The sequence below is a fragment of the Ipomoea triloba genome, chromosome 14 (genome assembly GCF_003576645.1).
Source record: "Ipomoea triloba cultivar NCNSP0323 chromosome 14, ASM357664v1".
NCBI lineage: Eukaryota > Viridiplantae > Streptophyta > Magnoliopsida > Solanales > Convolvulaceae > Ipomoea > Ipomoea triloba.
The window spans coordinates 21998067-22065661 of record NC_044929.1 but is presented as its reverse complement, the minus strand read 5'-3'; the positions used below and the strand labels follow the sequence as shown (position 1 = coordinate 22065661).

At 36.4% G+C, this 67595-nt stretch overlaps 9 protein-coding genes across 13 annotated transcripts in view; 4 read left to right on the top strand and 5 right to left on the bottom strand.

The window, feature by feature from the left end:
• LOC116003725 (NADH dehydrogenase [ubiquinone] 1 alpha subcomplex subunit 9, mitochondrial) overlaps positions 1-3088 on the bottom strand; it is a 4158-nt gene extending 1070 nt beyond the window's left edge. The window contains exons 1-10 of the mRNA XM_031243636.1: positions 2932-3088; positions 2747-2843; positions 2341-2405; positions 2067-2152; positions 1867-1951; positions 1679-1749; positions 1197-1328; positions 320-435; positions 113-236; positions 1-2 (exon numbers count right to left, since the gene is read on the bottom strand). The exon at positions 1-2 is cut by the window's left edge and continues 67 nt beyond it. Of these exons, the coding sequence (XP_031099496.1) occupies positions 1-2; positions 113-236; positions 320-435; positions 1197-1328; positions 1679-1749; positions 1867-1951; positions 2067-2152; positions 2341-2405; positions 2747-2843; positions 2932-3028 (875 nt within the window). The 5' untranslated portion in view covers positions 3029-3088. The remainder of the gene's footprint in view (positions 3-112; positions 237-319; positions 436-1196; positions 1329-1678; positions 1750-1866; positions 1952-2066; positions 2153-2340; positions 2406-2746; positions 2844-2931) is intronic.
• A 4545-nt stretch (positions 3089-7633) lies between these two features.
• Positions 7634-12711, bottom strand: LOC116003616 (tyrosine decarboxylase 1). Of its 2 annotated transcripts, none has more exons than XM_031243511.1 (13): positions 12526-12711; positions 12216-12342; positions 11848-11920; positions 11467-11697; positions 11192-11355; positions 10842-10982; positions 10471-10530; positions 9704-9868; positions 9346-9402; positions 9123-9187; positions 8856-8979; positions 8394-8531; positions 7634-8271 (listed from the first exon to the last, which is right to left on the bottom strand). In XM_031243511.1, coding segments are annotated over exons 1-13 (1494 nt in total). In that variant the 5' UTR covers positions 12528-12711; the 3' UTR covers positions 7634-8124. The 2 variants fall into 2 exon arrangements, with proteins under 2 accessions (XP_031099371.1, XP_031099370.1); XM_031243510.1 differs by having other exon boundaries at positions 12445-12526.
• Positions 12712-13687: 976 nt separating this feature from the next.
• LOC116004917 (WD repeat-containing protein 70) lies at positions 13688-17297 on the top strand. The gene is made up of 7 exons (XM_031245121.1): positions 13688-14420; positions 14764-14976; positions 15067-15375; positions 15505-15642; positions 15751-16002; positions 16175-16495; positions 16717-17297. The coding sequence occupies exons 1-7, from the start codon at positions 13854-13856 to the stop codon at positions 16882-16884; spliced, it is 1968 nt and encodes a 655-aa protein (XP_031100981.1). The 5' UTR covers positions 13688-13853; the 3' UTR covers positions 16885-17297.
• A 1108-nt stretch (positions 17298-18405) lies between these two features.
• LOC116004994 (polyadenylate-binding protein 7-like) lies at positions 18406-21595 on the top strand. Its single transcript, XM_031245205.1, has 5 exons — positions 18406-18497; positions 19665-19880; positions 20161-20473; positions 20912-21174; positions 21287-21595. The coding sequence occupies exons 1-5, from the start codon at positions 18428-18430 to the stop codon at positions 21400-21402; spliced, it is 978 nt and encodes a 325-aa protein (XP_031101065.1). The 5' UTR covers positions 18406-18427; the 3' UTR covers positions 21403-21595.
• Positions 21596-22242: 647 nt separating this feature from the next.
• Positions 22243-32772, bottom strand: LOC116004232. Its single transcript, XM_031244196.1, has 20 exons — positions 32540-32772; positions 32178-32267; positions 31638-31985; positions 31129-31331; positions 30576-30657; positions 29462-29521; positions 29266-29310; positions 28722-28921; positions 28129-28587; positions 27175-27265; positions 26876-27070; positions 26699-26788; positions 26441-26503; positions 26261-26335; positions 25833-25883; positions 25501-25578; positions 23498-23632; positions 22930-23037; positions 22765-22830; positions 22243-22637 (listed from the first exon to the last, which is right to left on the bottom strand). Exons 3-20 carry the CDS (start codon positions 31974-31976, stop codon positions 22572-22574), a joined length of 2406 nt encoding a protein of 801 aa, XP_031100056.1. The 5' UTR covers positions 31977-31985; positions 32178-32267; positions 32540-32772; the 3' UTR covers positions 22243-22571.
• A 1957-nt stretch (positions 32773-34729) lies between these two features.
• On the bottom strand, positions 34730-38390 carry LOC116004231 (alcohol dehydrogenase class-3). Its single transcript, XM_031244195.1, has 9 exons — positions 38272-38390; positions 37975-38111; positions 37228-37274; positions 36802-37127; positions 36081-36163; positions 35916-35991; positions 35483-35640; positions 35216-35377; positions 34730-35101 (listed from the first exon to the last, which is right to left on the bottom strand). Exons 1-9 carry the CDS (start codon positions 38303-38305, stop codon positions 34985-34987), a joined length of 1140 nt encoding a protein of 379 aa, XP_031100055.1. The 5' UTR covers positions 38306-38390; the 3' UTR covers positions 34730-34984.
• A 4065-nt stretch (positions 38391-42455) lies between these two features.
• Positions 42456-43389, bottom strand: LOC116005225. Of its 2 annotated transcripts, none has more exons than XM_031245488.1 (2): positions 43200-43389; positions 42456-42882 (listed from the first exon to the last, which is right to left on the bottom strand). In XM_031245488.1, the coding sequence occupies exons 1-2, from the start codon at positions 43295-43297 to the stop codon at positions 42654-42656; spliced, it is 327 nt and encodes a 108-aa protein (XP_031101348.1). In that variant the 5' UTR covers positions 43298-43389; the 3' UTR covers positions 42456-42653. The 2 variants fall into 2 exon arrangements, with proteins under 2 accessions (XP_031101348.1, XP_031101349.1); XM_031245489.1 differs by having other exon boundaries at positions 42456-42879.
• Positions 43390-44432: 1043 nt separating this feature from the next.
• On the top strand, positions 44433-48673 carry LOC116004913 (ketohexokinase). 3 transcript variants are annotated; one of them, XR_004094859.1, is made up of 14 exons: positions 44433-44664; positions 44757-44846; positions 44977-45054; positions 45844-45918; positions 46009-46061; positions 46161-46311; positions 46450-46560; positions 46970-47096; positions 47264-47361; positions 47605-47743; positions 47850-47902; positions 48055-48186; positions 48284-48367; positions 48445-48673. XR_004094859.1 is itself a non-coding variant. In XM_031245117.1 (13 exons), exons 1-12 carry the CDS (start codon positions 44629-44631, stop codon positions 48136-48138), a joined length of 1095 nt encoding a protein of 364 aa, XP_031100977.1. In that variant the 5' UTR covers positions 44433-44628; the 3' UTR covers positions 48139-48186; positions 48284-48426. The 3 variants fall into 3 exon arrangements, 2 of the variants coding, with proteins under 2 accessions (XP_031100977.1, XP_031100975.1); XM_031245117.1 differs by lacking the exon at positions 48445-48673 and having other exon boundaries at positions 48284-48426; XM_031245115.1 differs by lacking the exon at positions 48445-48673 and having other exon boundaries at positions 48055-48426.
• Positions 48674-51732: 3059 nt separating this feature from the next.
• Positions 51733-63186, top strand: LOC116004912 (myosin-6-like). Its single transcript, XM_031245114.1, has 39 exons — positions 51733-52040; positions 52471-52599; positions 52818-52961; positions 53047-53192; positions 53273-53429; positions 53541-53599; positions 53741-53900; positions 54226-54375; positions 54461-54597; positions 54698-54844; positions 54995-55096; positions 55409-55466; positions 55543-55644; positions 56019-56056; positions 56164-56290; positions 56382-56552; positions 56651-56782; positions 56889-56998; positions 57088-57148; positions 57298-57475; positions 57580-57785; positions 57905-58024; positions 58275-58373; positions 58538-58750; positions 58834-58973; positions 59083-59188; positions 59263-59307; positions 59408-59488; positions 59581-59751; positions 59884-60030; positions 60567-60758; positions 61355-61483; positions 61605-61675; positions 61771-61870; positions 61961-62017; positions 62167-62223; positions 62319-62399; positions 62496-62578; positions 62735-63186. Exons 1-39 carry the CDS (start codon positions 52038-52040, stop codon positions 62847-62849), a joined length of 4524 nt encoding a protein of 1507 aa, XP_031100974.1. The 5' UTR covers positions 51733-52037; the 3' UTR covers positions 62850-63186.
• Positions 63187-67595: the final 4409 nt, after the last annotated feature.

Sequence of the window (67595 nt, the reverse complement as noted above, 5' to 3'; positions counted from 1 at the left end):
GCCTGCAGCAAAACAACTTCAGTAAAACTCTCACCTTAAAGACTAATTTTCACTCAAAAAGAATAACTGACTAAAGAAAGGAAGAGGGCGGAAGTGGGGGTTGAAGATTCACCAATTGATGCATAGTGTAAATTTCCGGTCCACCAAGTTCATAAACTTTTCCCATGCTGGTACCATCATCTTTCAGTGATGCAATAACTGCAGATGCAACATCAGCAACATATACAGGTTGGATTCTGCAAAAGCATGTAAAGAACATGACATCAGAAGCTCGTAAATTGTTGGCAATAGTAATGAGAGATATTGCATATCGACATACTTTGTAGAGCCATCTCCAATTAATGGGATAAAGCCAAAATTCTTCGCAAATTGTGCCCAAGGATTTAGAATTCTATCCTCAGTACCAATCATTACAGCAGGCTTCAATATTGTTGCCTGAAGATGTGTGAGCACATTAATAACTTTGTTTCAGTAACACGGAGACACTAAGATCAACAATGAGCAAACTGCAGTTTGAATAGTTTATTGATGATCCACGTCAATAGTGAACACATGAATATGTAAATACAACTCTAATGGTGCCTACTTTGATATGTCAAAAGCATATCCATTTTTTTGCAATAAGCTCATAATAAAGAAAATGAGGCAAAGGTAGAGATGCAGCAAAGTTAAATAAGAGCACCCCTATCAGGGGTTCATATGGAGTTATTGTCAGAATAATAGCCAACTTGGCATGAGAGAGGTGAAGAAAGAGAAGAGAAATGAAGCTTCTGCAAATGAAGGGATTATAGCACAGTAAAACTGACACAAGAGCATTTACAGCATGGGCTGCTGTGCGCGTTCCGCGCACAGCAGCCTCCCATGCGGGGGCGTGCAGTGCACGCGCCCGCATGGGGCGTCAAAGGCGCGCCTGACATCTAACTTATTATTATTATTATTATTATTTTTAATTTTGATTTGTTTTATTTATTTTTTCCTCCCCACCTCATTTTCTCTTTCCTAATCACACTTACAAAAACTCCTAAAAAACCGCGAAAAAACTCCATTGATAAGGATGCTCTAAAAAAGAGTAGAAAATGAGCAAAATCATTGCATATTATATCATCCAAATAAAGACAGCTAAGAAAAACATTATCAGTTGAATACACAAGGCACAACATGGCTCAAGGAGAACCCACACCAAGTACAATGTTTACCTCGGGAATTTCTTGTAAAATAGCTTCCTCAGCTGCAGCTTTAGCCCTAAGCATTCTGGATGGGGATGTTGGAGATGCCCCCAACCTTGAAAGCTGTATAAATCTCAAAACTCCACCGTGTTCTTTGGCAATCTACAAATATAAGAGAAGAGCGTATTACATTAGCAAATAATAAGAAAAGACATGAAGATGCATGACTTCAAAAAAGTATGCTTATAAAGAAAAATCAATTATTTCATGACTTATAGTCATAGATTCCACCAAAATCTTCAATAAGCTTTTTGTCATCACAAGTTCAAGAGAGACTCAAGCATTATAGACTTCAAGTTGAAATGTCTATGATTAAATATGAGTAGTAGTCAAAGGCATTCATGAAAATAGATTAACAGAAATGTCTATGATTAAATATGAGTAGTAGTCAAAGGGATTCATGAAAATAGATTAACAGACTTATGAATACTGCAGTAAGTGTAGAAACCTACTGAAGCAAGCTGTTGAGCCATATAGTGGTTGACTTCCTCAAAGCTGTAATTCCTTGTCTCGTACTCCCTTCCTGATAATCATATACTTGATTTGTGAAACAGCTATAACAAAAATAATTTTTTTGGATATTTCCAAGAAAGTATCCATAATATCATGGACAATTGGTTGACAATCATAGAGCACACACCGATAAGATTGATAACAACATTAGCTTTTGCCATCACTGCTTTTATTGAATTTTCATCTCTGGGGTTGTATTTCATTGGAACAATCTGTATAGAAAAAAAACGAGGAGAACCAGAATATCATCATGGGGAAATCACACCACATCATCTATATCTTCTCAAACAAGTAAGATTTTTTACTGTAGGAGCAAAATTGATCTACCTGACCCAAATCACCCATTAACTTGAGATGACGATGACAATCTTCAGATCCTCGGAAAGGTACCAAAACTTGAGAACCCATTTTAGCTGTAGACACAAACTGCAGATAATTAGAAATTCTAAAACAGGAATTTCTGTGATTTCAACAAAAGATGGCTCCTTTAGCTTTTACATCAAACACATATGAGCATAATGGTAGAACCTATATAATAATCTACTATTGAACACCAACTGCCAAACCAAAACCTAGAAGGAAAAGGTGATTAGCACTTTACCAAGCTGCTGCACTAGGTACCGCCCAAGAAATCCTGTTGCCCCAAACACTGTAGCAACAATTCCACTGCCATAAACAACACATTCTATTCATCAGCATGTTGGATAACACAAAAACTAAAAACTATAAATCTATCATCTAAAGTTCCGATGGCATTTCAATTCTGACTTCAGAACAAAAACTTCAAGAAAAAATAGAATAAAAAGAAAGAGAAATTAAGCCAAACAAGTACAAATTCTTGAGCTGCACAATAATATCAACAGAAACACAACTCAAGCTGAAAACATATCAGACATCTGTCAAACAGCTGCAATTGTCAGATTGGGTTTATTAGTTCTAATTGGCGTCAAATCAGACCAAAGATTTTTAAGGCAAACTAAAATCCGAGCTTTAGGACTGGGCATTACCTCACAGATGATCTCCCTCCAGTTCCCTTGCGAACTATGTGTCCAGTACCTTTGGCAGTGAGGTTAGATGCATAGCGCGGAGTTCCAATTCCATAGCCTGAGAAATCAAAATGAAAATTGCAGAATGGTTTAACAAAAAAAGCAAATGGATTACATGAATTAGCCCTAAGACAAGAGGCGGGTACATTGATCGGAGAGCAGATAGGAAGACTTGAGAGCTGAAATTGAAGGTGAAGACGGATTGAAAGATTGTTGCCCTAGACGCCTCGTAACGGCCTGCATTGTTCTTCGTCTGCGCTGAGCTCTGGGAGAAAGCGATTGCGAATTGCTGTTTGCTGCAAAGGCCTGTGAAAATGGAGAATCGTTTTTGTAATTTATTCATTTTAAATATTACTCTATAAAAAATGTGATTAGTGAGTTAAAAAATAGTCAAAAACATTTAACATAGTAATTATGTTCATTAATCCTCAACAACTTACTTAGGCTATGTTTGGCAAAGCTAGCTGAAGAGGTAGCTGAAAGCTGAAAAGTAGCTGAAAGCTGAAAAGCTATAAGCTAGGAGCTGAAACTGAAGAGTTGTTAAGCTAGCTGTTGATGCTTAAAAGTGTTTGGTAAAATTAGCTTTTTGATAAGGTGATAAATGTAAAAAGACTAAAAAGGGCATCTTCATACAGTTTAAATTGGTTTGTTTACATATTAAAATTTAATATTGAAAATAAAATTATTAGCAAATCATGATCTAGCATCTAATAATGAAGTAGCAATATTGTTGCTAATCTCCTTCATCTATATAGAGGTCAGTCTAACTTAAACTTTCGTTAATGGCGAATTGACGATATTACTACTTGAATCTTGAAATTTATCGGCGGTATGTAATCTCAATAAATAGTGCATGCAGATTGAAGCCAAGGGTTCTTGATTTTGCATTGTCATTCTTTGGATCTCAAATTCTTAATTACGTGACAACGAGCTCCGGTCTGGAAATTTGTAGAAGCCACAGGTAAGAATTGCGTCTAATTCCTTAACATCTTTATTAGCCAATGTTTTTTTTTTGAGGCGTGACTGGGTTTGTCTGTGTTCATGAAGTCAGGTGAGGGTGCGTTATTGGAGTTTCAAAGTCTCCAGTGCGAAAGTTCTAATGATGCTCAGTTTTCCCGGCGACCATCTCAGCTACGCTTCCAGTAAAAGTCGATCACCATGAACGCATCTCATGTAGCAAATAAAGAAGAAGAGAAAAGGGTTTTAATTAGGAAGGGTAAAGGATGTCATTTATTTAAAATAATAAAGTTAAAGATGGAAAAAAAGTTAGGAAGCTACTAGCTTATTTTGAAACGCTACCTAAAATAGCGTTCAAAAATAAGCTCTTATTTTAAGCTACTAGCTTATTTTAGGAACATTACCAAACAGAACTTATAGCTTATTAGTAGCTTAAAATAAGCTATAAGCTCCTAAATAAACTCTGCCAAACAGAGCCTTACTAACATTTTATGGGGAAAAAAATTAGGTACCACTCAATCATAATAATTTTGCTATATATATTCACCCATTTCCATTCAATTTTGTAGTTTGAGTAATACTGACTCTGTTATAATGTAGTATCTGTTCATAACTACTTTCTCAACCTACTTACAAAAAATCAATATCGTCCTCACTGAAACTTGAACTCACCTCCTTACCGAGTGTCACTAGACCACAAGGTATTGGCCAACTGATATATATAATATATGAAAAAGTTTAAATGAGGGCATTTCTTTGAAAACTGGTTAATCTCATATGTACATAAGAACATCCTTAGTAGTTAAGTTATTTTGTAATTTTTTAAGAGATTTTGTAAGTGTAATTATGAAAGAGAAAATGAGATGAGAAGAATATGAACCGTTCTAACATTAACCAATGAAATAACCACGGCTAAAGAGATGGCCTAAGGAAAAATACAATGGTATTTTTGTAATTATAATTGTGAATTTAAAAACAATAATACACAAGTGTTTCTAAATGCACAATCATAATTACAAAAATACCGCATCTTTTATTTAATTTGTAACTTTGATCATCTTAGATTAAGATATGAAATTAGCCTACATGTTATCAACCAGTTTTGCCTGTCCAAACAGCAAAAATTGCATCAAAAGTGAATACTTAGTGACGGTAATAATGGATTACCGGGTATGTAATCTGAGTATTATTGAAGTAAGATGGTACAGTGTTTGAGTACTTGAGAACAATATTGAGCGTAGTGCTCCGTGTACAAGTGAATGTAATATCTATTGTCTAGTAAGAAGTGTAAGAAGTGTCCCCCCTTCACTATGTGGTTGTGAGCCTTTTTATTCCCTTCAGCTCAGTAATGGAGCATTGATGAAGAGTTGATCGTTGGACATCAGTACCTGAGGTGTTGAATGCTGAGGAGCTGAACGTCTGTGATCAATGCTGAGGAGCTGAACGTTGGCCATCAATGCTGAGGAGTTGAACCGTTGAGCATTGATGCTGAGGGGTGAGGTGTCTTGGGTGCTGCCAATAGTGTGAGGTGTCTTTGGGTGCTGCCAATAGTTCCGGGTCGGGTACCCAATTACCCTTGACCTCAGTGCTTGGATGAAGAGCCAACGAGAGTAATTGAGGTGGTTTGGGAGTAATGATCTGCATAAGACTGTTTTTTTTTTTTTTTTTCGAACCGTAGTGGCCGAGGTCAGGCCTTGGCCAAATTTTGGCCGAAGTCAGACCTCGGTCAAAATTAATTGGCCGAGGTCAGACCTCGGTCAAAATTAATTGGCCGAGGTCAGACCTCGGTCAAAATTAATTGGCCGAGGTCTGACCTCGGCCAAAATTAATTGGCCGAGGTCACGCCTCGGCCAAAATTAATTGGCCGAGGTCACGCCTCGGCCAAAATTAATTGGCCGAGGTCACGCCTCGGCCAAAAATTGGCCGAGGTCACCTCGGCCAAATCGGCCGAAGCGTGACTTCGGCCACCAAGTGTTGGCCGAGGACTGACCTCGGCCAATTATATTATTATTATTGTTTTTTTTTTTTTTAAATTTTGGACGAGGACTGACCTCGGCCAATCTTGGCCAAAAACTTGGCCGAGGACTGACTTCGGCCAACTTGGAGTTCTTCCTCCATTGCTTCTGTGACAGAAATTCTCTATTTCTTCACAGATTTTGACCGACCATCAGCGAATTACATGTTTTTTGCGTTGCACGGACTTTTCCTCTAGCTCACTGTTTCTTGCTTTCTCGCACAGGTCGCACCTCCTTTTCTTGGTGTTGGAAGCTGAAGGCTCAGGATCTTCTTTCTTTCGCCACACATTGTCGGGTAGGCTTTGTTGATGCTGGTACTGTCCCGGACACTCAACAAATGCTGGTGCTGAGGGAAAATGCACCATTCCCATTTCCTCAGCGTGACTTAGAATCACGCTAACCGGGTGAGTAAGCGGTGTTAAGTGCCGCGGTGGGGCGAGACGAGAATGCTCATCTCTTCCCTTCGTTGAGGGTGGTTGGTTTGGTCGTGGTGTCTGGCTGGGCGGACCTGCTTTATCAGGTCGCTCACTCTTTCGTCCTTCCTCCTCATCCTTCTTTCTCTTGTCAGCCTCTTCTGCGTCTGCGTACCGGTTGGCCGTTCTCATGAGTTCTTCATAAGAGCGTGGGTGGTGGGTGTTCAGTTGTTTGTGGAAATCGCCTGACCTCAGTGCTTGGATGAAGATGGGAATTGCTGCCTTCGAATCGAAGTCATATACGTTGTTGACTTCTTTTTTCCATTTGCTTAAGAAGTCTCGCAGGCTTTCTCCCTTATCCTGTTTTACCCCCCGAGATGTGAGAATGGTTTCTTATGTTGTATACTCCCTGAGAAATAAGACAAGAAACTTTTGGATAGCTCTGCAAAAGTCTAAACTGATCCGTCTGGGATTGTGTTAAACCAATCTTGAGCAGTCTCGTCCAAAGTGGACAAGAACGCTCTGCACATTATGGCATCGCTTGCCCCAATCATGACCATGGCTGCCTTGTATCTTGTCATATGGGTACGCGGATCTGAAGTGCCAGTGTAGGCCTTGATGGTGGGTAGTTGAAAGTCTTTTGGAAGAGGAACTTCCATTATGTCAGGAGAGAATGGAGCGGCCATTCTTACCTCCGGTTCTGGTGAGTGTTCTCTTGCTTCTACTTTCTTTTCCAAATCATCTATCTGCCTTTGGAGTCTTTCCACCAGGCCTTCCTGTGGTGTTTTGTGTCTAGTGGAGTGACGCGGAGCCAATCCACCAGATTCGCCCATCCTTTCTCCGGATGGTCGTTTGGTTACTGTCTTTCCTGCTTGGGCACGGGGACCTCTATTGGAGGATCCTTGTACCCCCTGAGTTCTGTTTTGCCTCGGAGATTGCATTTCTCCCTCCAGAGGGGGTGGTGGCGGTAAGATCTGGCCTTGCATTTCTGCGACTAGTTGGGCCATCGTCGCCGCCGCCTATTGGATGACCTGCGCTGCTGCCTGAAGGTCCACCACCTGTGCGGGAGCAGCAGTTGCTGGGAGGGGAGTACGGCCACCACCATGGTTGTCGTTGAGTTGGGTACGGAGGTCACCTTCACTGCGGTTGTTGTTGTTGAGTTGGCTGCGAAGGTCACCTCCATGGTTACTGTTGAGCTGCTCACGAAGATCACCCGAGGGGTGACCCTTGTTCACCTGACTAGGTGTGCGCGAGCTGCTGGATCCAGATACCATTGATAGCGATGAGATGAACTGAGTGGTTTTTTGATTTTGTGATTTTAGCCTGAGATCTGATCTCGGATCTCAACAAGAACACCAATGACGGTAATAATGGATTACCGGGTATGTAATCTGAGTATTATTGAAGTAAGATGGTACAGTGTTTGAGTACTTGAGAACAATATTGAGCGTAGTGCTCCGTGTACAAGTGAATGTAATATCTATTGTCTAGTAAGAAGTGTAAGAAGTGTCCCCCCTTCACTATGTGGTTGTGAGCCTTTTTATTCCCTTCAGCTCAGTAATGGAGCATTGATGAAGAGTTGATCGTTGGACATCAGTACCTGAGGTGTTGAATGCTGAGGAGCTGAACGTCTGTGATCAATGCTGAGGAGCTGAACGTTGGCCATCAATGAGGAGTTGAACCGTTGAGCATTGATGCTGAGGGGTGAGGTGTCTTGGGTGCTGCCAATAGTGTGAGGTGTCTTTGGGTGCTGCCAATAGTTCCGGGTCGGGTACCCAATTACCCTGTCACTTAGTTACATGATGTATGAATTAACAATAATACAATGTGCAATAGTATTCACCCATTGCCAAAGAATTACACAAGAATTTCAGTACTTCAACAGCAAATCTGTCAATGAAGTAAAAAGTTGCAGACAATCTGAATGCGTAAACTGGTTGAAGCAGAGAATCCTCTATGCAAAAGAATCGGTCATCTTTGAAGAGTTTCTCAACAAAGCAGCAGCCTCATCTTGCAAAACTTTCCAGGCTGCAATCACATGCCTCTCTTCTGTCAGCGGAGCCCCGACTGCAAAGCGGAGAACGTATTTGCCAGATAGAACCTGCACGGTTGGATCGTTTGCACTTAGACAGCGCCCTATCGCTAGATGGAAGCGAAAAGGCAAATGAAATGAGGGCACGGAGGGCGGGGAGGGGGAGAAAGGAAGCGTAAACTTGACCGTACGGTGTGCGAGATAAATATTTTTCCGGATGAGTTGACAGCGTCCAGCAGATCGCGGTTGAGTTTGTTTGCAAGATCTTCGTCGTTCTGAGGTGGCAGAAGACAGAAGCACACTAGAGAAAACTTTCGATGGGCCACAACCTGGGAAACGATAGAAGGTTTTAAGATACGTTATTGGCCGTGATGCAACATGAAAATAACATTTCAATATGGAGATTATTTTTTTTTTGAGTACTACTGACTCTGTTACAATGTAGTATCTGTTCATAACTACTTTGTCAACCTACTGAAGCACAAAGAGTCAACAGTCGCCTCCACTGAGATTATTATGTTTTCTCTTTTGATTGCAAGAAAAACCCACAGTCACTACCCGAGGGGATCATTATGTTTTCTTACATGCATAATTTCTAGAAGCCACTAGAAAAGTTATGTTATAAGCGGCAGAAGCACATGTATAGTTCTTACCTCAAACCTAGAGTCCTCGGAAACAAACTCTTCGAAGCGTTTAGCCAATTCTATATGGTTCTTCACATACGCTTGAAGGTTCTCCAAGCCATAGAGTCTTAATACCATCCATAGTTTCAGTGATCTGGTTAATACCAAAAAATTAATGAGGAATCAAGAATAGGTTTGTTACAAATGTAACGGTTAATATGAATCCTTAAAACGTTTTCGTGAAATCCCAGAATCAACAAAAACATTTAAAAAACAGCAACATGTGACACAGCATACCTGAACCTACGTCCAAGGGGAATTTGCCAATCTTTGTAATCTACAACCAAATTTGCTTGAGAAGCCTGAAATATTATACATCACACCCAAGAAAAAGGGAAAAAGTTCACAAGGAAACCTCAGTCGTTTGATATAGTCCACAGTATTTGAGAATATGTTCCTCCACAGTATGGGATCGCTAATAGTTTCTGAAAATATTGAATTCCAGTCGAAAGATTCTTACTTTGTTTTTGAGATATTCAGGATTAGTTGACAGCGCCTGAATGAGAGCACTCCGGTCCTGTTCATAAGAGAGCATAAATTATTGTTCATCCAAGTAATGTTATTAAATATGAGACCTTGTGGTCTAATGGCACCCAGTTGCACTCCCATATGGAAGGGGGTGGGTTCGAGCCTCAGTGGAGAGTCAATAGTACTCAAAAAATTAAATGAGTTTTCTTTGGCAACATTTTCAAGCCTACATCCATACATCATATAGCCACGGGCCGACAGCAATGGGAAAAAAACTAAGAATATCATCTGCATGATAACACGAGAACTGCATAACTATATGGCACGATAATGTCAAGACAAATGCATACCTTTACCCAAAGTGCAGAACAGTCAAAGTTTGTAAGAAACCATTTATGTGCATTCATGTTGAACGAGTCGGCTTCTTCTACGCCATCCAAATAGTGGCGGAACTCGGGACACACGCAAGCACTTCCAGCATATGCGGCATCCACATGAAGCCACATGCCATTACTCTATAAAAAGAGCACCTTTTTTAAAGGTCATCTCGATAATATCTGAAAATTACTCACAGTTTCTAGAGCAACTGGATTTCACCATCATTTGAAAGAGTAATCTAAATATGTAGTCCAACCATCATAAATTGACAATAATAGGTAATAGGTTATCTATCACAACATTCATGTTTGTGATCGGACTACACTAAGTCAATGAACCACTAATTAATACCAGACGCCCTGCAATTTCGAGTCAAATTATTGCGGTATCTAAAATTGGAAGTGTTGAATACTTGTCAAAGTACATGAACTCCTAGCAATATGTTACTCCAAGCGTCGGAGATTACCATGTGTCCAAGTCCACTACCAATTAGCTCGAGTCGAAGGTAATCAATGTCCAGAAAAACTACCTCACATTCAAATTCTTGTCCACTTAGGCATACAGATCCAGCATTTAAAATATGGCCATAGTTCAGTTATAACAATTAGATTTCTTGCCTATCGTATTACTACAAATAAGAAAAAAAGCAAAAAATGTACAGACAAACAAGTGCAAAAGAGTTGAGTGCTCAAATCACTTGAACCCTAGTTGCTGTCTTAATGAGATATATGACCATTACCTTTGCAATATGCCCGAGTGCGAGTAAGGGATCAACAGCAGTTGATGATGTAGTACCAACCTGAAGGAGAATCACCAAAAAAAAGTTACTCAGTGCCTCGTAATTATTGAGTCACATGATATAAAGAAGCTGAAAATGTGTAAAAGCACAGTTCATTAGGGCTTGACAAATTTAGCAGATCTCCTCTAGCTAGTTTAGAGGCAGCTTTGTTTGAGTATAGAATTGTTGTTGAAAAGGTGGATGAATGATAGTTTGGTAAACCCAAGGGAAAAACATTTTCCAATAATGTGATGAGAGTGTATGAGATAAGAAGAAGCAGTAAACAACTGAGATTAAAGATTTATTTATTTTTTTTTCACGTTATTTCTTACGGTAGCACACAAGAAGAAGGGGATTAGACCAGTGGCTAAGTCTTGGGATAACGCTTCACGGAGTGAGTTGGGAGAAAGAGCATATTCAGTAGATGAGTCAGTCTTTAGAAAACGACAGTTCTCTGGATGAATTCCTGCTATCTGCCAAAATCAAGAAAATACCATTCTGTTGAATTAAACAAGGGCAGAACAAGTTCAAGGTTAATGACAACATTGTTCATCAAAAAGGTGAGTCTTTCATTAGCTTTATAGAAAAATATGTACATCTCATAAGTGATAAGATTTCAGCAGTGATGAAATAAGATAAATGAGCCAATACCCCAGGCACTCGTGTGGAAATACAATTTTACCTGGCAGGCCTTCTGTAAAGCAGAATGAGTCTGATCAGAAGCATAAACGACGAGCTTCCCTATCAACTCTTTTCCAACTGCTCTCAGAATCTTGTCACGAGCAGCTAAAAGCACAACAAGAACAGCTTCACTTGCTGTGCCTTGTATCACTCCACCACCTTCACCTGCAAGCCAATTAAAAGTTGCACAAAAATAAAGCATTATTTTGCAAGCCAATAATGCATGGCAGTTTTAGGTTCTGTAAAGCTATTACATTGAATGGATGAGGTCACTACCGGTCGAAAGAAAATTATCAGGCAACTTGAGTGCTTTTGCAAGCCAATCCAAAACAATCATTTCAAGTTCTGTTGCTGCCGGAGAAGTTATCCAACTGAATCCCACCATGTTTATTCCGGCACTAAGCATTTCCCCCAAAAATCCAGCCACACTACTGTTAGAGGGAAAATATGCAAAATAGTCTGGGCTTTGCCAATGTGTAACTCCAGGAAATATCTTCGTCTGGACATCTGCAATCACTCATCATGTACTTAAAATCAGCGATTTTAATCCATTTCCCGGTTAATGTCATTCTAACAGCTGAACGAGAAAGGGAACCCTATATCTGTACATATAAGTATATATATAACTCTATTGAAAGAACATCAGGAAAGCTTTACCTTGAAGAACATCCTGCAAGGTCTCGGGGCGAGTAGGTGCAGATTCTGGCAGGAGCCCGCGTAGATAACCTGGCTGTGTGAAGATAATTCCTTAATACAGTCAAGAACTGGCACAGTAATTATCAACCACTTAAAATCTAAACTTTTTTGTTTTCTCAATGAATTGATTGCCAAACATAAACTAGGAAAAGAAAAATTACTCCTAATATTGTCAGCCTTCCTAGTCCTAGAATATCAACCATCAATCCAACTAAACTCCCATACCCTTCCATCATTTATCAAAACCCAACAAAGAATGCATAGCATCACATATATCAACTATGGGAATTTACTGAAAAGAAAGGAAACTCATGAGTTTTGCTAAAAACCTGAACTTGACTGAGAACTGGGAAGCTCTCAATGTTCTTGTAGTAATCGGCAATGAAATCCACCATCTTGTGACCATATTCCCTCAGTTGCTCTGAATCCATTGGCTTCAAATTCGACCCACCATCCCTGCAAGCAATGCCCAGTTTCAAGCCAGATTGAAAATTCAAGGAAATAAAGCAAGAAAGAAAAAAAAAAAAAAAAAAAAAAAAGAAGAAGAGAGAGAGACACTCTTTTTTATGATCATTTCCAAAATTCACGTGAAAGTACTCCATTAACAATTACTCCGTGTTATTACAAGTAGGAACTTACATTTTTGCTCTCTTTTTTTTTTTTTTTTTTCCTTTCTCTTTTTTCTTGCTGGAGAGGGGTGGTGGAGGTTCCAAGGAGAATACAAATATACAATCTGATAGTGAGCAGTGAACCAGTAGGAGGTGGGAATGGAATAATAGATAAATAGATGGAAGAATATGAAAGTAGGGCTCCAAATCCTATGATGCCGGCTATACTATGAATAGTGAGGATAATTATAATACTTTTTTTATGTACTTATCTATATTTGTATTCTCATTATTCCCTCTCTGGTATAATAGCTAGGGGCTCGACCAAAAAATTATTCCCATTAAATTATTGAGATAAATCGCGAGTCCTCAAATTAGCTCAACAATCAAACTTAGCTCACCAATTAAACTTTAATTTGCACACAACAGCACTATTGCATCTGGTCGTGACATTAAATAGTCTATGCTAAGTTCCAAGTCAACTTATTTACACTTTTAAAAGTATGTATTCTTGTTAAGTAGCATATCAAGCGTGGGAGAAACAAAACATACGATGCAAGGTAAACAGCAATATAAATTTAGACAAATAATATCCTATAACACAAAAAAACAAGCAATAAACAAAGACCGAACTTCATCAAACACGAACAACTTCAAACGTGATGACATATAAGAAAATACCATTCAATATGCATATCATTTATGTTCTCCATAGATATGTCGCATTCAATTTACATATCGATTAGCTTCTTTATTGTCATGTCATATTGAACGAGCTCAATCCTTTCTATAACTAATACTGTAACAGTAACAATTTTTATAACCAATAAGGAAACAATTTGTTTTATTGCAACTATATAATCATTCTCAAGTTCCGTGACCTTGAAGTTCAATACTTTTTTTTGATAGTTAGGGAATGAATTACTAATACAACTATAAGATTCAAGATTGCCAAAAACTTTGTGGTCAAACGGCATAACTGTGACCTTTTTAAGTCACAGGTTTGAGTTTGAGTTCAATGAGAACAGTGACTTTTTGTGTTTCGATAGGTTGAGAAAATAATTATCAACAAATATTATATTGTAACTGAGTTAGTACTACTAAAAAATTACGGTTTTACTTCAAGATAATTTAATAAAAATAATGTATATATCATTTTCCTAACAAAATTGGGAATTAACTGCTGACGAAGTTTACAGTTGTTCAGGTTGACAGTGAGCTATGGCGGCAGAAGGTTTGTATAAATGACTTCAAAATCAAAAAGGTGTTTGTGAGTGGGAACACACAGAAGAGCTCCGGAGCTTCTCTACAGTCTACGCCGAGACAAAATCACATATACACGCCGGTATTGAAGACGAGATGGCGGACGAATCGGACATGTACGACGGAATTAGGGCTCAGTTTCCTTTGACGTTCGGCAAGCAAGCGCAATCTCAAACCCCGCTCGAAATCGTCCACAGCGCCACCCGCCGCTCCGGCGATGGAAAACCTAATCCCTCTTCTTCTGCGAGCAAAGATAAGCCGTTTCCATCTATATCTTCGACTTCCCAAGCTTGGCTAGAGTCGTTCAAGAAGCCTAACCCTAGCAATTCGAAGAAGAGCGTGACGTTTGGGCCTCCGCGGCCCGGGGCTGATTTGGATTCGGGAAATGGGAAGGAGGAGGAAGAGGAGGAGGAGGCGGCCATGATTGGGCCACCTCGGCCTTCAGTTGCGACGGAGGATGAGGATAAGGATGGGCCCGTGATTGGACCTCCACGGCCGCCTCCTGTAGACGAGGAGGACGACGGGCCGATGATTGGCCCGCCCGCACCGCCACCTGCTTCGATTGGATCGGATTCCGACGATGAAATGGAAGAGGAAGTGGAAGGAGAAAATCGGTATCGGATACCGCTGAGCAATGAAATAATGTTAAAAGGGCATTCAAAGGTACCTTCTTTTCCCCACTGTTGGTAAAAAGCTCACATTTCTATTAGATACATTTGATTACATCTTAGACTAGACTAATCTTAAACCCTCCAGGATCAGATACTGCATTGTAATAGAGTTAGTAGTATTCAATAAAATCTTAAGTCCTCGAGGAGGTAAATCCCGAGTTGCTCAAGTAGCCTCCCAGTCAGTCTCTGTTGCTCCTTTTTTATTAGATATTTGACTTATCACATTCCTTGCATGAATTTGAATGGATATGCTTCTATCTATATATTGTGTTACATAAGGGAAAATTTTAGAATGTTTGAAGAGCCACTATTGACTATTCTATATTCTTGGTCAGATTGTTTCTGCACTTGCTGTGGACCATACAGGATCAAGAGTTCTTTCTGGTAGCTATGACTACACTGTTCGGATGTACGATTTTCAAGGAATGAATGCCCGCCTGCAGTCATTTAGACAGGTGGAACCGTGTGAAGGCCACCAAGTTCGTAGTTTGAGTTGGAGTCCCACCTCAGATAGATTTTTGTGCGTCACTGGCTCGGCTCAGCTTAAGGTCTGCCAGTTTACTGATTGTACCTGCAACCTTTTCATTCAGTGGCAATGAAATGTTAGGTGTTACTGATTTGTTTCTTTGGTGTTCCAGATCTATGATCGTGATGGACTTACCCTTGCTGAATCTGAAAGGGGAGATATGTATATACGTGATCTCAAGAATACTAAAGGCCACATATCTGGGTTGACATGTGGGGAATGGCATCCAAAAGCAAAGGAGACAATCTTAACGTCATCAGAAGATGGTTCACTGCGAACGTGGGATGTGAATAACTTTAAATGTCAAAAGCAGGTCATCAAACCAAAACAATCTAGGCCTGGGAGAGTTCATGTGACCACATGTGGTTGGGATCGTGAAGGAAAAAGCATTGCAGGTGGTATAGGAGACGGCTCTATACAGGTATTTTCTTCTCAAAGCTTTCTTTGGTTAATTTTTTTTAAAAATAGAATACGGGGATCTGTCTTGTATTGAAAAATTACCCCTTCATACTATCTTTTCTCATCATGATGCTTTCTTATTTTCTTAAAGATATGGAATCTTAAGCCTGGATGGGGAAGCAGACCAGACCTATATGTAGCGAATGCACACTCGGATGATATTACTGGACTCAAGTTTTCAAGTGATGGAAGGGTGCTATTGTCGAGAAGCTTTGATGGTTCATTAAAGGTATCCATCAAGCCCATTCTGAATTTCTGTTTTTTTTTTTTTTTTTTTTTTTTTTTTTTTTTTTTTTACTATAGACGAGTCAATTTCTGTATTTTCTGTGCTGCATAGGTTTGGGATTTGCGTAAGATGAAAGAACCCCTTCAGACATTTAACGATCTTCCGAATCATTACGCTCAAACAAATATTGCATTTAGTCCTGATGAACAAATCTTTTTGACTGGGACATCAGTTGAAAGGGATAGCACAACTGGAGGCTTGCTATGCTTTTATGATAGGGCAAAGCTGGAACTTGTGTCGAGAGTTGGAATCTCTCCTACTTGTAGTGTTGTACAGTGTGCCTGGCACCCAAGGCTAAATCAGGTATCCATATTATATTGTTTATCGATAGCATTTCAAATAAGGGAAAAGTAAAGGAATATCAAGCTCAGATGGAAATTCCTAGTTCAGTGATTATACATCTATTTTTTCCGTTAAATATACCAGAACTTCCTGAAACTTGAGAGTTTGCTAATTTTTCCGAGCATTGTTTTAGGTGTTTGCAACGACTGGGGATAAGCACGAGGGAGGAACTCATATCCTATATGATCCAACCCTTAGTGAAAGAGGAGCTCTTGTTTGTGTTGCACGTGCACCAAGGAAAAAGTCTGTTGATGATTTCCAGGCACAGCCTGTGATTCACAATCCACACGCGCTACCCTTATTCAGGGATCAGCCTAGCCGTAAACGCCAGCGCGAGAAAATGTTGAAAGACCCCCTCAAGGCTCATAAGCCTGAACTGCCTATAACAGGGCCTGGTCACGGTGGAAGGGTCGGTGCAAGCAAGGGAAGCTTGTTAACACAATACCTTCTCAAGGTAACATCTTTTTTGTTCCCATGCCTCATATCCTTTAGGAGAGAGAGAGAGAGAGTTTGTATCTCCATGGTGTCCAAAAAATCTTATCCTCTTCCATTTAGATCAAGTTTTTTTTGTTAATTTATACTTTGCCCATTATCTTCTTCTTTTTGTTATTTTCTGCTGTCTCTTACAATTGAAGGGTCCGAAACTAAGATAAGATATTATTCCCTGTATTGCAGCAAGGCGGGTTGATCAAGGAGACATGGATGGACGAAGATCCTAGAGAAGCTATCCTAAAGTACGCTGATGTAGCTGCAAATCAACCAAAATACGTGGCTCCAGCATACGCCCAAACACAGCCTCAACCGCTCTTCCAAGCATCAGATGATGAAGACGAAGAGAAGTAATTAGAAATTATTTTGAATCGTTCCCTGTTCCTGATCGAGCTACTGATGATCCAATTGTTGTCTGGTACACGTGAGCAGCGCAATTGGCTAATTTCTGCTGATCATTCTGTATATTGAGTGAACTGCCACCATGTTCATGTGGACTTGGATGAATTTCTTGCAGCTCAACTATGTCGATTAGAGTGGAAAATGCATCATATCTGTATGCTAGTCTATATCAGGATAGTTGGAATTTACAATTACAAAGTACTGTTTGGGAACTTGATGCTCTTGATGTAATCTTGCTCTAGTTTATGTAAATCAGATCAGGATGAAAATCCTGTTTCTTCAAATTCCCAAACACTGCAATTCCTTGAATTCCCAAGATTTTTTATGATTTTGGTTCATTAAATAAACAATACTTTTTTTGTTTAGTCTGGTTGTCTGTCTTTTATCTGTGTTATTACTTATAGGTTTAAAATTATACAATGAAATTATAGCATATAACTTGTAACCTTTGGTGTCTTTTTGATATCCAATAAAAATATATTTTGGTGCACACGCGAGAAAATGTTTTCTAGCCTGGTACTGAAGTCGTTGCATAAGGAAAAAGGAAAAGTATTATTGGAGAATTTTGATTAAATAGAGCATATTACAATTAAATATTTCGGAATATTTTTGTCTAAAAAAAGTTATATATAACATTAAAAACAAAATGTATAAACAGATCAACATTAAAAACACGGAATATCCCTGAATATTTTTGTCTAATAAAAATTATATACAATATTAAATATACAAATATATATATAAAAGATCAACACTAAAAACACGGACATAATCAGAATTCAAACTTATTATGTTCTTAGATTAGATTAGATATATTTTCACTTCCACTCTGCATGCAGCACTCATTCTCCAATTTGCCTCCACTTTTTCTTTTTCTTTGTTATTCCCATCGCACTCCACCGCCCACATTCACCATTCTTTTTCCTTGTTTTTGCAAACCACAAGCAAATGTACAAACACAATTTGCCCACCAAAAAGCACAAAGAAATTGAGGCTCAAATCTGTATCTATGAAGGCATTATTGAAGCATTTGACACCAGCCATGGCTGCAATTCAGCAGATTTAATTTATGTGAAAATTTTACACAAATCTTCATGGAATGAGTGGCGAAATCGAAGATGGCGGTGACGGAGAGAGAGAGAGCGATCGATCGGATCTCCCACAGCCAATTACTTCTCCAGTCTCCACCTTGTTTTCCTCCTCACGGCAACAACAATCGCAGGCGATGAATCCGGCGAGCTTCTGGCGACCTCCAGCGGCTACGATCGTCGGCAGCAGCAGTAGATCGGCGGTGAAGCTTGACCGGCGGTGTGGTAGGGGGTGAAAATGTGAGCTCTACATCTCAGGTAAAAATCTATGCATCTGCTAGTGATGATTTTTCAGTTCCAGAGGCTAGATCTGATGAAGTCCCACTTGGGGATTCTAGAAAAAGAAGCATCAAGAAATATACACTAAAACTTTTTAAATTCAGATAGAAAGCCAAGCACCGCCTCAGATGGCCTGTATTGACTCTATCATTGAGATCGAGCCTCGTGGAGGTGAATTGACTCTGTGTGCTTCAACAGGTTGAGAAAACATATTTGAGCAGATAGTACAATATAGGGGTTGTATTAAAAAAAAAAAAAAGTCAGATAGGGAAAGCATGGCAATTAAGCAGAATTACTAAACTAATCTCTAGTGTGAAAACTAAAATAAGTAGATAAAAATAATAGTATTCAAAAAAAAAAAGTAGATAAAAATAATAGCATATAAAATAGAATTAATTATTTATAGTATGATGGGATGAATATTTTGAATTTGTGATAAAAATAATAGTACACTGATGGATATTGTTGTAGATAAAAGTTATGCAATGAAACTATAGCATTTTAATTTTTAGGGTTTCCTTATACACATAATTAAGACCTCAATTTTAGTTATATGTGAACTCTTCCTCTTACAAACTTTCTTTGATATTTTGAAATACTAAATTTGCAATCTAATTTCTTAAAATGGAGAGGAATTTTGTTAAAGACATAAACATATCAACTTGTAATAAAAATGTATATTCTAATTAAACTAATATTTTGAAATCGAAAATGAAAATTTGCAACATAGAGAGCAATAATGTTGATTTAAATAAAGAAAAGATAGAGCATCGAAAATGAAAATTTGCAACATAGAGAACAATAATGTTGATTTAAACAAAGAAAAGATAGAGCATTCTTATAATAATTCTAGTATCACATTTATATTTTTTAAGATGATGATTCTAAAAATAATATATTTCACTTTTATATATGGCGGAAAGTAACGAAGCAAATTAAATAAATATTATTATATTCAATTATTATCATAAATGATAAAACAATTGAAAGAAGAATAGAAAAAAGCAAAAAATAAAAATAAATGTCATGAGTTACTTTTATTTACACTAATTTAATTATAATAATAATAATAATAATAATAATAATAATAATAACAATAATAATAATAATAATAATAATAATAATATCTATTGTTTGGTTTGATTTGTACTGCATGGGATTAGCTATTCCCAAGCCCATTGGTATTAGGTATTCCTAGTCCATCAAGAATAGATTTTTTTTTAATTAAACAAAAATACCCCTACAAACCTTTATAAATAATCTCTTTCAAAGTCCTACAATTAATCAGTTGCCTCTCTTTCTCTAAGAAGAAAAAACTCTCTCCCACTTCACTCTCTTAAAAACTCTTTTGTTACACAATGCCAGAGGTGCCAGCACCAGCACTTTGGCTGTTTGGGACGTCAGAAACTTGTTGGCAGCATACTCTCTACGTCGGTGATCTTCACCCGGAAACCACAGCAGCGGACCTCGAGGCCGCATTTTCTGTGATTGGCCCGCTGGATTCTTTCGCGGTTCGCAAAGATGCCGTGTCTGGAAAATCTCTCTGCTATGCTTTCGTCAACTTCTTTTGTGTCTCTCATGGTAACTAACCATCCCACTTTTCTACATTTATATATATTTGTATTTAATCTCTTGGTTGATAGGCCCGGTCCTATAATTTTATAGGCCCGAGTATGTAAAAAAAAGGTCATATTTGAAGTTAATATATATTTTCATAGGTCCTATATCTTGGTTGATAGGTCCAGTCTTATAATTTTATAGGCTAGGGCATGTAAAAAAAAAAGGCCCTATTTCAAGTTAACATATATTTTCATAACTTGATTATAATATGCAAATAATTATTTATATTTTTTATCATCAGCTTTAAACGCTATGAAACGCCTAAACCATACAACCCTGAGAGGAAAGCCGATGAGGATTACATGGTGGCAAAAGGATTCAGAGCTAAGAAAATCTGGGATTGGGAATGTTTTTGTCAAGAACATTGCTCCTTCTATCACCAGTGCTCAATTAGAGAGCATCTTTAGGAAATATGGCTTAATAGTGTCCTGCAAAATCGCCGAGGAGGAAAATGGAAAGAGCAAATGTTATGGATTCGTTCAGTTTGAAACACAGAATTCTGCCATTTCTGCTATCAGTGCCCTCAATGGAGCAGTGTTTGAAGGGAAGGAATTGTAAGTTGCCTACTCCCTTAACTTTTTAATACCTGACAATTATTGACATTCTGTTTCTTTAATTTCTGTTGTTTGCTAATCTCTTCATGTTGTAAGTTCATGCTTTTAATGTAATTTCTTTTTGGGTATTCTTAATATGTCAAAAAAAAATTGATAGCTAAAATGTTTGTATTATTTTTGGTCTCACTTATCTTTACACCTCAGTACCTCATACTCTTGATAACTAAAAAGCTCATTTCACAGCACTATTATTTCTTCTGCTCTTGTGTTTCTTTAATTTTCATAATGTTTTAGTACATTCCCATAATCCCATCAAATCTTTCTTTATATGGAATTTAAAACATGTTTGACCCTTTCAGCTTGTAGATCGATTTTGGCTTCAGATTGTTTCGAACGAACAATCTAATCGGTTTAAATTAATTGTTTGGTATTTTTCAGACATGTGTCCACATTTAAGAAGAAAGAAGAGAGGGTGATGGATGCATTTAATGAGCAAAAATTCACTAATCTATATGTGAAAAACTTCGGTCTCAATATGACAGAGGACCTCTTAAGAGAGAAATTCTCCAGATATGGGAACGTCAAAAGTGCTGCGATTATGAGGGATGAAGAAGGGAATTCAAAAGGCTTTGGCTTTGTCAATTTTGATTCGGATGAAGATGCTAGGAAGGCGGTTGAAGCTCTCAATGGTCAACTAATAGGTACTTACTTACGTGCATGCAATGCATGCTTTGATGTTTATTATGTAGTATTTCTTATGCCTTGAATTTTATTGTATGCTAATGTAATTAATTTTTTTGTCATCAATCTCAGGATCAAAAAAGTTATTTGTTGGAAGGGCACTGAAGAAGGCGGAAAGGGAAATACTCTTGAAAATGGCCCAAACACGCGAGGATGAGATGGGAGGAGAAGATGTGTCGAGTGTATAATAAATATATAAACATAAAGATATTGTTCAATTATAACTTCAAGTGATGGAATACATACTTCAATTAAAGTTACAAATTCTATGTCTTGTAATTTTTTTTTCTTTTAACATTTGATTGGGACAAAGATGACGATGTTCACATTCAAATTTATTACTTATATATAAATGAAATAATTATTGTGATTTACTACAAAGTTACATCTCAGAACTTAATTTGTCAAATCAATTAAAATGATAAATAGATAAATAATATGTCTTTAAAAAAATTCAAAAAGAAAATCTTCTTGTTAAAATGAAACAATGTTTAGATTCCTCACTTTTGGTTCATGGAATATATTCGGAATAAAATGTCATTCCGTTAAAAATTAAATAAATAACCTAGATTTTGTTTTTAAAACAATGTAAGAAAGTAATTTTCAAGGTTTCTTATTTACAATCTCTGATGCTCAACTTTGAATGCTATATATATAATCTAGCTAATTAATTGACCAAAGTTGTTAAATTTTATATTGTATTTTCTTTTAATAAACTAGTATATTCATAATATATGCTCAACTATTATTCTCTGATTGGGATGAAATTCAAACCTAAAACCTTGCATATGAAAATTAAGAGGACAGGGGAAACCACAACTAATAGCTCCTAATGACCAAGCGAATCATCGGAATGCCCATAGAAGGCTCTCCATAATCTCCCAAACCCGATGCTCTAGCGTTCTCATGCAATTCAACCGCCTTCTTTGCTAGTGTTAGACTAGTTAATTGATTGAATTTAATTTTTAATGTGATTTGGTTCATTTGCATTATAATAACCTGGTTAAGTGACCACTAATCTAACCCCGTTTGTCTATCCCTTGTATTTACATTAAAGCCCAATTGAGTTACACAACATTTGAGAATGTGTATATATAACTGATACAACATTTGTCACAGAAAGTGCTGTAGTTTAAGCATCATGGCACTGTCTTTTTCTTTTTTAAGTAAATGGAGAATATATTTGAAATCCTAAACCTATACATACAATAATCCTACAAAAAAAGGTGGGAATGGTGACAAGACAGTATGAATGTGATCTGGGAAATGCTCATCTGAAAACACCTATAACAGGGAGAAACTCGGGGCTGCATTAGAAGGCGATCCTACGCGTTTAGCTGATCATACCGCGCTCTATTCAATCCTCGTAGCTCGAGAGGCGCGCATCTGACAACACGCTGAACAGTTGTGTATCGATGAATGACTGCAGAAGCGAAAAAAATTTTTTTAAGAAAAATGATGAAATTGCAGCTAATGATAAGTGATAACACCAAATTGCAGGAAAGTGAATAGTTATTTGACAGAAGGTTGAACAAAAACATAAGTTTTACCTTAACGAATGCTCGATCCCGAATAGGAAAAGACGAAATAAAGCTATCCTTCATCAATATAGAAACCTGACACACGAAAGGCGAAAAATTAGTTTCATAGGTTATCGGTTTCCAAGATATTCGAAGGAATTTTCAATCGATCGAAAGCTGGTTCATCAAACAAACCCTGTCGTTGTTTGATTGCACGCTAGTGATCGCGTGAGTCCTCAAATCTGAACAAAGGGATTCCAAGTAATGCCCCATAACATTCAAGAATTGAGCAGCAGCCTCCGTCTGCATATATGCTCAAACAAAACACGTAAAATTCAGATCAGATACAGATGCCAAGATGTGAACAATATGAACATAGTAATGTATAAAAAATTGGGAAAAGGTACAAATAAGCCATCGAACTATTTGGGAATTAGCAATTAAGCCATCGAACTCAAATAAGCTCCAAATAAGCCACTGAACTCGGAAAAATAAAGCAATTAGGCCACTAAACCGGAAAAAAAAAACTCCGTAACAATTGACATTTTTAACAGGTCATTTGCCTATTCCGGCCACCGGCGAACACTTCCGGCGACCGGCGACGAAGGAATATTGTCGTTGGTCGCATTTTCCGGCGAGGGCGACCATTTCTGTTATTGCTAATTCCCAAATAGTTCGATGGCTTATTTGTACCTTTTCCCTAAAAAATTTTATGTTATTGCCTAATGGGGAACATTAAACGCAAAGAATCAATGTTGGCAACCTGTACTTCGTTGCATCTATATACTGGATGCCTTTGAGCAGCGAGATCCTCACGTGCCAATCTAACGTGGATTGGATGCAGTTCCGATACAAGCTCCTTAAACCCTGGAAGTAATGGCAAGTAACACGGTTTTGCCTGCACCCCAGATGGGACTGACAAAATGAGAAAAAAAACATGAAGAGTAGAACACAAGACACTCATAGAAGAGAGTATATCAGTGGGACAAAAATTCCCCAATTCTCCTGTTAATGAACCGATTGCCCTTTTTGGGTGAGAGAAAACAAGAATAAAGAACCAACCTAGAACAGATATTCTTGAAATTTAAATGCTCCAAGAATAAAACAAACATTTAATAACGCTTCAAAGCAATTGCAACTGGGACAGATCAGATGTTTAATCAAAGATAAAAGACAAAAAGCGGCGTTATTGGATTTGCTTCTTTTGCTGTCCTATCAAATGTTACGTTCCTTAAAAGCTGAAACGAGGGAGGCACTAATGGTATGAAGAGACTGAAAGCTAAACTAACCTGGTCTTTTGCGACATTGACATAAATAAGGTTCGAGATTTTTGTCTTCAAGTCAGCTGGTTTCTGTTGCAAGCCAACCTGAAAAATCACAACCCGAGAAAGCTGTAAGATTGTTCTATTTTCTTGTCCAACTTTAAACAATCGAAACTTCTAATTGAATTACCACCTATAAAGCGCCCGGACTATACATGCACGTTCCACTCTACATGGAACATATACTAGATTGGGAAGTGAAAATGGAGAAAAATGAAAAGCACAGGGCAGATGAAGCAACTTATCGACTTCACTAATATTAATATATGAAAGCTGTCAAAAAAGAAAAGGGAACTTACAATGAAAGGAACAGGAGCATCGAGCAAATCAAGCATCTTACGTGGCAAAATCTGTTGGAATTCATTAACAGAATTATTTGAGGAGGGCAAACGTCATACTAAAAAGGGAAATATGGTGGTTAAATTCAACGATAAATACGATTGATAACTAGAAGGATGGCTAAAACAAGACTAATCCATTTCCCGTATCAGTTTCTATTGAGTATTGGGATACAGATCCAATGTTTTTTTAAGTCACCAGCCCACAGTCAGGCATTCAATAAAAACAGAAAAGAGAAGAAACGGGAAAGATGCATATAGAAAAGAGAGAAGAACGAGGGAAGAAAGGGAAAAAGACGCACATGCTAAAGTTCACTCATTCAAACATTAAATACCTACACCTACATCATTCATTCGTATAAAAAAATATTCGGTGTTGGAGAACTTACGGGAAGAAATAAACTCTGCCACTGAAAGGGACGAATAATTGGAATTAAAGATAACACAAGAGCCGAAAGAATTCCCTGTATTCGTTGGAAAGTGATACAAAAAAGTAAGAAGCAATGGAGACCCACTAACAGTTAATGAAATGCAACAAAAAACGTAAACTCTGAACGATCATAGCTTACCAAATTTGGGCATATGACAACCACTTGTTTTTCCAGTAGCACACCCGTGACCAAGGCCAAAATCTGGAAAAAAAAAAAAAAAAAAAAAAAAAAANCGATACAAGCTCCTTAAACCCTGGAAGTAATGGCAAGTAACACGGTTTTGCCTGCACCCCAGATGGGACTGACAAAATGAGAAAAAAAACATGAAGAGTAGAACACAAGACACTCATAGAAGAGAGTATATCAGTGGGACAAAAATTCCCCAATTCTCCTGTTAATGAACCGATTGCCCTTTTTGGGTGAGAGAAAACAAGAATAAAGAACCAACCTAGAACAGATATTCTTGAAATTTAAATGCTCCAAGAATAAAACAAACATTTAATAACGCTTCAAAGCAATTGCAACTGGGACAGATCAGATGTTTAATCAAAGATAAAAGACAAAAAGCGGCGTTATTGGATTTGCTTCTTTTGCTGTCCTATCAAATGTTACGTTCCTTAAAAGCTGAAACGAGGGAGGCACTAATGGTATGAAGAGACTGAAAGCTAAACTAACCTGGTCTTTTGCGACATTGACATAAATAAGGTTCGAGATTTTTGTCTTCAAGTCAGCTGGTTTCTGTTGCAAGCCAACCTGAAAAATCACAACCCGAGAAAGCTGTAAGATTGTTCTATTTTCTTGTCCAACTTTAAACAATCGAAACTTCTAATTGAATTACCACCTATAAAGCGCCCGGACTATACATGCACGTTCCACTCTACATGGAACATATACTAGATTGGGAAGTGAAAATGGAGAAAAATGAAAAGCACAGGGCAGATGAAGCAACTTATCGACTTCACTAATATTAATATATGAAAGCTGTCAAAAAAGAAAAGGGAACTTACAATGAAAGGAACAGGAGCATCGAGCAAATCAAGCATCTTACGTGGCAAAATCTGTTGGAATTCATTAACAGAATTATTTGAGGAGGGCAAACGTCATACTAAAAAGGGAAATATGGTGGTTAAATTCAACGATAAATACGATTGATAACTAGAAGGATGGCTAAAACAAGACTAATCCATTTCCCGTATCAGTTTCTATTGAGTATTGGGATACAGATCCAATGTTTTTTTAAGTCACCAGCCCACAGTCAGGCATTCAATAAAAACAGAAAAGAGAAGAAACGGGAAAGATGCATATAGAAAAGAGAGAAGAACGAGGGAAGAAAGGGAAAAAGACGCACATGCTAAAGTTCACTCATTCAAACATTAAATACCTACACCTACATCATTCATTCGTATAAAAAAATATTCGGTGTTGGAGAACTTACGGGAAGAAATAAACTCTGCCACTGAAAGGGACGAATAATTGGAATTAAAGATAACACAAGAGCCGAAAGAATTCCCTGTATTCGTTGGAAAGTGATACAAAAAAGTAAGAAGCAATGGAGACCCACTAACAGTTAATGAAATGCAACAAAAAACGTAAACTCTGAACGATCATAGCTTACCAAATTTGGGCATATGACAACCACTTGTTTTTCCAGTAGCACACCCGTGACCAAGGCCAAAATCTGGAAAAAAAAAAAAAAAAAAAAAAAAAAGATGGAGCATACATCAAACTCAAGTTCTGGTTTAAAGGGCATTTTCTAAAATTCAAGAACACCGGTTAATTTTCCCCGCAAGTATATTTACACTCCAATGATGAACTTCCATGATCAAGAAGGAAAATATTTTATAGTAACAATTAAAAAAAAAAATAAAATTACAGTTTCAAGGGAAAGAGCTCGACAAATTGTAGCGGTTGTCCATACTGATAATGCAACGGCTTCCTCAGCAGCAGCTAAATCGAAATTGGCCTTGATATAATATTATAATATTAGTATTCATTTCTAAATGTGTATGTAAACCTTCAAAGATAAACGGTTAAAGAGAAAAGGTCCCACCTTAGCAATTACTTCTAAATCCTGCATTTCAACAGCTAAATGTTTATAACTAAATCCAAGTTCAGAAACCGAGCATCTCTTATACTCAATTGCCGATAGATGCTCGAGTGGCTGAAAAACAATCTTACTTCCCCGAGATGGAAGAGACAAGCAATGATAACTGCAAACTATCTGCAGCAACTCGTTCTTATTCTCCTGCCAAAGGAAACAAGCGAGGGAAGTCAGAAAAGAGGAGTTCACCGGTAGATGAAACACGAAACTACAATTTTTTTTTTATTTAAGCATGAAAGTCTACTCACCCGAGCCCATTCCATTATTGCATCTGCAGCATCTCTCTCATGGCTCTCGCAGATTTCATCTTCATCCTCTGATAATAGATTCCTCGCTGTACTGAAAATTAAAAAAAGACTATGATACAAGGAAATAACGGTCATAGGTAGCATGAAAAAGCTACCGACCACCTCACTGGAATTTGGACACAAAAACTTGGAGACCTATAATGGTTTTTCTCGATTTAGTCCTCAACTATAGTGGTTTTTCTCAATTAGTCTTTGACTGTAATAGCTGAGGACTCAATACGGTTAAACCATTGAAGTCCAAGACCTAATTAAGCACAAAAAGATGTTTAGGACTAAATCGAGAAAAACCACTATAGCCGATGATTAAATTGGGTATTTAGCATGGTTGCAGTAGACGCTAGGCGCTAGTCGGGCGGTAGACTAGCGCCTAAGCGGTCTAGGCGGTACCTAGGTGGCGACCTATAAAAACAAAAAAATAATGCATGTGTGTGGGTGTATGTCATATATTATATTATATTATATATATATCTTACTTCTCTTACTTGTATAAATAAATATATTTACCTCGCTCGAGTTAACTCAGCTAACTCTGCCGAATTGGACGAGTTAACTCGGCCAAATTCGGCTGAGTCGGCCGAGTTAGGCGCTAGGGCGCTAGGCGGACGCCTAGGGAGCAATTCGCCTCGGTCTAGGGGCGCCTAGCGCCTAGGGCGGGGGATTTTTGCAATAGTGGTATTAAGTCATATTTTAACTATACAGTTTAGTAGAGTTTTATGGTATGTAAATCTCCTATATGATATGACCCACGTATATTCTGAAGTGTGTGAATAGAAAACAGAAATTGTCCATTATGTTATTCTTGTTGTCAAATGCATAAGAAAATGATAAATAAACAGAAAAAATAAATAAATAATAATAATAATAATAATAATAAAATCGAAAGAGATGTACTACCTGAATACGGAATCAGAACTGCTATGTTTACGGTGTCTAGAGCAGAAATTTGACGATCCAACTTCTGAGGTTCGGCCACCATCATGAACTCCATTGTTCCTTTCAGCACAATCGGGGCGACTTTCTGAGCCCTCGGATGCACAATCATCAAAGGAGCCAAACTTCATTTGACAATGATCCGATGCCTCACTAGCACTCATGCTTGCAGGAGACAAAACTTCCCACCTCGAAGAAGATAACGGAGCCTCATCATCACATATTATCCCAGCAGCGGCCGCAGTTAGAGCACTTGCACTGTCAACGGGGATAGCGGAATCCATCCAAGCAGTATCGGTCGAAGAATGATTTCCATTTGATCGATGATTTAGTTTGGCCGGAGGTGCCGAAGGGACAATGTCAGAAAGACTAACGTCACTGAGCAAATTGGTTATCCTATTTAGACGCTCCTGTGCAATGAGACTGCACCCAAGTAAATAAATATAGTGAGTGGCATAAAGGATGCTCTCATGTTACTCGGTATAAAATATAAATGACTAATTGAAGATAAAATATGCTGAGCAACAAGAAATAATCCGTTTCCACTAAATGCTGACCTGTTCAACATCTCATAATGCAATTCAAAGAAAGGAACTCTCGTTAAAACACAGTAACAGCGAGGTGCAGAAACCAAAAACCGACTGCTACCTAAAGGTGACTGGCAAGGAGCCGACGAGTTTACATAGATAGCAGGCGGTCTTTGAACAATTTCTCGTACTTGTAAACAAACACCATAAAGGGTAGCATTGTCCCCCACCTGATCAAAGGCCGATAGAGTATTTGTCAGCACATACATAAAGCATATAGTATAATTTGCGGGGAAACGAATTTGCTGCACAACAAAATCAGGTAGAATAAAACACAAGAAACACTATATGAAAAGTACCTTATCGAAGTCAAATGAAAGATCAAATAAAGGATATATTACCAAGAAACACTATATGAAATGATAAAAGGTAAAGCAGTATTACGTAAAGAACGAGTATGTTGGTCCATTGAAAACCAGAAAGATCAGATACAAAAGGTAAAAAAAGATGAAGGAAAAAACAAGAGGAAGAAGAAGATAACAATGATGATAATAAAAGGATTATTTTAACTTACCTTGAAAGAAAATAAAAAGGAAAAGTCATCTCTGCTTAAATGCTCCTGAAGACGTAACAAAAAAGAAAACAAAAATGTAATTTCATCAAAGATACACTTACTTTTATCTTCACTTTCCTAGAACCATATGATGGTCCAAGTAACATTGTATAATTATGGAGTACTTTAGAAAGTGTTCCTTTCAAACCACACGTACCTGCCCATAGATCAGTTGATTCAATTCACTCAATGACGGGGTCCTCTCTAATACATGTGCCTTAATTAAAGAAGAGATATATAAGTATGAATGCCGTATCCTTTCCCTGAGATTGGTTCGTTATGAGATATAGATCTTTCGAACAAATTAAACCACTAAATTTTCAACTCTAGAAAAATGGAACATATGAAAGAAGTTAGCAACTCAAGCCATGCACCAAAATAATCAATTTTCCTGGGCAAAACCATTTGTAGATGCTGCATAAAACATCTTAAATTACTCATAAGTCATAATTATATCTGAAGATCCGGAAATCTGCCCACCAGTGAAGAGATTCCCCTGCTACTTCAGGCAGCCAAACGATTACTTTAGTTGCAATCTAGTTATCATTGTAGCACCGTGGAATAATACCAATACTGTCATAAATTCTCCCTATTTCTTTTTTTGGATGACGAGGGAAACCTGTAGCCACTACCAGAGGGTGTGCACTGGATAAACCCTGACTTGTGACCCTAGCCGGCAAAGGACTACAAGGAGATAAACCAACCTAGGTTGCCCATAGCGGCTCAAACCAAAAAGGCCAATAGGCCTCTCCCTCTAGGAGTCTCCCTAATGACGTTTAAGGTATTCAAGTTGGGTGACATGAAAGAAGCATCAAGAAATATACACTAAAAGGCATTTCATAAGTGCACAGACAATTACAGGTATCACAGAAATTCAGGTAGGGAAAGCATGGCAGTTTAGCAGAAATTCATGATATCTTAATAATCTCAAGAAACCAAAACCCTAATCAAAGAATAATTTCATGACTTAAAAGCCTTGCAGATAGGAACTAATTGAATAAATTCTAAAGAAATCTCTAGCTAAAGAGATTCTAAGTTGAAGAGATGTATGAGAATAGATCTTTTTAGTCTTATCAATGCAGAACTTCTTGCATAAAACACGCATTCAACTTTATTGTATGAGAGTATATAAGCATGCACTAGGTACCAGAGAAAATCATTCAAACACATCTAGAAGCACATTAAATAAATATTGTAGGAATTAAGAAATCCAGCTAAAATTCATCAAAACAATAGTAAGTAGTAACATCTTGGAGCAGCAGAAAATACACCTTAACACCTCCAGGAAAGCAGAAAGCAGCCAAATCGGTTGAACGCATAGTCATTTTCTTTCCAGGTGGATATTTAAATTTTTAAAAAAAAAAAAAAAAAAAAAAAAAAAAAAAAAAAAAAAAAAAAAAAAAAAAAAAAAAAAAAAAAAGCACTTAAGCACCATATTACTGAAAATGAAATTATTTCAGCAATGAGGAAGAAATAGTATTGACACCACAGGTTTAGTATTGACAAATGACAACAAAGATAATTTTCTTTAAAAAAATGAATTCTAGTATAGGCATAGAAACTAAAGGAATTAAATGATATTTCCAGCTTCATCTAAGTTCCAATTTCTATAGAGAAATTTCCAATGATATATGTGAAACGATGATGTTATACAGAAGACAACATGGTTGTGCAGTTAACCAATGAACGAAAGCAGCATTATTCCAGAATTTCTACTGAAAAAGTCAGAATAAACTAGCCACAGAGAAACTATGTTTTGCGTGCAAAAAAGAAGCAAAGTCGGAAGATCTAAAAGCAATTTTAAAATTCAAACAAAGCGACTAAACCTGAGGTTCTAGAGATGGAAGTGGAGGGCCCCGGTGTGGTAGCATTCTGATATCTACTATATCGGACCTTTCCAACTCTAGCTCCCATTTCTTCTTCCTAGCAAATGCATCCTCAGCAGCCTTAAGATTAGCCTCTGGATGAAGACCCACAATAATGAAGTGTTCAAAAAGTGAGGTGGGCTCCTTGTATTTCTTACCATCCTGCACAGCATTCCCCGTCAAATTAGTATAATCAAATGAGATCGATCATACATAAATCTCACTATGAGCCCAGACGGTAAAAAATAAAAGGGAACAACACACAACCAAACCACCCAAAATAACAAGAGCTAGCAAATTAAAGGTCCAAAAGTGTGCATGGTGAGGATGGTTACGAAAACTATTCCTGTCTGTCATGGGAAGAACTATAATCAGGTGGTCTAGATATGTATCTGTAAGAAAGCAGTAAAGAATCGAACTGATGTCTTAAGCAAAAATCAAGACCTTGACATCGGGATAGAAGCATACCGACGTTTTTGAATGAAGCTGATACCATTGCCGCTTTTGATTGGCCAGAACCTCAGGATTGAAAGAATAAAACGGGCCTTCTCCCTGAAAATTATTCCCCCAACGCAAAGCTCTTTGCATATTTGTCTTCCATTTCGGAACATTATTGCTACCCCTATTAACTGAAGATGGCGCTACTTCACTCTGACTTCTTCTATGCGTTGCCCGTGCTGGTGGAACACCAAAACTACCCGAGACATTCTGTAGCGCCTCACTAGTCACTCCTTCAGAGATTTGCTGTGACACGTGACGAGGCGGTAGTTGCAAGCCCTCTAGCAACTCTCTTTCTTGTTGCATCATTATAACACCCTAATCCAATAATATGCTCACAGATTAACTAAAATCTTTCCTTTTTCCAAAACCATGATAACTAACTACCATCACTAACTAACATCATTTCACCCCTTAAACTTCAATCTATGGCCCTAAACACACACCAAATCTAGCAAAATCATAACCCAATCCAGAAGTTAAGTAAAAAGAGTGCTACTCTGATCTAACCTCAAATTGACAACTTCAAGAATCTGGGTTCCAATGAGCATGATTGTTCTCTGCTTGTAGAATCCACACCTATTGAACACCCTGTAAACACTGTTGAAGAAAATATGGAAAAGAAAAAACACAAAAGTCATATAAAGATGCTATCTTGAGCCTCAAATACAACATTCCCAGAACAGATACACCACCCCTTTACCCAAAATTTGAAAAATATGAGCATGCATTCAACCAACCATTAATTACCCACAAATTACCATCGATTAAGAACATTCTTACATCTCTACATACACAATAACCCATATAGAATCCACATATGCACAGCAATACCAGGTGAAAAAGAGCATGTGATCGTTATACCCACTTACAAAAAGTTTGATTTTTTGATGGTTTATGGTATGGGTTTTCACGGCAAAGATGGTGATTTGTGCGGCGTCTGTCTTGGATGAGGATGCCGGCTGCGGCGTAGATAATCTTCCGAGAATGGCAGGCAGGGACATGCAAAACGGAAAATGTTTTCTGTTATGGTTTAGCCCCAATGGAAAAATGGAAAATCAATTAAAGTCCTTTGCCTATTTTTGCATAGTAATCCCCACGTCATTTAATATGATTCAATTGTGAGAAGTTCAATGGAGTTCATAATATAATAAAAAATAAATGGTACAACTTATAATGTTTTCTTTTTATTATTTAATAACAGTTTCTTCTATTAGTCAATTACATATGATTTTTTTTTCAGACTATGAGGTGCCATGAGGACTCTAATTATAAAAGACATATTTAAATTTTTACCATACTCAGACAATTGAATGTTCTATTAATATGATTATGTGAGACGTGTAATACTTTGATCATATATAATGTATTTAGCATCTCATATAATGTAATACGGAGTATGTTTTTAGTCTAATGAACTATAATGTTGGTCCGATTTAATTGCATGATAACTAATGGATGGGAAATGAATGTAATGAAAGGACACGTGGAGGAGGCAGTAGCAGAGAGATGGTGTTGAGATTTGAGAAGCATTAAATGGGGGAGGTGTTCTTGTTTCACGGAATTTGGTGTAGTTTCCACGTGCTTTTTACCTCCCCTTGCCCCTCCACAATTAAATTACATCAATTTATTTAATGTTGTGTCTCAATAAAAAAATAAAAATAAAAAATTAAAGTAGGGTACCTTTGACAAAAAAATTTCACTTGCTCTTGTACCTCAATCTGATTAAATAGTGAAGGGAAAAAATACAGTAATTTAGTAGTAGTGATAGAACGGGATAAATTACAGTAATTCAATAGTGGTGATAGAACCAATGTCTAGTATTGACAAGAAGCCCACCACATTGAATGTAACTCCCAAACTATAAGGGTTTAAATCTATGTCTTTGCTCACAATCTTCCACCTAAAAACTAACTCCAATAACTATTAGGGCTATATTCTATGTCTTTGTCAGTGTTCGATTTTATGTCTTTGCCTACAATCCCCCACTCAGGCAAATAAAGTATCTTAAGTTGGTACTCTTTTTAGTCATTTGTCAACTAAGATTACAATGTGAGTTTCATCTTAAGTACACATTCGACTAAGTGACTTTCTTCCCTCTAGTTTTTGTATATTGAAATATTTGTCGAAAAGATTGATCTATCTTCTTAAAAAGTTTACACCATGTCCTATATCTTCTTAAAAAGTTTACACCATGACCATAGGACGCTTGTTTGTTTGAAGTGAGAATAAGTTACATTTTTTATTTAAATTATATATATCGAATCACATTTTGTTTAAGGTAACAAAAAATTAATTCAACAATTTAGGACAATTTGTAAACAAACTGTTAATACAAAATTTACAATGTTGGATGATTAACTTTGATAGAGATGTGTCATACTAATACATATTTATTAAAGGTTTTTAGAGTGATTCTCGCAGATGCAATCCTGCAAGTGAAAGAGTTGACCTGATAAATAAATCTAACAGCTATATATTTTGTACAGAAATGGTGAGGAATTATTCACCAATCAATTAAATAGAATGCTAATGATATGATCAGCTTCCAACGATCAGCTTCCAACCTTGAGAGCTTTTGCAGGTTACAGTCATAACTAATAAGACAAAGTTCACACAAAATATATTTTTAGATAGTAGACTTTCATGTAACTCAAAATTTCAACCTCATTATTAATCAATCATTCATTGACACTCCTAGAGCACAGCTCAACTGATCAACTAATCCAAAATAACTTCATAACTTTTGTTTTGCTAACACTCGTGGAATATAGGGTTTAAATCCTGCTTCAATTTACCTCCTCCACCAACTCTCTAGAACAAGAGTAGGGAATTCACCCGTACTTTATGACAATAAAAAGTTTTTCTTTTTTAATCCGGGAGTAGTAATTATAAGGGCGAAAAACATTATCTAAAGGATTTTAGATCTTAAGAATTGAACTGTCGGCTAGCAAAAAACTAGAAACTGTAACCTTAGTTGCCTCAAATCAGGACGACCAGATCCTTTGAAAATGAAGGCAGGTAATTGACAGACATGAACATCTGTTATTTGGGGTCTGAAGTTGGGATGTTCAATGGGGGTTTCATTCAATTTTTGCAGGGTTTAGGTCCTCCAACAATTCACAGATGAGACCCATACCTTTAATGGGTTACTGACAAAACATAAATGAGGAAGCTTAAAGATGAAAAATAGGGATTGCCAACAATGCATGTCTCCAAAAACAGATAATCAACAAATAGCATCTTATTGAAGTGATCCAACTGGAGGGGAGGAGTCCAAACCAAACAAAAAGTTGAAAGCCCGCTTAGCAAAAAGCTTATGCATCCATATTCAGCACGACGCGAAGGCAGCCTCCTTCGTGCATCAGATCAAAAGCTTGGTTGATCTCTGCAAGTGTCAAATTGTGGGTGATGTACTCGTCCACTTTGATTTCCTGTTAAATGGGCATTTCGTTTCAGTCAATAGTGTGATTTCAGGGGAAAAGAAAACACATAAGGTGCACTGTAATAGAGGGAAGAAAGTAGGGGACGTTGGTGTATTCACTCACCTTCTTCATGTATTTCTCCACGAGCCATGGTACTTGTGAGCGGCTCTTGAAACCGCCAAATGCAGTTCCCTTCCAAACACGGCCTGTCACCAGCTGGAATGGACGGGTTGCTATCTCTTGGCCGGATGCTGCAACGCCTACAATAACTGATGTTCCCCATCCCTACAACAATTTCAAAAGGTTTTTTGGATCTTAAAAAATGGCACCCCATACAGTTTTTTGTATCTTAAAAAAAAAATCGAGAACAGTAATTATGTGCTTTGTCACCTTATGACAACACTCTAGAGCGGCCCTCATCACTTGGACATTCCCAATGCACTCGAAGCTGTAGTCAACACCACCATCGGTTTGATCTACAATAACCTGCTGTATTGGTTTGTCATGGTCTTTTGGATTGATGAATTCAGTCACACCAAAATTCTTAGCTGCATTGAAGGAAAATGAAAAAAGCATGTTAGTTTTATCCGTGGAAAATGTTATGCCTTGAAATACACACAAAAATATTTATGACTGCCCGAATATACATGAAAAATTATCCAAGTACTTATTCTTAGTGTATTGGAGATCAAGATACAATGAACGCTCCATCACATGCATAAAATTCATTGATATGTAATCAGTTTATGACAAACTAAGGTGTGATCAAGATCAAAATCACACAACTAATATATATAGGTCAGTCAATGCAAGATCAAGCTACCTGTGTCAAACTTTTTGCTATCGATATCTATCCCAATGACTCGTGAGGCACCAGCAGCTTTAGCACCCTCTGCCACCTACAAAGCAATTAAAAGCTCATTGTTACTTGGAGAATAAAGTGATTAAGAACAAGACTATCAACACAACAGTTTTGTCAGGAAATTACAGCAAGCCCAACAGTCCCAAGGCCAAAGACGGCAACAATAGAACCTGCTTCAACTTTTGCAGTATTCCAAACTGCTCCAAGACCTGAAGACCAAAAATATAAGATGTAAATAACTAAAAACGATATGCTAACGTAGTTTTAGTTTAATACACAAAACATTGCTGAAAGAATTGATACAAGTCCAATCGATCTGAAAATGCACAGAATAAACTCCCTAAGATAAAAATGTCATCCACGTGCAACAAGAATTCCTCATGGGAGAAGAAAAGCATTTAATATTTATCAGTTAAAGCTTGAGTTTTGTAAAGAACAACAAAAACAGATAGAAATTGACAATATAAACAACCACTGGTATGAAGTGTTGAAATCTTGTCATTTTATTTTCTCCTGATGAATAGGGCAACGAATCTATAGTTATAGAAGTCTACAGACACATACGGACTTAGAAGCAACAAAGGTAACAAGTTCAAAATCAGAAAAAGAAGGGAACATTCTATGATTAACATTTTGTTGTTCTCTTTATCTCTTCTTCTCAGTTGCCTCTGTTCTTTCTTTCCCCTAGTTCTTAAGTGTATTAGGAGTCACAAGCTGGGGTTGAAAGAAGGGTATATCTGAAGTACATATAGAGATAATGTCATATTCACACTATCAATCAGCTATAAAGGAAAATTAACAGGCAGGTTAAAATTTTAATCAGATTCAAGAAAACAAAAAACATCACCTGTTGGAACACCACAGCCAAGAAGACAGACTTTGTCCAAAGGAGCCTTTGGGTCAATCTTAGCAACACTAACATCATGGACAACTGTGTATTGACTGAACGTAGAGGTTCCCATGAAGTGATAGATGGGCTTTCCATTGACTGAAAATCGGCTCTTGCGGTCATTCATCATGATTCCAACTCCAGTAGCACTCCTCACTTTTCCACAAAGATTGGTCTTTCCCGATTTGCAAAACTTGCACTCCTTGCATTCTGCCTGATAGCAAGGAATAACATGGTCTCCAGGCTGCACCTCAGTCACACCTTCACCAACACTTTCCACTATACTGCATTTTTTTCACATGAGAAAAACAATGAAAAAATGAACATTGAACCAATGATTTTAATTAAGATTTTATGATACACAATGAGCACATAGCCACGTACCCTGCAGCTTCATGACCAAGGATACATGGGAAGAGACCTTCAGGATCCTTCAGAGAGAAAAGACACAATGTCTCAGATAATAATACAAACACTTCATACTAAAATCAAACAAAACAATTCCGTAGTTTGCACCCTTCAATTAAAACATTTCATTTCAGAATTCAGATATCAGAAAGTTCCCCGAAACATTCTAGCAGCTATTTAGTAATTGGAGAACTCTTATTTGTTACAGGAAACATGTTTACACAATTACATTTCTATATAAAATGAAACACTAAACAAATATTACAAGTCTATCTACTAATCTACCAACCACCACCAAAACATTTAGAACATGTATAAACAATTCACGTTCAAGAATTACACCACTCTTAAATTAGGAAGGTCACATCCCAACTCAAATAAATATTTTATCTGTCCTACTTACTATTAATTGGTAAAACCAACTTTTTCTTCTTTATTTATTTTCTTTAGTACTTTTACTGATTTTTAAGTTTAATTTTTTGTGTTTAATAGTACTTTTCCTGTATTTTCTAAATATATAAATTTTGTATACTAATAATAAACTTAATATTATGAAAATTTGGATTAAAAATAACATACTCAATCAATACTCGTTAACCGAACCAGACATATAAAATATGAGGAAGGGAGTAGTAAAAAACCGAACACATCACAAAATTCCATCATAGACACCATTTTTATCAAACACACACGAGTGAGAAAAGGCGAAAGAGAGAAATATACCTTGCCGCTCCACGTATAAGCATCGGTGTGGCAGAGAGCAGTGAAGAGAACCTTAACTCGGACTTCCCCGGCCTGCGGCGGAGCCACCTGCACATCCTCGATCACCAAGGGCTTGTTGGGTTCCCAGGCCACCGCCGCTGCACAATCACAAACAAACAAACAAAAAATCACATTAGCCACGATCAGATCCCTCGCTCCAATTACATAATTACATCAATTTGTAGCAAATCCGTGCGAGTTCAGTTCCCCGCATAAACCTACATGTCAGAAATGCGCAGAATAGAGAATGAACAGTACCTTTGCAAGTGATGACTTGACCTTGAGTGGCCATGAATCAGAACCACAAAATTGATTTCAGGCTGGCGAGTTGCTAACGAGAGAGTGAGTGAGTGTGCGCGCGTGATGTAGAAGACGAACAATACGCAGTAGTCCTTTTATAGCATCCAAGCTACCTGGACTGCTGTGGAAATGGATATACTACCAAACATTTTACATATTGGGCTATGCCTCATTTGGGCATTGATCCGGCCCATACTCCGTAAATAGTAATTACTATTAAATTACTACTATATCTAGTCTAGATAATTTATATATGAATATGGTAAGTATATAATTAATAATGGGTATTAATTATATTACTATGAATATATATATACCATATAGATAGAAGAATCCTAATCATATGAGAACTATGCCCCCAAGTGAGAACGTGAGGACAAATCCAAACCGTTGATCTGCAAGATCTGACGGATGAGAAATCAAGTAAAAAATGAGTGGGGTCATTTTCATAAATATTATAAACTTTTAAAATGAGCGGGTCATTTTCATAAATATTACAAAATTTTGTTTATTTCAACCGTTAGATTTACTAGATCAATGGTTTGGATTTGTCCTTACGTTCTCACCTGGGGCATGGTTCTCACCTGATTAAGGACCTATATCAATTGTATTATGCGTATATGGAGAGTTGAACTTTGAATTTTTTGATAATGAAAATTTAAAAAAAAAACTATTTTAATTGATGGTACGTGAATATAATTTTTTCTATAAGGTTCAAATTTTATCAAACTTCAAAAGGGCGATAAACGAGCTGAACTTTAGCTCAACAAATAATATGTAAGCTCGAACTATAAAACTGAAGCTCGAGTTCGACTTGGTTACAAAACGAGTCGGCTCGAGTTTGACTTAACTTTGAAATTGACAGAGCTCGAGCCAGTTGATTCATTCACACACATAAAATCAATAATCTGATTAACTCAATTGAGATTGTAACAGGACTATTATCTTAAATTTTGAGGAAGCCGTCGGCGGCGCTAGTGGTAACCAAATTACTATACGTGACTTGATACACTTTTTGTAATCTCATATTATTTATATATTATCTTTATGATTTATAAACAATACCCCACCCTTCTCAAAAAAAAAAAATAAACAATACCCCACCATGGGCACGGAAAACGTGTATTACCATCTCATTGTCTCGGTGCAGGCAATGAAGGAAATACGACAATTCAGAGGGGACACTAACAACGTAACATTGTTACACATCACACCATTGATGTTTATTGAAGTTTCAAGTTGACGGGGTATGTTGTAGCGGTAGACATTTTTAAGGTACAAAATAGTATATAATTTTATAACACGAGACATTATAACACAAGACACATACACATGTTATTATTTATTTATTTTCAAATCTGATTTATATAGATAATATATGTTTTATAGGCACATAATTTCATAATACAAGACATAAATAATCTGTGAAATAAGATACACAATATGTTGTGTGTTACACAACTATTAATATATTTCAGGTATAGAATTTATACGTTTAAGGTACAGAATTGCATAACATAAGACACATAAACGCATAACACAAGATAGATACACATGTTTTATATTTACTTTAGTTCATGTATTGAATCAATATTCTTAAGGTACAGAATTACATAACATAAGACACCGAAACACATAACACAAGATACAAAAACGCATAGTACAAAACACAAAAGTGGATATTATATTTACTTTATTTTATGTACAGAATTCATACACTTAAGCCGCAGAATTGCATAACATAACACACACAAACATACTTTACAATTAAAAAAAATGCATGTAATGTGAATTGAACAACAAACGGTTGTTATCAAACTTAAAATTCAAAATCACGTACGTCATTTAAGATAGGGCCTACAATGTACTATAAATCTTAGACCATAGTTGATACTGTAAAATACGGGCACCAAGGAAAACCGGAAAATATGATCGTTTATTAGCTCAAGGATCCAAACCCGGTTACAAGTCAATAAGTGCTCAAAGCGCTCGGCAGGTCGGCAGTGGGCTTCCCTACTGTCCGAGCTCTCTTTAAGTCTTAGTCTAGAAACAGCCAAAAGATCCCCTCTCTCCTCATAAATGCGCTATTTATAAGGGAGAAAAAGCGCGGTTGCCGGACCTCCGGCATGACGGGAACGTGGCGCGCATGCGCCCGCCTCACTCTACGCCCAAGCGAGAAGGAGTACGTGGCAGTCCTTGGCACGCCGCGTCGTGGGCCCGTCAGGGGCACTGTTCGGCCCGTGACGGCCGATCCTATGCCAGCCTCCCGACCACCCGACCGCACAACCTCCGACCGGGTCCGGGGGGTATCCGACCGGTCTTGGAGTATATCCACTATCAATAGTATAACAATTGTTTATACAAGAATCACAATTCATCCACTTAAACATTTTTTTTTTCTTTTTGGGGACCGATTAAGTTGTTCCATTGTTTTGTGAGTAGATTTAAGTTGTACGAAGGCCGGCCTGCATGAAATCGGGACTTTGGAATACCACATCTAGCTATGCTTCAAGATTTCCAGAGTTGTAGAGGGTTATAGGCCCAATAAGATGCTAAAGTATCAACCCATTGATAGCATTGTGCTGTGCCAAATCTCCATTCTTAATCCAAACAATGTCATTATAATTAATAAATAATTCGAACATAACTCAGGTATTACATATGATTATATTAATATTAAATTAAAAAAAAATTAAACGAATGATTGTCTAGGTACGAAAATTATGCTCGAATGATAGATTTTTAGATCAAGAACGATCTTAATATATCCCAACCTAATTAAAGCTTCCTAATCATGAACTCTACGAACTATATGTATAGTGTGTTTTGTTCAAATTATACAACATAACCAATGAAATATAATATATAACAACTTACATACCCATGTTTGGTTTAAATTATCTTATTTTCGCAAGGAAATAACATATTCCACAAGGAATGCAACATATACCTTTCAAAGTAGATTTCGAAAGGAATGTGATTCCCTCACAATTTTTAGGTTATACAGATTATAAAATTATCATGCATATTTATTAATTTTGTTATTTTAATTATTTTAATTCTAATCATTATAAAATATATATTTTATGTTAGTTTATTATATTTATCGTATTTAATTATTTTTATAATTTATATATTGTCTTTTATTTTTTATTAAAGCATATTAACGTAATTTTGTTTCTTAAGTTTAACTGCACCTGAACCATTCTTTATATATATATATATCATCACCACCTTAACCCACAATTATACATCTAATCTTCATATTAATAATTTAATATAGCGTATTACCACTAAACGTTATCAATTTTCAATTCATAAAAAAAAAAAAAAATGTAGTCTCTAAATCCAACTACGGAGTATATTTTTAGCCCCATGCAGGTGCGCAATCATTGCATGCCGACAAAATGAATGCAAAGGCAGTGCCATTTACGTACTTGATGATGATCAAATCATAATGCTTGACCAGTCCAAGTTGCCTTTATTGGAGGAGTAGTTGGGTCTGAACGCCACCGTTTTTGTCAACTTCTTTTTCCTTTGCTTTGACTATCCGCAAAGATGCATACACATCATGAATTTATATCATGTCATGCAACAATCAAACATCTATCTCTATTCAACTAAAACAACTTTAATTAGTAAGAAAGCGATTTTACTTTTTTTTTTTTTTGAAAGCCAACCAAACAATAACGATAGATTAAATCAAAGTAGAAATAGAATCAGACGAGATAGAATTCCAATACAAAGAGTTAGCATGTGAAAAGGTCAAGGAAGCAAGAGTGTGAGCACTTAAATTAGCATATTTAGGGACCAAACTTACTGAACAATGAGTAAAAGACAACATGATAGCCCTTGAGGCGTCAATACAAAAGCAACATAAGAATATAGGTTGATATGGTTCAACAATAACAAATGTTGAAGAATTGGAGTAGTTGGTGTAGAGATCACATAAGTGAGACCACGTCCCTTAATTCAAGAAAGCACCTCCTTACAAGCCAATGACGACTCAACCATAAGCAGGGAGAAGCAGTACAGTCTTGTATAGGGTCGAGGACATGCACTAAGTAAACTTGCAACGGCGTGAGAAAATCTTATAAGGCTAGTTTAATCGAGTGGTGTCTACAAAAATCAATTCCAATCACTTGTGCATTTACATACCCTTTCGGGACAAATTTTCTTATATTAATAAGCTAAGGAACAGAAACACAAAATTACAGTTTGGATTAACCAATAATAATAATAATAATAATAATAATAATGAAAATTAAGATGCAAGAATTGAAGTGCATAATGTAGGCTATTATATTAAATATTGTTGATGAGATTTATATTAATTATTATTACGAGGAGTCAAATTTATAGTGCTTGTCGACGGCGACGGACACGTCCCAAGTGCAACTAAGCCCTTTCGGTATAATCACGAGATCGCCGGCTCCGAACTCCACAACCTCCGCCGCCGTCGAAGATGTTTGGTTCTTGGGATAAACCTTAACTTTCCCTCTCAGCAGATAACATGTTTCCTGAGCATCAAACCTCAGTTGGTACTTCCCCGGCGAACAACCCCACCTGCTTTGTTTTCGTTGCCACACCAAATTAAAGAAACCTAAGTTAAATTTCTCAAAAAAACTTCTATCATACTTTACTTGGTACAAATTAATACAGATTGTTGTAAAATATAAGCAACGTCAACCGAGGTCACTAACAACTTTTCTGGAAAGGAGAACAAGTAAGAGTGAAAAGGAGTCTAGGCAGTGTTATATAACATGGCACAAATTCCTTTCCACCCTTACTTGTTCTCTTTTCTAGAAATGTCGTTACAAGTCTCTGTTAATGTTGTTTATATTTTACAACACAGATAAGACGGAAAAAGTAAGAAAGGGGCTTACTTGGGCCATGATTGGATGCGGAGCTCAGAGAGCTGAGCATCGGATAGGCTTTTCTGGACGATGATTCTTGGAGGCGACGAGGAAGATGGAGCGGCCATGGAAGTTGGAGAAGATGTGAAATATTATTTGATTTTCTGAGTTTGGTATACTCAGTTTTGTTGTGACATGTTTGGATTATTATTGGGTTGGGGAGTTTTATTTGGGAGAAGTAATTAATAATGTAATATGGAATTGAAGTTGTACGTACAATTTCCAACAATATATTCATTCTTTGACTACCTATCACCTCCAACCATGGTGTGGTCACATAATTATTGGACAGGCTAGGTTAGGTTAGTATTACAATTTATCAAATATGAGTAAATTAAAACTAGATTCAATAATACGATACCGACTTTCGGATTCTATCCTTTTTTTTTTTTTTTCATTACACATTCCAGTGACACGTGACAATAATTTTAAAGTGTGTTTGAAAATCAGAAAAATAATTACTAAAAAAGAGTAATTTTTAGAAAATCTTTTATTTATCGTATTTGATTGCATTATAGAAAATTGTCTGTGTGTTTAGTTCATTTTTCTGGAAAATAAGAAGAATAGTATAATTAAAATTTTAACTGTTGTTAACTAAAAAAGATTTGACAACAACAATGTTTTGTTCAACTGTTTTTTTTTTCAAATAACAAACAAAATATTTTAAAAAATACTGATTTTCGTTGGAAACTAGTAGAAACTAGACTAATGTTTCGCCAGTTTGATTTCCGACGAAAACCATGCAGATGGCGAAAGAAAGCCAATGAAGTATTCTCGAAAGAAAGCCGAGGAAGCATTCTCGGAAGAAGTCATGAAAAATAAGTAGTTGGATCTAGAAAATGGTTTCCCAAAAAAATTGGGAAGTCATTTTTCAGATAATCTAAACGATTTTTTCTTTGATAGGAAATCATTTTCTGTTGACTTCAATTTTTCATTCTCTCCCAAACACCATAAACTCAAAAAAATAATTTTTATTTTTCGGATTCCCAAATGCATCATTACTTCATATATATGTGTATATACTTTGAAGGGAAAATAAAATTTTTAGCCCCTAAATTTTTTTATTTTTTAAATTTTGGTCCTTGTAACTTGTAAGTTAATTTAAACACCATCGATTTAATCCTAAACATGTACTCCTTATATTATTACAAATTTTTTTTTTTAATTTATAAAAGGGGGTAATATCTTGGAGGTGGCTGACGGTTGAACACTTGGACTCATCACTCATCGTGCTTTCCGCCATGACGAAGCTATACTGCTATAGCATATAACTGCTTCACCTTCTCCTTCATCTTCATCTTCACCTTCTTCTTAATCTTCATTCTCTCTAGCGTGTTTTAGCAGCTTTGCTACGTACTCTGTTATTCAACCTGAAATTTGTTGAAGTTTCAAGCTGAAAATGATGATTCCGCCGCTTCCCAAAAACCGCATTGTCGTGAGTTGCCTCTCGAGCTCGTTCAATCGATTGTGTGCATAAACTTTCCAACTTCTATTATCCGGTGGAAATTGGTTTTAAATATTTTGCAGTTAGGTGTTGGAATGGCCGGTGTTGACTTCCTGGCTGCTGTAGCTTCGTTCCCCAACCCGGATGACAAAATTCGGAGCACCAGTTTTGAGGTTCTTCGTCTCTGATCTCTTCTTACTTTTACTGTACAATTTTCATACTGCCGGTGCTTGCTTCTTAGCTCGATTCTATCGTTTTGACATTTGATCTTGTAATGGAGTCAAACTCGGGTGTGATTGATAGGTTCAAGGAGGTGGTAACGCTGGTAATGCTTTGACCTGCGCAGCTCGTCTAGGTCTTAATCCAAGGATCATATCTAAGGTTTTCACTTCATTTACAAGTTGCCAGTAACTGCATTCGTTGACTTGTGCTAATTTTAGGATTATTGTTGGAAAAATTGGTCTAGGCGCCCGCCTTAGGCTCTAGGCACCAGACGGTGGCGATTTCCCTCCTAAGCACCTGCCTAGTGCCTAATTTGGCCGACTCGGCCGCCTAGCGTCTAACTCAGTTGCGTTAGCTCGTCTATTTTGATCGAGATAACCAAGTTAATCCGGTTGGCTCGGCCTTGCTAATTTTTTTCTATATGTATATAATATGGCATATACATCCACACACGTGCACTGTTTTTTTAGTTAGCCGCCTAGGCGCTCCCCTACCACCCGACTAGCGCATGGCGTTACTGCAACCATGGGAATAACTAATAAGAGCAGTACAGTGTTGGATGGATAAAGTTTTTTTTTTTTAATCAATCTAAGATCAGAGCTCCTTTTGGACTGAGGGGCACGTGCTTACCTTCAGGCAATCTTTAATCCTTTGTTATATCAGGATCATGGTTACGTTCAAAGGATTCTGACATTTATTCAGTTTGGTTCGAGGTTGAGTTAGTAAGGCTGCAATACAACTCATCTTTATGGCTATTATGTATAGATGTTATTCCAGGATCTAAGAAGTAAAGAAGACGATTCAGTAAATTTGTTTCACGTTGTTATTTTGTGTATTTGCAGTGGTATGTAGAAATCTAGCTTTAGACACTCTGTGTGTTTCTGTATTCATGGATGCCTAATATGGTTTCCTAGAAGATGTTACCCTTTCTTGTGAAATTTTGAGTAGGTTGCTGATGACTCACATGGCGAAAGAATACTTGATGAGCTTGAAAGGGATGGTGTTGATACATCTTTTATGGTGGTGAGCTCTGCACTCATCTGAAACATTACTGTAAACTTCAGAGGCTCATGACAACACATCATTGTGGCAATGTATTCCTTTTCAATTCAGGTGTCCAAAGGAGGAAACTCACCATTCACGTATGTCATTGTTGACAACCAAAAGTGAGTGTGTTAATCTTTGCAATCTGTGGGGAATTTTATGAGGTTGTGCCATACATATTACTATTTCTCTTGAAGAGTCATTGTTCTATGATGTTCCAGAAAAACTCGCACATGCATTTTCACTCCAGGATATCCACCCATGATACCTGATGATCTACCCAAATCAAAATTGTCTTCAGCCCTTGATGGAGCAAATATTGTCTACTTAGATGGAAGGTTGCATGAGACTGCTTTAATTGTAGCGCAGGAGGTAATTACCATTTTTATTTACTTTTCTTCATACCCATATCAGTTACTTTTAATGTACGTAACACCTTCAAATTCTGCTGGCTCAAGCATACACTGAAAAAATGAATGTAAGTTGCATGTGCTTTGGATTCCAGTGCAGGCAAAGAGTAGGGGCATACCTATTATAGTTGATGCAGAAAGGTTAAGGGAGGGGCTGGATGATATTCTTGACTTTGCTAGTTATGTTGTATGCTCGACAAAATTTCCACAGGCAAGTTATTCAGTGCATTGACTTGCTTCCTCTGCTGTGGTCAGCAGCCTTGGTTAATAGTTTGATACCTATCTTAGTTCCAATTCTTAATATGCACCATCTGAATCTGAAATTGGAACAAGGAAAATTTCCATTGAACATGCCCAATCCATTTGGAATCCTAGTTTGTTTTTAATTAATTGGGATTGCTTAGTTTATATTTCCCCCCCCTTCATTATTCAGTTGCTAAAAGTCTCGAGCTATTGGCCCACATCTTATTCATTCACTTTCCCATTCATATTTTCCCCCCTTCATTTTTCAGTTGCTAAAAGTCTTGAGCTATTGGCCCACAACTTATTCATTCACTTTCCCATTTATTTTCTCTAATATGTAGCTAATGAGAACAATTATGTGTTTGTTGGCCCTGCAGGCATGGACTAGCGCCCCTTCAATTCCAACTGCACTTGTTTCCATTCTCTTGAGATTGTCAAACGTAAAATTCGTGATTGCGACATTGGGTGAAGATGGTTGCTTAATGTTAGAAAGGACTGAAGCGGGTATACATTCATCTGGATTTCTCTGGCACTGTTTGAAATTTGAACCTTTATGCATATTCATTTATAAAATTAATAAATAAATAAAAAAAAACAGCATTTGAAAGAGATGGCTATGTTGCATTAATTTGCTTTAGCTTTCTTATCCTCTTGCTTTCATACTTTTACAGAGAACACTCAGCTTGAAGAAATGGATGTAGATGAATTGTACAAAAAACTGGAGCAAAGGGAAGATGCTAATGCAACAATACCCACATGCATATCATCGGTAATGCTCATTCATCTTGGTGGATTATTTCCACAGCTAAAAAGTGTTCTATTTACACTTTCCTTCTGGTTTTGGGTATCTAAAAGTAACTAGGATTATCAGGTGTTTAGCTTAGAGTTGCTTATCTTGGAACGACTTTTAGCTAAACTTATTATCAAACTCTACTTGGTTGTGAAATTGAAGATGGTGATATTCTGTAGACCTGATTAGAGTCTGCTGTTTCACTTTTTGTATATCTTTCAGAATGTGGGAAAATTACGTGCAAATGGAATAGGGATGGTTAACGGTAGGCTGCACGTAGGAACAGCTGAAAAGATACCACCTTCAGAATTAGTTGATACAACCGGTGCTGGTGATGCATTCATCGGAGCAGTTATTTACTGTATGTAAACGTTATAATCCTATATAAACACCATTTGCTGGACCATTTGTCTTAGATAATTGAAACTGGCAATGGTATAATCTCACAGCCTTTCATACTTCTGCAGCTATCTGTACTGATATGCCACCACAAAAGATGCTCCCATTTGCCTGTCAAGTGGTATAGCCCTTTCCCTTAACCGGCCTGAATTATCATTTGTGGGTTGTTGTCTTGTCGAGAATATATAATATATCAAAAATAAATGTAGAGTTGCACTATTAGTTGAAACTTTTAATTGAGACGAAACATATCTTTCAATTGTTCTATCACAGGCAGCCATCAAGTGCAGAGCCTTGGGAGCTAGAGGCCATCTTCCCCGCTGGAACCACCCTTGCCTGACACCGTTTTTAATGTAGAGTGCCCCAGTAGAAGTTACATTGTTGGCCTACAAATGTGACAGCAACGTAAGGATTGGTCGGAGTCTTGAATTTATGGGTTTGTTCATATGTGTCTCTATCGTTATAACGTAACATAAACTTTTGGATTTGCTTGGTCATAAAGTCTTGAATTTCTGGCTGTGTCTACGAGGATTTGCCGTGGACGCTGTAGTTACGACTGTTGTGTACTTGCACCGACCATCTACAGGTAAATTGACACTCCACTACTTTCAGATAAGTCACGCTTTGACTTTAGAAACACTAAAATACCGTTTTAAAATTCAGAATATAATCTCACACAAAACTCAGATACGATTTTTGATACGATCCCATATTGACTCCATAAAAGATTGTGGAGCGGTACTTAAGTTGGGGCCAAACTTCCACTCATGAGTTAGTTTTTGTGGTGAAGTTATGATCTTGGCTTGAGTTATCACTTGGTGTTCTCATTGAAAAGCCGGACTACTTGAGTGCTGTATCAATTTTTTCCTATTATAATTATTTTATCGCCTTGATAAAAAATCGTTATATGCATGACTATTTTTAACCCATAAATTATGTATGAAATGACGATTTTAATTCATGCAGGACCAAATTAGCAACATTATTAAGTAACATATTGGTGACATAAATAGTTTTCAAAGGACTAAAATTGTTATTTTGTGTATAACTTATAGGACAAAGATGATAACACATAACAGTATGTAACAAGTATAATTGTATAACTGAATGATAAAAATATAAATTTTCTTAATTATCAGTTATAATTAAAATATAAAGTAAAATAAGTGTCAAACTTCCATAATTAGAAATTGGAAATCTCTATGTTCCATCAATCATGGCGATGAATCGGTGATACAGGCATACAGCTTCCTCTTATCGCACTCAATCCCCCAATATCAACGGCACATATCACACCGCTCTGTACTAACATCTAGGCCGTCCATTCAGATTCCGGCATAAAAGCATAAAGACAATACGATACCCCGTACTATATAACATCGTTGTCGACGCACGTCGTCAAAAGCTTCGAAAACTTTGTGTGGGGTCCCAAACACGTAGAACGTGCTGATACGTACTTCACATTACGCGGGTTTCTTTATTCACCTCCCACGCGCAATGTCACCAACGCGCTCTCGGAAACAGATGGGAATTCCGTGAACGAATAGCCGTGGGGAGTTCGATCCACCGCTCTGCCAACGCGTGAAGTTGGATCTCCGACAGACAACTGAGCTCAATGATTCTGTGCAGACGTGGCATTCTTTTACTGGAGTTTGATTCCTCGTAGGTTAAAGGGTGACAGGTGGCACTTGGATCGTATTCGGGCTTTCGGAGCTTTCGTATGAACCTTACGCCGTCAATTAATCCCTAATCACTGGATTATGAAACATATTGGATAAACTAGCAGCAGCGCACAAATTCATGTTTAATATTTTAATAATATTAATAAATAATAATAAAATAATTAAAAATTTTAGTTAAAATTATATTTATAATTTATAATTCCTTAATGTATTAAATTTTAATCCCGTATTTGAAATTACAGAGAAAAAAAAATGCAATAGTATTCAAAAATTATATCTATAATACTAAGCTAGTACTCACATATATTGCTATATGGACATAAATAATACTACGTATGTATTCAATTTACAAACATATATGATTTATCATGAATAGAAGTTTAACTAAAATATATTCTGCAATTAAATTATGGACAGATACTACATTGTAATAGAGTAAATATTATAAAAAAATCTATAATACTGAGCTAGTACTCACATATATTGGTATATATACACAAATAATATATGTATTCAATACACAAACATAAATGATTTAAGATTAATAGAAATTTAACTAAAATATATTCTACAATTAAATTAATTATATAATGATAATTAAAGAATTAAATAATATGAAAATGATATGATAGGTATATGTGTATGGTAATAATGGAGTCATTAAAGTTAGAATTAGATACTAATGGAGTTATACCGGTGTAATAATAGTTTTGTCTAATAAAAATGTAGTAGGGATAATGTCCAATAAAATTTAAGTGTACAACATATAAAGTAAAATGTATACATTTATTAGCATATGAAAAACGAACATAAATCAGGAGTATAACATGGATTGATGTTTATTATGTTTCAACAAAAATTCTTATACAATATTTAATAAAATGGATTGAATGGATTTATGTAATAACTAAATATAAAAACATATTCAAGAAAATGATTATATACTTAATTAGCGTCACATAAGATTTTTCTAGTGCAATTTACTTTTCTTTTATAATCAATTACACTCTCAAGTAATGACTGTGAGCTTGTATTGTTAAAACAAAAATAATATATGTTAAGGAATGATTTACGTAGAGGTGTCTCTACATGAAGGCTACATAAATTTTAACACCAACAAAGTTGACGTAAGCGTGCTGCTCCACTTCCCTCATCAATCCATTATCGAGCATGTTTCACAATTTTATCGCTAATTATTAAAAAGTCATATGATGTAAAAAAATTTCAATATTATGAATCATTATATGACGTGTTGCTATTAACTAATTTAAAATGGCTTTAATTTTTAATACTAAAAGTGCTTTTATAAATTTAGTAAGAGATATATTACATGTTACTAGTTGGTACAAATAATCCAACAAGCTTTATAAAAAATTGTGAACTCCACCAACTTATTGTTTTCAACATTTGAACTACAGTATGGCTTTGTACATCAACCTTTCGTGCAAGTAAATGTTAGAAAATAGAAGAAAAAAACAATTATTTTTATAAAAAGAAGTCAAATCATTTCTTTTATTCATTTTTATTTCATTGGTAATCACCTTAAAAGAGCAAGAAAAAGGGTGAAAGAAACATAAAGACACGGTTTGACTTGTAGGCCCTAAAACTTAGGCCCCTATTGCTATTAGAAACTCTTCATAAATCATTTTTGATTTTGCACAACACAAAAATTAAATTTCCTCCATGTGTTTATTAATTATTATTGGGTTACACTGGTGTGAGACTGTTCGTCTCACGCATATTTATTCGTGCGACGGGTCGGATCGGATTGAATCGACATGCAAATGTCATACTTATATGCTCAAATGTAGTACTAATTAGGAATAAAAATTTTATCATTTATAAGACAAAATGTAATACTTTTAAAAAAATGTATAGTAATAATTTTACATTTTGATATAAAAGTATTATATTTTCTATAAAAAATATGACATTTTCTATAATAAGTAATGTTACTTAAGGAAAATGTCAACCTCAAAAATTTGGGTGAAGGAGTGAAATTGTAAAAGTAGAGGGTAGAATTAGTAATTTTCTTTTGAATCAAATGGATATTATGACACGCGGCAAGTCCCTGGCTGTAATAACGGGAATCTAGGAGGGTAGACACGGAAATCAACTTCATTTAACATCCATTTGGACCATTCTAAAAAATAAAAAATAAATAAAAAATTCAATTAGTTGTCATTATCATTAATTAACATAATTAACAATATTAATCTTTCGGACCAAACCCCTAAAATCGTGGGCCGAGAAAATAAAAGAAAAAAGAAAAACAAAAAAACCGGCAGCGAAGCAAGGAAGGTGGAGGAGGAAAAAACTGGGCCGAAAATCTCATTTCCCAAAAACCTCTCCGAAGAATCGGAGATAAAAAAGGAGAGACTGAAAGAAAAGAAAAGAGCTCAATTAGTTCATAGATCTCGTCGAGGATAACCGGCGAAAGTTAAGTCGGTGCAGCTCATTGTCTGCATTTGCATTTGCTGTTTGAAGTGAATTGTTTTTTGCGGCTTTGATCTGAGCACGGAGCTGATTGATACGCCGCCAGGAGAATCTGATCTGCTTTCGGTTTTAGGAGAAATGGTACCGATTTGTTATCCTTTTGTTGTCTGCTGCTCTGGATTTGATGATCCGCGTGGCATTGATTTGAACTTTTGTGTGGATTTTTAATGAGTTTTGTTTATGATGATTGTAATGCATTTGTTTTGGGGTTTTGTTTCAGTTAAACTAGTTTTTAGTTATGGTCAATTAGCTCTTGACTGAATTTGACTTCAATATGATCTTCCTCTGATCGGTTGACAGTTGCTGACATTAAAAAAAACAAAATTTTCACAGAGAAATATTATTGATAGAATGCTAGAGAATTGTTAGAATGTGGATGATAAATCTTATTACAGCAGCTGATTACCACTTTAGATTTATTTTGCGCCATCTATATGAAAAATACTTCAAATAATTTTTTTGACATGTGTTTAAGATTGTGGATTGTCAATCTGGCGGTTTCATTTTGTAGGCTGCATTAGTCAGCTTAGGTGTTGGGTCTCTTGTTTGGGTGGAGGATCCTGATGTAGCCTGGATCGATGGGGAAGTTTTGGAGGTCAAGGGTGAAGATGTCAAGGTTCTTTGTACATCTGGGAAAACGGTGAGTGCTTCTTCCACACAATGTGGCATTGCCAAATAACACTATACTATCACTTCTGCTGACAAATATTTGACATTTCTTGACCTCACAAGCCTATGAGGACTCCTATTCCCTTATTCATTCTCACTGTATATTTGTAAAGATTACCTTTTTTTTTTGTAAGTTTATAAAAAGGTGTAGAGGATAGGGGTGAACTGAATTTAATTTTGGTTTTACAGGTTGTTGTTAAGTCCTCCAAAATCTATCATAAAGATGCTGAAGCTCCATCATGTGGTGTCGATGATATGACAAAGCTGGCTTATCTGCATGAACCTGGTCTTCTTCAAAATTTAAAAACCAGATATGATATTAATGAAATATATGTATGTTTCGAACATCTATTCTCGTTTCCTTTAGTATTCTCACTATAGCTAAGGCGGCTGCTAATTTCATACTGTTTGGCTTCAGACGTATACAGGGAATATATTGATTGCTGTCAATCCTTTTAGAAGATTACCTCATCTTTATGACACTCATATGATGGCACAATATAAAGGCGCTGCATTTGGTGAGCTGAGTCCTCATCCCTTTGCCGTTGCAGATGATGCGTATAGGTACGAAAATATGCCTTGTTGTGTCCAATCAAGTATTTAATTTTGTTTCGAAACTGGAAATAACAATTCCCTGGATACAGACTTATGATGAATGAAGGAGTAAGTCAGTCAATATTGGTCAGTGGTGAGAGTGGTGCTGGTAAAACAGAAAGCACAAAACAATTAATGCGTTATCTTGCTTATATGGGAGGGAGAGCTGCAACTGATGGGAGGACAGTTGAACAGAAAGTCCTGGAGGTCTGACACATCTGAACTTAAAGGAAACCCGATGTTGAGTAACTTTATACTGCAGTATAAGTAGGTCTCTTAGCATAAAATTCTTTACTCTTTATTTGTGATTTTTTGCAGTCTAATCCTGTTCTGGAAGCATTTGGTAATGCGAAGACTGTCAGAAATAATAACTCAAGGTGGGAAAGATTTTTTGTTATTATTAAAATTTTCATGCATTGCACTCTTATTGCACTTTCTAGCCATCCTTCCTTCCACATTTTTTTAGTAATTATAAATTTAAAATTTTTAATTTTTAAAATAAAAGTTTAAAATTGCAGTCGATTTGGTAAGTTTGTGGAGATTCAGTTTGATCAGAAAGGAAGGATTTCAGGAGCTGCTATCAGAACGTATTTACTGGAAAGATCTCGGGTTTGCCAAGTATCTGATCCGGAGAGAAACTATCACTGTTTCTATTTGCTCTGTGCTGCACCTGCAGAGGTAAATGGCTCACTTTATCTAATTTTGCTGACTTTGCTTAATGAAAACATTTTATTATGCATCTCGAGCGTTGTTTCTTTCACTTCCAGTTTTTCTCATATATGGTACTTCACAAGCATTTTGCCTTATTCTCTAGTTATGTGTACCCGAGGCTTCATGATACATCTTAATTTTGTGCTGTGGATCAGTCAAGTTGTCTGTTACTTAGTTCTGCCTGATTAGATAACAGTTTGATGTGTTGATTTGCTGTGCTAAGCTCTCTCTCTCTTTCTGAAAATATAAATGATACTGTAACATTGAGATTCATTATCTTTTATATTATCAGGACCTTCAAAGGTACAAACTGGGTCATCCAAGGACATTCCATTACCTGAATCAATCAAATTGCTATCAGTTAGACGGGGTTGATGATTCCAAAGAATACTTAGAGACTAGAAGGGCAATGGATATTGTTGGAATAAGTTCTGAAGAGCAGGTTGTTTGATGTATTATAATGTAACAAGCAATTTGTAATGAAGTAGTTCTAATATTTTCTTTGCACTGTTTCCTTTTGCTCTCAGGATGCAATATTTCGAGTTGTGGCTGCAATCCTCCATCTTGGGAACATTGAATTTGCAAAGGGAACGGAGATTGACTCATCTGTTCCTAAAGATGAAAAGTCTATGCTTCATCTAAGAACTGCAGCTGAGCTGTTCATGTAAAGGGCCCTTTTTGTAGTTACATGCTTCTTATTAAGCCTTAGCTATTATGCTATTTTATTTTGTGTTGCAACTTCTCAACTATAAAGTTATTTGTAGGTGTGATGTGAAGGCATTAGAAGATTCCCTATGTAAACGTGTTATTGTAACTCGTGATGAGACTATCACCAAGTGCCTGGACCCTGAAGGGGCCACTGTCAGTAGAGATGCTTTGGCAAAAATTGTATATTCAAGATTGTTTGATTGGTGAGGATTTATTTTGCCAAAGGTGGATGCATTTGTTATGTACTATCTGTCCATCATTCTTTGCAATGTACTTGATGCAATGTGAGTTTCCTGAAAGTGACTAATAAGCATTACCTTTGCTTTACTTATGCCCTCTTACTTTGCTTGCAGGCTTGTAGATAAGATTAATAATTCGATTGGTCAAGACCCAACTTCAAAATCCTTGATTGGGGTGCTGGATATCTATGGATTTGAGAGTTTCAAGACTAACAGGTGCTTAACTGTATGCTTATTGCTTTGGTTTTTATGTGTGATCTTGTTGTCTTCAGTGTTCAGACATAATTGTCTGGATTTATTTTGAAATAATTCATCCCTTTAAAGTCTCGATGCGAATTTGCTAAGTGACCACGCCATTATTTTATTCCATTAGTTAGAACACAAGGTTATTTTTTCCTGTTTCATTCCACGTTCTTTTTTCAAAAGTAACATTGTTTCAAAGAGCTAATGCGTTGTCTGAAATCGAGAGCTGACTATATGCAGATTACATGTATAGAAAGTTTCATATCTGATTTGTATTCTCTGCAGCTTTGAACAGTTTTGTATAAACTTGACAAATGAGAAGCTTCAGCAGCATTTCAATCAGGTTTTACTAATTCTATGCTCTCTTATTGGGGTTTCAGTATGTTCAAAAACAATAACAAAACCTCCCCTTTTGACAGCACGTTTTCAAAATGGAACAAGAAGAATATACAAAAGAAGAAATTAACTGGAGCTATATTGAGTTCATTGACAATCAAGATGTTCTAGATTTAATTGAGAAGGTTTGTCCCATATCGTTTAGTGCTTCAAACGGATAAAGTTTATGTTGAAAATTTCTTGTCATTTATATCTGTTCCTATAGGAAGCATGTAATAACAGTTGTTAATGGCATACTTCTGCATAAGAATTTTAGTAAATCCCTTTTCGTCCTCTCCTCACTTTCACCCTGTCTTGCTAAACTCCAATTTGTTCTTTTCTTATGTACTTAGAGCATATTGTTTAATATCATACGTAGACTTTTATTTCCTGTTCAATGTTGGGATTTTTCTTGTTGATATTTCCAAGCTTTCAAATTTGGTAACAAATAAGTCTAGAAGTTCCTCTCCCTCTCTTTCTTGTGGTCAGTCTTATTTGTAACACAAATTTTCTTTCTCAGAAACCAGGTGGTATTATAGCACTTCTTGATGAAGCTTGGTAAGTATCAAAGTACACGACTGTAAAAGTTACTAGAGAATTTCTTGTCCATATTTCATTGTATTTATTATCAGGTTTGAGTGATATAATTTGGTCTTTTCTTGTAGCATGTTTCCCAGATCAACTCATGAAACATTTGCTCAAAAGCTTTACCAAACTTTCAAAAACCATAAGCGTTTCAGCAAGCCCAAATTATCTCGTTCTGACTTCACTGTTTGCCACTATGCTGGTGATGTAAGTTTTACTTATTATGCATTTAGAATAAAAAACTATAATTTGAGATATACGATATTTTAATGGATGGATGTTTATGTTCATATTTCAGGTCACTTATCAAACGGAACAATTCCTAGATAAAAATAAAGATTATGTCATTGCTGAACATCAAGCACTTCTGAGTGCTTCCAAGTGCCACTTTGTTTCAGGTTTGTTTCCACAATCAACTGAGGAGTCCTCAAAACAATCGAAGTTCTCCTCTATCGGCACCAGGTTTAAAGTACGCCATAACATTTTTGTTTCCAATTGCGTCATCTTTGCTTTTGTCGGAAGCATAAAGCATAGTGAACCATAACATTTATTTTCCTACATTTGCAGCAACAATTGCAATCTTTGCTTGAAACTCTGAATGCGACTGAGCCTCACTATATCCGCTGTGTAAAGCCTAATAATTTGCTTAAGCCGTCTATTTTTGAGAATCATAATGTTCTACAGCAACTCCGCTGTGGGGTAAGGAAGTCTTATGAAGTTGATCGATATCGTTGTGGGAATTATAAGTTTGGCTATTGATATTCTTAATTCTTCACTTACCGTACTGGTGGCTTTTTGCTTCCAGGGAGTGATGGAAGCAATTAGAATTAGTTGTGCTGGATATCCCACTCGCAAACCTTTCTATGAATTTTTAGATCGCTTTGGCATGCTTGCGCCTGAAGCTTTGGATCGAAGGTATGTGAATTCTTACTTCTTACAAGTTACAAGTTCATTGAAATTATTAGAAGGCCCTGATCTTGATCCTCTTAACTATTGCACAATAGCGCGGATGAAGTCACTGCATGCAAGATGCTTCTGAACAAAGTGCAACTCGAAGGCTATCAGGTAAATGCATGAAGTAGGTTATTGCAGGCTAGTGATTACAATTAATGATTATACCACTTCATAAGAAGCCAGTATTAAGTCACTGCATAGGTCAAACTGCCCTAATAATAATCTTTAGTTGTTTTAAATAATCCATTTTGCTTTTGCAGATTGGCAAAACGAAGGTCTTTCTGAGAGCTGGTCAGATGGCGGAGCTGGATGCTCGCAGAAACGAGGTGTTAGGAAGATCTGCAAGCATAATCCAGAGAAAAGTTCGTTCTTACATGGCTCGTAGGAGTTTTACATTGTTGCGTCAATCAGCAATACAATTGCAATCTGTGTGCAGAGGTATTCATATCTGCTTGAAGCGTAAAGGCGTAAATCCACTCTTTCTTGTTGATGGCATCGTATATCATACGACTCTTTGACTCTTTTCTCTTTGCTCACTGCAGGAGAGCTTGCTCGACAAGTATATGAGAGCTTGAGGAGAGAAACGTCCTGTCTTAGGATCCAGAGAAATCTGCGTATGCATCTTGCTAGGAAGGCTTACAAAGACGTTTACTCAGCTTCTGTTTCAATTCAGACAGGCATGCGCGGGATGGCTGCACGTACTGAGCTTCTTTTCAGAAGGCAGACAAAGGCAGCAATTATCATTCAGGTTTGGGCAATATGTAATTGTTTGTATCGAAAACATTGCTCCATTTTTTTGTGTGCATGCCCTCGTGTGATATACATTCTTTAGTTGAAATTTCGTAATGACACATGGTATCTTTTCAGAGCCATTGTCGCAAATTCCTAGCCCACTTGGATTACAAGAAGCTGAAGAAAGCTGCAATTACCACGCAATGTGCTTGGAGGGGAAAAGTTGCTCGCAAAGAACTACGAGCGCTTAAGATGGTGACTTCTCATTCTTTGTCTTTTCCCTTTTATGTTGCCTACCCTCTTAGTCCCACCATTCGTTACTGTGGTACACTGTTGTTACATTTAGTGCTAAAATTTCTCGAGTACGTAAAATCTTTCATACTCAAACAGCACAGAAACTGACTAGTCTATCCATTTCTTTTGTATGGCCTCAAAATGGTCTTTTTAAACTAGTTTTTGTTGAACTCCATCTGTCCTTTACATACATTATGCGTCTCTATTGCAGGCTGCACGGGAGACGGGTGCTCTCCAAGCTGCAAAGAATAAATTAGAGAAGCAAGTTGAGGAATTGACTTGGAGACTACAGCTGGAGAAACGTATGCGGGTCAGTAAATGCACTGAACTTAGAGGATTCTTCCAGGGCCAATGATTTATCTGTTTTCTCCATCAAAAACAGAAAATTTTTTACATTGCTACAATACTTTTACGGAAATCAAGAAAAATTTGATTACTCAAATCCTAAAACCTACATTCTCTCTTGTATTGTAGGCTGACATGGAAGAAGCAAAAACACAAGAAAATGCAAAACTACAATCTGCTTTGCAAGATCTGCAAGTTCAGTTCAAGGAAACTAATGAATTGCTTGTGCAAGAGCGTGAATCTGCAAAGAAGGCAGCAGAGAAACTCCCAATCATACAGGAAGTTCCCGTGATTGATCATGACTTGATGAATAAGCTTACTGCTGAGAATGAAAGGCTCAAGGTAAGTATCCTGATATTTGTGGATTTACCGAGCACTGGAACTGTGTATATTCACTTTATGATGCATTTTTATTGATGCTGCAGACTATGGTTAGCTCTCTAGAAAAGAAGATTGATGAAACAGAGAAAAAGTTTGAAGAAACAAACAAACTAAGTGAGGAAAGGTTGAGGCAAGTGATGGAGGCAGAGTCGAAGATTGTTAATTTGAAGAGTGCCATGCAAAGGTCTAGTAATTTCTTTGTAACTAATTAGCAAAAATCCAAATCAGTGAACTTTAAATGGTAATGCCATTTCTGACTTTCTGAGTAATGATTAAAATCTTCTGTAATCTAGGCTGGAAGAAAAAGTTTTTGACATGGAATCAGAAAACAAAATTCTTCGAAAGCAGGCCCTGTTGACACCTGCAAAGCAGATCTCAGAGCCTTCGACTTTGTCCAAGGTGAGAATGCGAGGATTAAGTGTTCTTAACTTGTTTCTATTTTTCAAATCTCATGTTTACAAAATAATTTGCAGATACTGGAAAATGGGCACCATCTGAATGAAGAAAGCAGAACAGACGTAATACATTCTCTTCTTTTTATAAAATTTTTGTTAATCCCGTAATTGTTACAATACTCAATTAAGTGATGCCTACCAACTAGATGTTTGGTATCTCCAGGAACTGCCAAGTGTCTCACCTGCTAAAATCTTTGAAACGCCTGATAACAAGTCGAGGAAACCTCCAACTGATCGACAACATGTGTGTGATCCCTTTCAATTTTTGATACTGATTTAATCTTTTCTGTATAAATTTTGGTTGACTTGGTATCTTTGCTGGCCATGTTGTTGCAGGAGGATGTGGATGCACTCATGAACTGTGTAATGAAGGATATTGGTTTTAGTCAGGGAAAACCCGTTGCGGCTTTTACCATTTACAAATGCCTTCTCCATTGGAAATCTTTCGAAGCTGAAAGGACAAGTGTGTTTGACCGTCTCATTAATATGATTGGTTCAGCCATTGAGGTAATGTATCTATTTTGTCAAATAGTTTTCAATTGTTCTGATTATTTTAGCAATAAAATATGTGTGTATGGAGCCTTGGCAGATACAATGAAAATCAAATCAAAATTGAATGAAATCTTTACCATGTTGCAGAACCAAGAGGACAACGAGCTCATGGCATATTGGCTGTCAAACACTTCCACATTGCTCTTTTTAATCCAGAAAAGTTTGAAACCTGCCGGTGCAACTCCTTCCCGTAAACAGCAAGCTCCAACTTCCCTCTTTGGGAGGATGACAATGGTATATTTAATTGCTATATATTTTCTCTTCTAAACACTGTTGCCAAAATCCCCCGCCTAGGCGCTAGGCGCCCCTATACCGAGGCGAATTGCTCCCTATGCGTCCGCCTAGCGCCTAACTCGGCCGAATTTGACCGAGTTAACTTGCTCAACTCGGCAGAGTTAGCCGACTTAACTCGAGCAAGTCGCTCTTGTTAATTTTTTATTATATTTACATATATTTAAATTTATTTATGTATATAAGTAAGAGAAGTAAGAGACATATATATAATATATATAATATAATATATGACATACACTCACATACATGCATTACTTTTTTGGTTTTATAGGTCGCCGCCTAGGTACCGCCTAGGCGCCGCCTAGACCGCTTAGGTGCTAGGCGCTAGTCTACTGCCCGACTAGCACCTAGTTCCTACTACAACCATGCTTCTAAATGAAGTTGGTGTTAGTGGAAGCTGAATGCACAGTGTGGGTTCAGATGAACTATTCGTTTATCAATTTGTTTTAATAACTATATTGTGTACGTGTTCACAGGGATTTCGCTCATCACCATCTTCTGTCAGCATCGAAGCAGCAGCTGCTGCACTCGTAGTTCGCCAAGTTGAAGCCAAGTACCCAGCTCTACTTTTCAAGCAGCAACTTACAGCATATGTTGAGAAAATCTACGGAATTATTCGAGACAACTTGAAAAAGGAGCTGGGATCACTGCTATCTTTGTGTATACAGGTGCAACCAAACGTATCCCGGTGTTTTATTTATTGCATATATGAATTATTTGCACAATATTTCATGGATTATTTCAACTGGCATGCATAGCTTTGTTTAAATGATCTAGACTTTGTGTTTGTCTCTTTCCAAATATGTGCCCTTATCCTCTGTCTTATTGCTGCCCTTTAGTTTAGTGGTACCATGGTCAACAATATATATATATATAGAAATCTGTTCAAATGTGGCCGCGCCTTCCTGTGCGGTCGGTGCGATTCGCATCACTCAATGTTAGAAAATGCACCACAATGAAAATACACAAAAACACCACACACCCAAAATAATGCACCGTAATTCCCCTGCCCCTAATGGTGCATTTGCTAACACTGTGTGGTGTATATTTGCATATCTGTGGTGTGTTTTCTGGTGATGCGTACCTAATGATGCATATTTCTGTGGTGCATTTTCTAACATTGAGTGGTGTATATTTGCATACATAGTGGTGCGGCCGCACTTACCGCACGTTAAGGGGCGACCACATCTGATTATGATCCTATATATATATATATATTTGGGCTGTATCCATGTAGTAATAATTTTAATACAATGAAATTCAGGCACCCAGGACCTCGAAAGGAAGTGTGCTAAGATCTGGACGGTCGTTTGGCAAAGATACTCAGACAAATCACTGGCTTGTTATCATTGATCGTCTCAACTCTCTTCTCTGCACATTGAAAGAAAACTTTGTACGGGCCTTCTGCACCTGTTTTTTTCCATAATCTCTTTCAATATTAAGACTGCCTCTTACTTAAAAAAGAAAAAAAATCTTTGAATGTGAAGAATAATTTTTTATTTTTTGGGTATCAGGTGCCTCCCATTCTTGTTCAGAAGATATACACGCAAACATTCTCGTACATCAATGTGCAACTCTTTAACAGGTGAACCCTCAATTTCGACACCTAAACATTTCCTTCGATTCTGTTGACTTGTTGCTATAGAGCGGGACTAATTTTATGGTATTTGATCTATGAAGTCTTCTTCTACGTCGTGAGTGCTGTACATTCAGCAATGGGGAATACGTTAAAGCTGGATTGGCCGAGCTAGAGCTATGGTGTGTCCAGGCTAAAGAAGAGGTAATGTAATCTCTTCACTGTCAAAAGTTTTGATCAAACTCGATTAATATCTCGTCTCTCGTTTGTAACTCTTTTCCCTATTAAAAACAGTATGCAGGTTCTGCCTGGGATGAACTAAAACATATAAGACAATCTGTCGGCTTCTTGGTATGCTTATTTCTTTGATACAATTTTTTGCGTTGTAGTTTCATCGCTTTCATTCTTCTCCACCCCGTATTGATGATTCCATTTGTCTATTAAGCACGAGTTATTCACCGAATTTACTTATTCTTTTTCTCTACTAATGTTATTTTTAGGTTATACATCAGAAGTACAGAATATCTTATGATGAAATCACCAATGATTTGTGTCCTGTAAGTCTCACATCTAAAATTCTATAGAATTTAACTTCTCCAAATGTGTAATCTTTTTCTTTATCCCACTAGCCATAACACTTCCGTTTTCTCAGATTCTTAGTGTCCAACAACTATACAGAATATGCACGTTATATTGGGATGACAACTACAATACTCGAAGTGTATCTAACGATGTAAGTAACTTGCAACTAGAACTCCCCCTCAAAATCCTTGGAAGATTCGAATGCTTAGCAATTTTATTTTCTTTTTCATTTAAAAAATTTAAATAGGTCATTTCGAGCATGAGGGTGTTAATGACAGAGGATCTAAATGATGCTGAGAGCAGCTCTTTTCTCTTGGATGACAATTCCAGGTGAAAGTTTCTCCGAGTTTCATACCATTGTTTGCTTAGCACTTTTTCAGATTATACCGATATTCCATTTCACAATTCACTAAGCTTTTTATTTTAGTCGAGGCAAATCGCAAACTTCAATATAATAATCCAATCAATCCTTGTTTGTAACTGCAGCATCCCGTTCTCCATTGATGAGCTCTTCGATACACTTCAAGTGAAAGACTTTGCAGAGGTCAAGCCTGCAGAAGAACTTCTCGAGAATCCAGGCTTCCAATTTTTACAGGATTAAGTCTGAGGACACCTCGAGGTCTCTTAAAATTTTTTCCCCTACACAATATTGCATTGTATATCCATTTTTTTGATTCGTTTTATTTTCTGATTCTTTCATATAGATTGGTGTATAAATTTTGCATTTGTAATTTGTAAAATTATATCATAAGGGGCTTGGGCATATTCATTCAATCAGGACATTCTTTCTGGGGAGATATATAGGCTGTTTGCTGTAGATATTGGGTGGCCAAAATGTATGCTCATCAAGAATATTCACATTCTGGTACAGACATATTCATAGTGATTTATATACATATAAATACAGGAATCATATTGTAGTGTTTGGTTTCATTTGTGTATGATTTGATGTTCTTTTAATGTGAATTGTATGTTCATTTCATTGCAGGATGGAGTGATATCTAGAATGAATATGAAACGAAATGGACATGAATGTTAAATGAAATGTACATGACTTGAGGAAAAAAAGTTTGATGTTATGTGATGCAAAATGCAATGTGCATCCAAAAATTGACTCAATTTTAAAATGTGATACGCATTTGGAAAATGCGCTTGACATGCACATTTAGAAAATGCGCTTGACATACGCATTTGGATAATGCGATTTACCTGCGCATTTGGAAAACACCTTGACATAAGCATTTGGAGAATGCACTTGATATATCTAAATGCACTTGACATAAAATTATATTATTTAAAATTATGATATTCTTTGATTCAAATGCATTTTTCAAATTTTGTTGTCTCTTTTTGTTCAAAATTTAAAAACGATCTATTTCCGTTCGATCCACTCTATTTCTACCCATTTAAATTCCAAACAAATCTTGCATAATGTATCATGTGAGATAGTGTAGTTATCACTTTATTTTGTTTTGCCATGTCAAATGAGATTTATATTTTGTAGCTATATATCTTCTTTAACATGTTAAAATTATATTACATTATACATCACCTTTTATAAACTAAAAAGAATATGAAGAAGTAAAATGAAAAAATAAAGTCATGCTTCACATATCAAAGAGTTTTATGTGAAGTTTCTTTGTCAAATCATATCACTTCATCTTATGTTAAATTTTTACATTTTATAAAGGCATTTTCACTTCATCTTATGTAATCACACTACTAATGAATCTTTAAATTAATGAGAAAAAAAAAGTACATTCAGTTCTGTGTATGTAATGATTTTTTTTATTTTAAACTTAATAAATATGACAATGAAAAACATCATTGTAAAATACATAATACGTCAATATTTACATTTGAACACATTAAATTTAGATGTTAGGACTCAAAATTGACTCAAAATTAATAGATATTACAAGTGAAACATAGACATGCAAATATTGCGAGTGATATCACATTTCACATTAACATTGGTCTCAACCCATAGGTATTCACATGGCTCCCTTAAATACCATGAGACAACACCACAAAGGGTTTCTCTTTCCCTCCCTGCCACCACAAGACACCCAAATTTTGGATTAGGGACCATTTTATTTAAACATTAGGTCCCTATATTTGGACCACTTTTATTTTGTATCCCGCGACTTTTCTAGCTTTCACATTTGTTGATCGTATTCAATAAAATACTTTGTCGACATCCCTAATCTCTAACTCCAACTAATGTCAGAGGGCAATCGGTCAATTTCCTGATGGGTTTTGTCGCCCTCTCAGCTACCATCTCTTGCTGTATTTGGACCACCTCTGTTTTTTTTTTTGTCTCACGACTTTTCTAGTTTTCACATATGCTGATCAAATTCAATAAAATATTTTGCCGACATCTTTAATCTCGAATATCCAATTAATACAAGAGGGCATTTTGGTCAATTTTTTGTTGGGGTTTTGTCATCCTCTCTCATATAGTGTTATACCATTCGCTTTGGGAATTGTATATTTGACTTTTCTAGATTTCACACCCAGACTGATATTTTTAAAGGAAAGAAAAAGAGGAAATTTACAAAAATAAAATGAATAAAGGTCAAATTAGTTACTGAATTATACACAAAAATGTAATAGGTTATCCAACTAAAAAAAGAAACTATAATTGGCTCCCTAAATAAGACAAATTCATCCAATTGGATAAAAATTGACTTGTTCTCCAAGTTAATCATGGACGTGGCAGTTAATCTTTAATTTTTTAATATCAGTTTTAAATATTAAAAGATTAAAAAAACTAAAACCCCTACCCCATCCTATTCGTCTTTGTGTCGGAGATGAAGACTGCCTCTTCGTCTCTAGTGTGGAGATGAAGAGGCTTTTCTTTGTCAGGGTCTGGATATGAAGAAGCCTTGGCGGAAATGGAGGGGATGGTGTTGGGGCTTTCTTTAAATTGATTTCGAAAAAGTTAATATTTTATTTAAAGGTTAACCATCCATCACGTCAACGGTTAATTTGGAGAACTAGTCAATTTTGATCAAACTGTACGAATTTGAGTTATTTAGGTATAATTGTATAATTTTTGTGTATAGTTCAATGACTAATTTGACCTTTATTCGAAAATGAAGAGATGGTTTTCAAAGCCGTAGAAAATTGATGATGGGGGCCCAAAATTGGATTGTTAATGGACCCAAATGGGGTTAGGTCAGGTGAATTTCAGCTGAAACACTCATCCATGCAACCTGTAATTGGTCCACATTTTTTGGGCTATAAGGTCCCCTCCCAGTTTGGTAATAACCTGTAGGGGGTCACGTGGATTACACTTCTTTCTTGGGATTTGATGGTCCCAAGATAGAAATAGAGATGTGAAATTCCAATTCAGATTTATTATTATGATTATGAAAAGAGTGTACCTTTTGTTCATTAAGCCTTGCATATTGAGTCTATGATACAATGTAGTGTTAAAAATTTGCATGTTTTCAATCACTTGGTGGCTGAAAATTGTTAGCAATTATTAGTTGTTTTAAATTGGTTGGTCTAGTTGTCTATATTTGATGACAATTTTTTCGATCTGGTGATGGATTTTATTGACCACTTTCAGCTGGTGGTTGATAACAAAGACAATCTTCAAACCAGAAACTTGATTTTCGATCACATATCTTAAATTTCTGACCACTTTATGATGATGGAAAATATTAGGTTTTCCATTATGATGAAACCTATAAGATTATTGAGAAACAATAAGATAGCAAGACATACAATCTTAACAATCGAATAATTGGATTACCATTCAAGACCCCACCTCATCTCGTAGATGGTATGAACACATACATTGTTAAATTTTGACTTGACAAATATCATGTTAAAAGTCGACCTCATTCTTTTCTCTAGAATTGTATACTTATTAATACATACATAGATAGATACACATGAGTATAGATAGAAGTTGTAAAAGCCAAAAAAAAAGAGTTGACATTTTGACAAATTATCTTTAGGAAATGCATCTGATCTGTCGGTAGGATTAAGGATATATATATATATATATATATATATATATATATATATATATATATATATTTGAGTAGCATTTTGATGAGTACATATATAAATGTTGGGGATATTGATGATAAAAGGCAGACAACTTAGCTACCATTCACATCACTCTTAATCCTGCATCCTAAATCAAACAAGAATATATCAAAAATATCAATCACTTTCATTCATCATATATATATACATATTCCAAATTTTTAATAAAATTTTTATTGTAAATATACCAAGAATATAATGATGCGCACCAGCCAATAGCAGAAGCCCAAGTCAGCCATGTTTATATATTTGTTGAAAATAAATAAATAGATAAATGGATATAGATATATGGATAGATACATAATGATGATCATATCATTCGTGTGGGTATTATGTGGCCATGGATAGGTTTAATGCTATCATTTTCTTGAGCGTGGTTTGGACTTAGAGTACCATGCTCTATGGACCATCACCACCTTATTAGCTTGCTTGTCAATTGGATTGTTACTCATATGGATAGATTTATATGGATGTTGACCTACCTAAAAAGTCCTTAAATCTTCTTCTACAATAAAGAATAATGTTACTCTTCGTGAACATTTTATTTATTATTTTGATCTGTATAATAGTAAAAAAGAGTAAAAATAAAGAATGTGTGGATTCATAGGGACCTGTAGTTTTACTTGTATTCATAAATAGGTAAACAGATGCACATATTGGATGATATCTCGATTGGAAGATCCTCGAGAGAATATATCAAGCATGTCCTTAGTAGGGGTGGAAATAGGCTAGCGATGCCCCTATCAAGGGGCCTACAACTTATTCGTAGTAGACCCATCCTTGCATAATGCATAATAGTAGTGTAGGCAGTGGAGTGAAACATTTGATTGATCAACAGTTGATCTTGAGGTTTTTTTTTTTTTTTTTTTTTTTTAAATCTTAGTTTTTAATTAAAAAAAAAATTCAATTGAGCTTATGAATGCTTGTTGCTGTCACTACCTTCACACTTGTTGTGTCTTACGACTACACCTATTCATCTATTATTGTTATATTATGTTTTTTTTTCTTTTTTTTTTACAAATATGTAAGCCTTATAAAGTGTATAACATGTAGATTTTAAATTGGCTCCAAACATATTTAAAGCCAACAATAGAGTATTTTTAATGACCTACGTATTAAATTGGATCGGCCTTTAAAGACTTTAGCACGGCCAAGCATATTGTAGGCTCAGGGGCTTATTAAAAAAAAAAAAACAAAATAGAAGTCTACATACAGGCTCAAGTCTTAAGTTCTCATAGCAGGCTCACACCTAATTTTCCAAAGCTCGGTCAAATCTAGTCTA

Coding starts and splice junctions, on each gene's coding strand:
- LOC116003616 (XM_031243510.1), bottom strand. CDS start 12,488: ATGGAGTACTTTCACGTGAATTTTGGAAATGATCATAAAAAAGA. Junction 10,983..11,191: donor CTTTACAGAAGGCCTGCCAG/GTAAAATTGTAT, acceptor TGATTTTGGCAG/ATAGCAGGAATTCATCCAGA. Junction 9,188..9,345: donor CTGAATATCTCAAAAACAAA/GTAAGAATCTTT, acceptor ATAATATTTCAG/GCTTCTCAAGCAAATTTGGT.
- LOC116004917 (XM_031245121.1), top strand. CDS start 13,854: ATGGCGGACGAATCGGACATGTACGACGGAATTAGGGCTCAGTTTCCT. Junction 14,977..15,066: donor CTGGCTCGGCTCAGCTTAAG/GTCTGCCAGTTT, acceptor TTGGTGTTCCAG/ATCTATGATCGTGATGGACT. Junction 15,376..15,504: donor TAGGAGACGGCTCTATACAG/GTATTTTCTTCT, acceptor ATTTTCTTAAAG/ATATGGAATCTTAAGCCTGG.
- LOC116004994 (XM_031245205.1), top strand. CDS start 18,428: ATGGCCTGTATTGACTCTATCATTGAGATCGAGCCTCGTGGAGGTGAA. Junction 18,498..19,664: donor GACTCTGTGTGCTTCAACAG/GTTGAGAAAACA, acceptor ACACAATGCCAG/AGGTGCCAGCACCAGCACTT. Junction 19,881..20,160: donor CTTCTTTTGTGTCTCTCATG/GTAACTAACCAT, acceptor TTTTATCATCAG/CTTTAAACGCTATGAAACGC.
- LOC116004232 (XM_031244196.1), bottom strand. CDS start 31,976: ATGATGCAACAAGAAAGAGAGTTGCTAGAGGGCTTGCAACTACCGCCT. Junction 29,311..29,461: donor ATCAACTGATCTATGGGCAG/GTACGTGTGGTT, acceptor TTACGTCTTCAG/GAGCATTTAAGCAGAGATGA. Junction 22,831..22,929: donor TGCAATCAAACAACGACAGG/GTTTGTTTGATG, acceptor TTCGTGTGTCAG/GTTTCTATATTGATGAAGGA.
- LOC116004231 (XM_031244195.1), bottom strand. CDS start 38,305: ATGGCCACTCAAGGTCAAGTCATCACTTGCAAAG. Junction 38,112..38,271: donor TCAAGTCATCACTTGCAAAG/GTACTGTTCATT, acceptor GTGATTGTGCAG/CGGCGGTGGCCTGGGAACCC. Junction 37,275..37,974: donor CTTATACGTGGAGCGGCAAG/GTATATTTCTCT, acceptor TTCTCTCTGAAG/GATCCTGAAGGTCTCTTCCC.
- LOC116005225 (XM_031245488.1), bottom strand. CDS start 43,297: ATGGCCGCTCCATCTTCCTCGTCGCCTCCAAGAATCATCGTCCAGAAA. Junction 42,883..43,199: donor CGCATCCAATCATGGCCCAA/GTAAGCCCCTTT, acceptor ACGAAAACAAAG/CAGGTGGGGTTGTTCGCCGG.
- LOC116004913 (XM_031245117.1), top strand. CDS start 44,629: ATGATGATTCCGCCGCTTCCCAAAAACCGCATTGTC. Junction 44,847..44,976: donor TTCGGAGCACCAGTTTTGAG/GTTCTTCGTCTC, acceptor TGTGATTGATAG/GTTCAAGGAGGTGGTAACGC. Junction 45,055..45,843: donor ATCCAAGGATCATATCTAAG/GTTTTCACTTCA, acceptor AATTTTGAGTAG/GTTGCTGATGACTCACATGG.
- LOC116004912 (XM_031245114.1), top strand. Junction 53,600..53,740: donor GTCAGAAATAATAACTCAAG/GTGGGAAAGATT, acceptor TTAAAATTGCAG/TCGATTTGGTAAGTTTGTGG. Junction 54,376..54,460: donor GAATAAGTTCTGAAGAGCAG/GTTGTTTGATGT, acceptor TTTTGCTCTCAG/GATGCAATATTTCGAGTTGT.